The following is a 63630-nucleotide window of genomic DNA, read 5'->3' on the forward strand; positions in this document are numbered from 1 at the left end:
AGCCAAAGGGCCTCCCTGGCAGCTTCCAGAAACGCTTTATGTCTCACAGTGAGAGAACAAACACAGCTGTGGAGCAAATCCTGGATTGCCAAACTTCCCAGATGATTGAGTGCTTGTGTAATAGACAACTATGTGAAGACCCATGCTCTGGCTAAAAAGTGCAGGACCCTGAAATGTGAGAAATGGATGAATCCGCAGAGGCTTAGGCTCCCAGAGACAGAGAACAGCTTTGGTCCTCCTACACACACACACACACACACACACACACACACACACATGCCTCCCCCAAATTAACAGCTTGATTTAGCCCTTTGTTTAAGCAGTAAAATGCTATAATGACCACTCGCTTCCTTGCAAGGCAATTAGCTGTCTCTGCTCTCTGAAGCTCCCCCCACTGCCCACCTGCCAAATCAATTACTAGGGTCTAAAGCCCAACCCAACACAACTGTGTGTGCGTGCTGAAAATGACAAGGGAGATTAGATAGGATGTTCTAGCAGAAGGCACAGAAGGTTAGATTTCAAGTATGCTCAATCAAATCCTGTCCAAGCAATGAGCTTACTGATGGAGAAGCACTCTCAGGAGTCAGGATTTAACACCCTGGCAAGGACACAGAGTAAACTCATTGGTAAAGTGCTTTTAAAACCTTAAAGAAAAAAATAATCTTCGCTGGATGAGCTTGAAATGCAAGAGTTATCTTGGGAGGAAGTGAAGAAAATAATTAGAAGAAATGGGGAATGGTGCATTCTGGGACTGATATTTTGCTTAGGACAGATTAATCAGAGGTTTATACTACACAAGTGGCACTCTAGTCATGAAGGGCATCAGCAGAGCATTAAGAAGGGCACCAACATTGTAAGGGGTTGCAGATAAGGCTGGCAGTAGGAGAGGTAATCACCCAGTGACTCATGAAGAGCGACTTTGCTCTGGAGCAGTAGAGCCCAGTTGTAAGAAACAGCTTTCCAGTGCAAGTCTCACAGAGGCTGGAAAAGGCACATCTGGGCTTAAGCTCATGCAGAACCACCCACCACATGTAAGTGGCATGAGGAGGAAGTAAAGACTCCTTTTTAAAGCTTTCCCCTTTAGTTTACCCTTATTGTTTACCTAGAGAACACACATGACCAGCTAAAGCAAGAGAAGAAAACCTGAATGCCATTTACAAATGAATTAGCTCGAGGTGTCAAAGCAAGAAATAAATGGAGAATGAGTCACAGCTCCAATCGGAGGTAACCCTGAGCATTAGAGGCCTCATGAGCTTCCACCAGCCAGCACACTGGGTCATTGGCTTTGCAGGGAAGAGATGGTCAAGGTGACTGTGATGGGTGATCACCTAAGGAACTTGCACTTGGGCACTTGAGTGCAGGCATTTCTAGAGGCTTAACTAAGGAGAGAAGATAGTCAGAGAACATAGGCTGGAGACCTGGGCTAAAAAGAGATTCTTCTTTTGTTTTCACAGAGGATGAGACTCTGTTGTGGATTGCTTCTATCCCAATATGGTATGATAGACCACGCCCTCCTGAAAGGTTGCTGTGAACACCATCAAAAAATTACTTTGCTCAACTGCCGACTGAGAGGAACCTAGCACACAGGTTACACCATAAAAGATCTGATTAACAGTGCCCCCATTCAGCAGGAAGCAGTTTGGAGAGAAATAACTGTGCCCATATTCCCAAATATTGTTTATAAATGTTCTTTTACATTTAAAGGAGGTATGATATAGATATGATATAGATATGAATAATTTGCATTGATATGGATTTTGCTTTAGTGGTTTAAATTTAAGGTCAATTATGTTCTATGTATATGTATTTCTGATCTTGATGAAGGTATTGTGATTGTGTAGTTCATTAAAAATGTAATGATTAATTAGGAAATATAGGTTGTTAATGGATAATCATTGATAATAGTCAAGCTTATAGTCATGTTCGTTAGATTTTCTAGATATATAGAGATATATTTCAGTTAAATAGACATTCTTCATATCTTTCAAAGACTATAGAACATGGCATTTTAAATGTTTTAATAACTTAGGGCTTTTCATAACAATAAGACACATCTGCTCCTGGCAGCACCAGCTACTTCAAAAGGAAGACGGGCATTGAAGAGGCTCCTTAAAGAGTTTGATAGCAATTTGGGCAAGAAACTGCTCTTCCCTGAACTGTTGCATAAACTGGACACAGAGAACCCACAGAGAGAGGACTGCTGAACTTGCCTAAAGGTGAGATGATCTTTCGGGGTTCCTGATTCATGAAAAAGTCTGCGAGACATTCTGCAGGACACAGCAGATAGTGACTGAACTGTCTTTGAAATTTCCTGCTTCATGGAAATGTCTCTGGATACTATGGGCCTGTAGGCCAATGATGGATGCCCCAACGGTACAGAGGAACTTTGGGTGACTGTCCAGGCAGCAAGATGTCTCTGTGATTTCTAGAGTTTTGTAAGTTGCTTACTTCTCATTTACTTAGGTAATATTATATCCCTCTGGAGTCTTTGATGGAGTTGAAGAATAGATAGATAGTTATAGTTGTTTTCCTTTATTATGATAAAAGATAAAGTAGATATAAATATTGTAACTGTAATTCTTACTTGATAACTGTTTTGTTATATGTAGTTTTGCTATATTAAAGTTAAAGTCTTCTTTATTTGTTTAAACAGAAAAAGGGGAAATGATGTGGGAGAGTATTCTGTTTGAGTTGATTTCATTCGTTAGTAAAGAAACTGCCTTGGCCCATTTAATAGGTCAGCCCTTAGGTGGGTGGAGTAGACAGAACAGGAAGAAGGAAGTGAGGTAGATGGCTCAGGCAGATGCCTCAGGCAATCGCCATGCCTCGCCTCTCTGGGACAGATGCCATGCCTCTCCTCTCTGAGACAGATGCGATGAAGCACCGGCCCAAGATGGACATACACTGGAATATTCCCGGTAAGGCACCACTTCGTGGTGCTACACAGATTATTAGATATGGGTTAATCAAGATGTGAGTAAGAGGCTGAAACTAATGGGCCAGGCAGTGTTTAAATAAATACAATTTGTGTGTTGTTATTTTGGGGCATAAGCTAGCCAGGAGGCCGGGAGCCAGGTGGGAATGCAGCCTGCCTGCAGCTCCTCACTATACCACTGTAAAGGTTCCCTGATCAAAAACAATTACATGGGGAAGGTCTCCCAGGTTTAGCTATCAAGGCACCCAAGGGCCACTCCAACTGTGGTAGGAGTCAAGTCTGTATCCTGAACTGACAGTTGAACTTAACCGTGTTGTTCACATGATACTGGGCTTTTAGGCATGAAAAACGCAAGTGATACAGGATCATGGAGGTACCCACCAAAGGTCCAGAAAGTCTCTAAAGCTAGGTGGAAGTATCATGGTTGGGTTCCCTAGCAAAGCATTCTCCAGAGACCAGTATGTAGAGCTGTGGTGGTGAAGCTAAACTGTAATGGAGACCCCAGAATGGTGGCGATGCCAGAACATGGGATATCTGCCAAGAAAGCTTAAGGCAAATGGAGCTGACCCAAGAGAGAGGTCACAGTTGCTACAGGCAACAGAATTGTTGAGTATGATGACTGTCTTAGTTAGGATTTTTATTGCTATGATGAAACACCATGACCAAAAAGAAAGTTGAGGAGCAAAGAGTTTATTTGGCTTACACTTTAGCATTGTTGTTCATCATCAAAGGAAGTCAGGATGCGAACTCAAATCCCAGAGGCAGGAGCTAATGAAGAGGCCATGGAGGGGTGCTGCTTACTGGCTGGCTTCCCATGGCTTGCTTGGTCCACGTTTTTAAATTAATTAATTTATTTATTTTACATACCAATCCCAGTTCCCCCTCCCTCTTCTCCTCCTGCTCCCCCAACCTCCTCACCACTCCACCCCGTATCCACTCCTCAGAGAGGGTAAGGCATCCCATGGGAAGTCAACTAAGTCTGTCCCATCACCCAGTTGAGGCAGGATCAAGCCCCTCCCCCTCATGCCTCCACAAAGGCTCCACAAAGTCAGTTCATGGATTAGGGTTAGAGCCTGGTCCCACTACCAGTGGCCCTGCATACTGTCCACCTTCATTGGCAGGCCAGGCTATTTTGGTCTTATGCAAGTTCCCCAGCTGTCAGTCTGGAGTGAGTGAGGTCCCACTAGCTCGGTTCAGCTGATTCTGTGGGTTTCCCTATCATGGTCTTGAACCTTTTGTTCATATTATCTCTCCTCCCTTATAAAAACCCAGGAGCAGCAGCCCAGAGATGGTCCCACTCACCAGATCAATAATGCCCTCCCCCATTGATCCCTAAATAAGAAAATGCCTTACAGCTGGATCTCATTGAAGCATTTCCTCAACTAAGGCTCCATCCTCTGATGTCTCTAGTTGTTGTCATGTTGACACACAAAACCATTCAGTACAATGACTCAACTCTGTTTGAGCCCAGATGATGGTTTCACAAGCCCCAGATATTGGACATGGACCTACAGGGTTTGGTGCTTTCTTTGCTGGGTTTAGGTCTTACTTTGATCCAGTCGTTCCTTGCTATGTTTCGTTCCTCCATCTTAGAGTGAGGATGTTTTCTGTACCACTATATGGTGCAATTGAAGGGCTCTAGTCGGTCTGAGCATGATGAACATGGCTCTGGCAGCCCTTGCATTTCCTCCATTCCCTTTGCCATTCCTAAAGTCAGACAGCAAGGTCTATTCCCTTATTTGACCACTTCCTCCTCCTGAGGCTGACCACCAAGGTCTAGCTATCAAAGTATTGAAGTCCAGCAATCAAAAGCCCCCTTTTTGATGCCCTGATTAACATACCCAACCAAAACAAACCAACTCATTCTGACACGGGCTTTCCATTTCCCCTTTATAAACCACCATTTGCCCATGGGCCACATGTGTTTCCTCCCGATCCAGAGGCAGTCCTTTGTCCCTCTGGAGCAAACATCCCTTCCCCCTCTTCCTTGTGCCTTTTCTCTTTTTTGTCCTCCATCTCCTGTCTTTGTCTCTTATTCTCTGCTCTTTGTCTCTGTGGGGCAAATAAATCTTTGTGCTGAGAACTTAGCATTAAGATGTATTCTGTCAACACCAGTACTTTCCAGAAGCTTATGACTTTTAAAATAAACTTTACAAGGGGTCCCAGTTAAGAACCCGTCCAGAAGGGTCTAGAGTGGCTCTTCAGTTAAGAACAGTTGCTCTTCCTGCAGAGGACCCGAGTTCAGTTCCCATTAACAAAATGGCAGCAACCATCTGTTAACTCCAGTTTCAGATGGCCCAACTCCCTCTCCCAGCCTCTCTGTGTACCAGGGAAGCACATTGTATACATACGTGCAGGCAAACATTCATATACATTTAATTTTTTAAGCATTGTTTTAAAAAAAATTCTTGAGTCTCAGAAGAGACTTTAGATGTTTTAACAGTATTGGGAATATTAAAGACCTGAGGACTTCTGAAATTGAAAAGAATATACATTATAAGAAACATAAAACTTTGAAGGTCAATGGTAGAAGATTATGACTTAAAAATTCTGTGTTTGGGTGTCAGGTTGATAAGGGGTGAAATGGTGGTGTTGATTATCATTGTCTACTCTCCTGGATTGATAATCATCTAGCAGGCACACACCTGCGTTTCCTTGAATGAGGAAAGATGCACACTGAATGCAAGCATCACTGTCTTAGGACCTAAGGTCCTGGGCTGGGTGAAAGGTAAAAAGCAAGTGGCACATCAGCATTATCTCTGCTGCCTGACTGCATGCACAGTGCAACCAGACACTTCATACTCTTGTTGATCAAGCCTTTCTCACTATGATTGACTGTACCCATTAACTGTACACCAGAATAAACCTTTCCTTCCTTAAGTTGCTTTTATCAGATATTTTGCCTCAGCAAGTAAGTAATAAAGGGAAATATCTATCTTGTAGAATCATGGCTAGCAGTGAATGGCCTGGTAGGCTGATCAAAAGCTTGGAATGAAACCCTGGAAGGCTGGTGTGGTAGTTTGAATAAAAATGCCCCCATCAGCTCACAGGGAGTGGCCCTAGTAGGAGCTATGGCTTTATTGAAGTAGGTGTGACCCTGTTGACGGAAATGGATCACTGGGAGTCAGCTTTGAGGTTTCAGAAGCTCCATCTAGCTCCAGTGGCTCATGCTGCCTTCCTGCTGCCTGCTGATCCAGATGTAGTTAGAACTCTCAGCCCCTCTCCAGCACCATATCTCCCTGCCTGCCACCATACTTCCCGCCATGACAATAATGGACTAACCTCTGAACTGTAAACCAGCCCCAATTAAATGTTTTGGGTTTTTTTTTTTTTTGTAAAATTTGTCATGGTCATAATGTCTCTTTCCAGCAATAGAAACCTTAACTAACACAGCTACCTTAAGAAATTCTAGAGTAGAGGCAAATGGATGAACAAAGGGAACGAGAATGAAGTATACGTTTTTGTATCACACATTAAAGTCCACCAGAAAGCAACTACCACAGAAGAGGAAATAAACAATTAAGCAAACGAGAAGGCTCAGTCAGTAAATGCCAGTAATCCTTCATTTGAAGACCAGAGAAACTGACGCGCTAATGGAATACTCTCTGTGGCAGACATGGAGGCAGCACATGGGTCTAACAACATGGGATCCTACTCAAGCCTGCCAACACTAGAGAACACAGCTAGTCACTTAGTAGCAAGTTGACGACCACGGACACTGTGTGTCATGGAGTGGCCGATGGTGCGTTCTTTCAGGCGCAGACAGCTATGTACAGTTTGGCTATCTTTCCGTCTTCCATCTTTCTTGTCATCACCATGGTTTTAGATCTTATAGTGGTCATTCTGCAGGCATAAAACACAAGAGTTGAGTGTGCTAATTCACACCTTTAATTCTAGCACTCGGGAGGCAGATGAAGATGGATCTCTGAGTTTGAGGTCAGCCTGATCTACAGTTAGTTCTAGAATAGCCACAGCTACACAGAGAAACCCTGTCTCAAAAAAATAAAAGAAAAAAAGAAAGAAGAGAAACAAACAAACAAACAAAAACCCACACAGAAATACCACCTGAAAAGCAACCAGCCTGCTCTGTCTGACTGGGGAAAGAGCCTTCTATTGCCTTGGATCTCCATGGCACTCAGAGAACACGACTGTAACCTTGGGTTGAGTCCTGTGCTTCTGCTTTCATGAACAGCCAGCTGACAATCTCCAGCTCTAGCAAATCAGGAGCCACTACACATTTAGGCTGAGCCCGTGATCTTCTCAGCTGTGTCATCTACTAAACCATCACTGAGAACTTGGAACTCATTCTTGGACAGTTATTACACCGGAACTCCTGTGGGGGAGGCTAGCTGAGGTTTTCTCCGACTGGCACCAACAGTCTGTGACTTTCTCTTTACCCTCTCCTTTCACAGGTGACAATCTATACTGATCTGAAGGCGTTCTCTGTCATTGGAATGAAAATGGTCCCCACAGGCTTATATATTTAAATATATTTGTTTCCCAGTTGGTGGAACTGTTTGGGAAAGATTAGGAAGTCTGGCCTTGTCAGAGAAAGTGTGTGACTCGGGGCAGGCTTTGAGATTTCAAAGGCAGTTCCTGGCCCAGTCTCACTCCTACCAGCAGATCAGGATTCAAAGCTACTGCTGCAGGATCATGTCTGCCTGCCTGCTACCATGGTCCCCACCATAAAGGTCATGGACTAGTTCCCTGAAATTCAGTGGAAAAAAAAAAAGAAAATACCTCTTATGCATTGTAGTTGGAATTTTTCTTTGGGCTACCATCCAGCTTCCAAACAAAGACATGGAGACTTATTATTAAATATGAAAGCTCAGCCTTATCTTAGTCCCACCAGCTCTTACAACTTAATTTAGCCTCTTTTTCTTTTTCTATGCTTTGCCTAGGGACTTTCTACCTCTCCTTCATTCTGTATGTCCTACTTTCCTGCTTCCTCCATGTCTGCCTGGCTGGCCCCTGGCAGCTCTTTTTCTTTCTTCCCCCAGCCTAAATTCCTCCTCCTACATATTCTCACTGCCCAAAAGTCCCACCTATACCTTCTCCCTGCTAGTAGCCATTCAGCCAATTAGACCAGTCTGGTGCCTTAAGCAGGCAAAACAGCAACACAACAGCAACATAGTTAAACAAATGCAGCACATTTTACATAGTTCAACAGATATTCTGCAACAATGCATAGTAAGAAGCCAAAAACCTATGTGGGGATTTACAAGACATTAGCTTTTCCAAAATCCCAGTGTATAATGTTTGAATTTTAGCATATACAAATTGAATGTAGAATTCTATATAAGTTGCTTTCCAAGGGAATCATAGAGGAAGAAGAAATAAGATCTGGACTTCAGAGAGGTGGTGGTGACACACACCTTTAATCCCAGCACTTGAGAGACAGAGTCAGGTGGATCTCTGTGAGTTTGAGGTCAGCCTGGTCTACAAGAGCTAGTTCTAGGACAGGCTCCAAAGCTACAGAGAAACCTTGTCTTGAAAAAACAAAAAACAAAAAGCAAAACAAACAAACAAAAAAAGATTTGGACTTCAAGCTCTATGGGCTTTAAGGGAGTCACAACCAAATGTAAAAGAGTGAGTCATCCAGACAGTCTGAATTGACAAGACTCCCATCCTGGTATCAGAATTGTGTACAATACACAGTAGCAAACGAGGACTGACTAAGGCCCTTTTGACAGGTTTGGTCAGGAGAAACACATAGGTCTATTGAGATGTAAACATTTTATTACTTACATAGATGATGGGTCACCCTAAACTCCAGCTGCATAGACTCACTTTCCCATACAACAAAGAGGACTACTCAAAACGAAAAGTGTCACCTGGGCCGGGCGGTGGTGGCGCACGCCTTTAATCCCAGCACTCGGGAGGCAGAGGCAGGCGGATCTCTGTGAGTTCGAGACCAGCCTGGTCTACAAGAGCTAGTTCCAGGACAGGCTCCAAAGCTACAGAGAAACACTGTATCGAAAAACCAAAAAAAAAAAAAAAAAAGAAAAGAAAAAAAAGAAAAGTGTCACCTGATTATATGAGCCCTGGGACATCTCATTCTGGGGAATCTGATTCTATACTGCCACAGGGTGCTTTTAGAGTCTTTATATTACAAATACATGAGATGGGAATGTTCATATCTCACCAGTATCTAGGGGACAACAAAAAACTTGTGGATTGCTAGGGCAGGCTCCATCCTCAGTAGTTGACGAGCACAAATTAGACTCTACCAAGGGACAATGGCCTTGTACCCTGTCACTTATATTGTATTGTTTTAATAAAATGCTGATTGGCCAGTAGCCAGGCAGGAAGTATAAGAGGGGTTGTAATGGATTATTAAAAATTGCTGCAAAATCCCCGAGTAGCTTGCTGCAGGATCCCGAAAGCAGCCAGTCCCAGGCAGGGACAGAGCACAAGACCATGTGGCAGGTCTCTGAAGGTGGTTCCCCCGCCCCCCCAGCAGTGAGCCATGTGACAGCTGGCTGGGGAGAGACAGACGGATAGGCACACCATGCAGAGTGAGGTTAGATATTTATTTAGTGGCTATGGAAGGGAAGGGAGAAGGGGAGAAAAACAGAGAGGCACAGAGAGAGGGGGGAGATGAAAACTGCCTCTCAGAGAGAAAGTAGAAAAGAGGGAGAGCTCAGGCTGGAAGCTGAAGATCAGCTTGCCTCAGCAGATGGGGGAGGGAGTGGGCATGGCTTGTCTCTTAAAGAGACAGATCATTACATTCCCATCTCTTTTTTTATAATAAAAAGGCTGGAGGTTAAGCACCACAGGTTAAAGGAATTGGGGTGGCGGATTCTTAAGACTGCTTCCTGCTTATTCGTGGGCATTGTCTTTGGGCGTAACCTGAGAAGGCTGGGTGCTGGTCACATCCTGGCATAGTTGGTCTCTTTGCTCCTGTCTGGTGTTTGTGGTATGGAAATGTCTGGTGTCTCTTACACCTGTTTAAGCTATTGGCAGAACAGAGGACAAAGTTAAGTTTAAGAAAAAAAATTTTTTAGAACCAGGGAATTGAGGGAGGTGTATCTGACCTGTTTAAGGTGGATCCTTCAATTTGGCTCCCTGGAACTCACAGGAATTCTTTGGGTTTGTGTTTTAGACATATACATTGTATAAACAATAGCATATTTATGTCAGAATGACTGGGAAAGATATTTTTGTACAATGAAAAGTATTTTTAAGACTATGGAAGGCAGAATGAGGAGAAAAATTTAATCTGAAATTTGTTTGGTGAGGTTGTCCTTTTAAACTGACAAAAACCTCTCAGCTGTCAAACTGCATCAGAGATCTTTGAGAAGGATAAAATTTTACTTGAGTTACTGATATAAAAATGACAGAGAACTTACTTGGTTGGCACCCAGAGCTACTCCTCGGGGTCCTTTATGGTTGCTGAAAGTCGCATTTGACTTTTGCTGTTTAGCGCAGGGCCTACCAGGCTCCAGAAGATCCTGTGGGCTAAGAAATCTGTAGGAAGAAAAGCCTACCTTTACCTGAGCAGCTAGGCTGTCAATTCCAGCGATTCTGTCCACATCTGGAGATCTTCAGTTTGGATGAAAGGCAGTTTTGCTCAGTGGTCAGTGCTTGGCAGTTGAAGCAAATTGCGGATGGACGTTGTGTGCCCATTTGTCTTCTGTCTTCTTTGGAGGAAATAGAGCACTGCTGCTAGGAGCCAGCCTCTCTTTTTGTTATGAAAAGTTTTTTAATAATTAATATTTAAATGCCATATGCATGGTGTGCCTATCCGTCTGACTCTTGCCCACCAGCCGCCACATGGCTCACTGCCTCAGAGGACCAGCCACCTTTGAAGAGCTGCCACGTGGTCTGGTGTACCGTCCCTGTCTGCGACTGGCTGCTTTCAGGATCCCACAGCAAGCTGCCAAGGACTCGCAGCATTTTAAATAATCCATTACAGGGGTGACCAGGCAGAAGTATAGGCAAGGCAACCAGAACACGAGAACTCTGGGAAGAGGAAAGGCTGAGTCTTCAGCCATAACCCAGATGCAGAGGAAGCAAGATGAGAATGCCTCACTGATAAAAGATACCAAGCCATGTGGCTAACACTAACACAGACAAGAATTACGGGCTAATTTAAGATGTAAGAGTTAATAAAAAATCCTGGGTTAATAGGCTAATCAGTTTATAATTAATGTAGGCCTCCGTGTGTGTGTGTGTGTGTGTGTGTGTGTGTGTGTTTTTTTGAGACTGGCTGTGGGACAGGGCAGGACAGAAACCTCTGTCAACAGGACTCCATGTTTTTGTTTATGCTTTAAAAAAATATGAAGTCAGAAATGTAGAAGGTGAGGGGGGCTCTGGAGTCGGGGGGAAGAATATGACCAACATTTATTGCATGAAATTCTCAAAGAATAAATAGAAACCCCTTATTATTTAAAGAAGAAAAGAGAAACTGAGGGGTGGTCGCCAGAAGAACTGCCATCATTTTCTTATATTCTAATAGATTAAAAAAAAAAACTCTGCTAAGGCTGTGATTCCCTTTGATTCATGCCTTTGTATGTATGGCCAAAGTGGTTGTGTGAAAGCGACCAGTGTGTTATAGTGGAACTGCTCCCCTACAGGCCCCACGTGGGTCCTGGTCTTGTGAGCCTGATATAAAGATATTAAGGCCTTTTCTCTCTTTCAACTTGAGGCACCCCAGGCTTGTCCTTGCCTTTGTCGGTCACACCGGCCTTGGCTTGAGTTAGCTCATTTTCGCTGTAGCAGATGACATGTCTTCTAGTTCTGCCTTTTAATAAGAATTTTGAACTTCATGGTGGTTATAAAAGGAAACTTTTGTATGTGCAAAACCTAAATAAGACAATGGGAATAAAACTAAAAAAAAATAGACCCAAAGTTTAAGATTATTGTGTGCTCCAATGGAAACAAAAAGCATCTTCAACAAATGGTGCTGGTCTAACTAGATGTCAGCATATAGAAGAATGCAAATTGATCCATATCTATCACCCTGCACAAAACCAAGCTCAAGCGGATCAAAAACCAGATACACAGTTTGAGGTCAACCTGTTCTACACAGTGAGTTCCAGGGCAGGCAGTGCTACACAATGAAACACTGTCTCAAAAACACAAAAAAGAAAAAAACAGATACACTAAATCTAATAGAAGAGAAAGTGGAGAGTAACCTTGAATGCATTGTCACAGGAGACTTCCTGAACTTCCTGAACAGAACACCAACAGCACCATAGACACTAAAGAAAACAACCAATAAATGGGACCTCATGAAACTGAACAGCTTCTGTAAGGCCAAGGACAACAGGACAAAATGGCAGCCTGCAGAATAAAAAAAAAAGATCTTCATGAACTCCACACTCAACAGAGGGCTAATATCCAAAATATGTAAAGAAACTAGACATAAAACAAATAACCTAATTTGAAAATGAGCACAGATCTAAACAGAGACATCTCCGCAGAGGAATCTCAAATGGTCAAGAAACACTTAAAGAGATGGCCAATGTCCTTAGCCATCAGGGAAATACAAATCAAAACTAATTTGAGATTCTATCTTACAACTGTGAGAACGGTTAATAACAGAAACACAGGTGACAGCTCATGCTGGCGAGGATGTAGTAAGGGGAACATGCCTTCATTGCAGGCAGGAATATATACTTGTACAGCTACTATAGAAATCAATGTGGTGGCTCCTCAGAAAATTGGAAATTGATCTACCAAAAGACCCAGCTATCTTAACTAAGCTTTTATTGTTGTGAAGAGACACCATGACTACAGCAACTCTTATAAAGGAAGACATTGAATTGAGGGGGCTCACTTATAGTTTTAGAGGCCAAGTCTACCATCATCATGGCAGGGAGCACAGTAGCATGCAGGCAGACATGGTGCTGGAGTTGAGAGTTCTACGTCTTGACTCAGAGGCAATAGGAAGTTGACTGACACACTGGGCAGTATTCTGAGCATAGGAAACCTCAAAGTCCACCCCCACAGCCACACACTTCCTCCAACAAGACCATACCCACTCCAACAAAGCTACTCCTCCTAATAGTACCACTCTTTATGAGAGTATACAAGACAATTACATTCAAACTACCACACCAGCTATAGCATTGTTGGTCATATACCTAAAGGACACCCTATCCTGCCACAAGGACACTTGATCAACCATGTTCATTGCAACTTTACTCATAATAGTCAGAAACTGGAAACAATCTAGATGTCCCTCAACCAAAGAATGGATAAAGCAAATGGAGTATTACTCAGTTATCAAGAACAATAACATCATAAAATTTGAAGGCAAATGGGCAGAACTAGAAAAACATCCTGAGTGAAATAGCCCAGACCCAGAAAGACAAACAAGGTATATAGTCACTTATGAGTGGGTATTAGCTGTGAAGTAAAGAATAACCATGCTATAATCCAGACCCAGAGAGGCTAAATAACAAGGATCTCTCTGGAAAAGGGAAATAGAATAGATGTCAAGAGTGGACTAGGGGCTGCTGGGGATGGGAATAGGAGGGATCTGGCAAGGGGTGGGAGGGATGGAGGGAGAGTACTGGAAGGGACTACTGGAATCAGGATGATGTTGAAACCTAGTGCTGTGGAAACTTCCTGTAATCTATGAGTGACCCTAGTGATGTCTCCTAGTAACAGGGATATGGAGCCCAAACTGGTCATCCTTTGTAACCAGGCAAGGCTCCTAGCAGTGGGACTGGGACATCAACCCAGACACAAAACCTTTGATCGATAATCTGACCTGCCTACAAGATGTGCTGGTGTTGTGTAGGCTTGTGAACTATAGGCTCAATGTCCTTTGTTTATGGCTAGAGTGTACTAATGAGTGAGTACATATCATATTCATCTTTTGGAGTCTGGGTTACCTCACTCAGAATAGTGTTTTCTATTTCCATCCATTTGCATGCAAAATTCAAGATGTCATTGTTTTTTACCACCAAGTAGTACTCTAATGTGTATATATTTCATAATTTCTTTATCCATTCTTCCATTGAGGGGCATCTAGGTTGTTTCCAGGTTCTGGCTATTACAAATAATGCTGCTATGAACATAGTTGAACAAATACTTTTGTAGTATGATTGGGCATCTCTTGGGTATAATCCTAAGAGTGGTATTGCTGGGTCCTGGGGTAGGTTGATTCCCAATTTCCTGGGAAACTGCCACACTGATTTCCAAAGTGGTTGCACAAGTTTGCATTCCCACCAGCAATGGATGAGTGTACCCCTTATTCCATATCCTCTCCAGCAAAGGCTATCATTGGTGTTTTTGATTTTAGCCATTCTAACAGGTGTAAGATGGTATCTCAAAGTTGTTTGATTTGCATTTTCCTGATCGCTAAGGAAGTTGAACATGACCTTAAGTATCTTTTGGCCATTTGAACTACTTCTGTTGAGAATTCTCTGTTCAGTTCAGTACCCCATTTTTAAATTGGATTATTAAGAATTCTAGTTTCTTGAGTTCTTTATATATTTTGAAAATCAGACCTTTGTCTGATGTGGGGTTGGTGAATGTTTTCTCCCATTCATTAGGCTGCCTTTTTGTCTTAATGACAGTGTCCTTTGCTTTACAGAAGCTTCTCAGTTTCAGGAGGTCCCATAACAAGGTGAACCCAAAGAAAAACATATATAGATCCTCCTGGAAACTGGAAGCAAACAAGAACACTAGGCAAAAGTTGGGAGCATGGGGATGGGGGTAGGGGTGAGGGTGGGGTTGAGGGAAGGGGAAAGGGAGAGAGAGAAGGGAGAATGGAAGGATTAGGGAGAGCTTGGGAGAGTGGGAGGGGAATGGGAGGAGAGGAGGAAGTGGAAATTTTTGAATGGAAAAAAAAAGATGTGCTGGGGTAATGGTAATGTAGAACTTGTGGGAGTGGCCAACCAACGACTGGTTCAACTTGAGGACCATACTATGAGAGGAAGCCCATGTCTGACAGTGCCTGGGGACAAGCCAGAGTCCAAGAATAGAATCAAACACAATTGGCAAAAAAAAGTCAATGAAATGACTCCTAATGGTCATTTAATAATAATTATTATTATTATTAAATAATATATTATATTAAATAATAATATAATTATTATTATAATAATTATTAATAATAATGCTATATTCATAGATCAGTGCCTCACCCAAGTGTCATCAGAGGGGCATCATCCAGAAACTGATAAGAGCAGATGCAGAGACCCACAGTTAAACACTAGGGAGGTTGAGGACACTTGACAATACGTGAGAACACAACCCACAGAATCAACTAATCAGGGCTCTTAGGAGCTCACGGACACTGTGTGGGTCTGAGCTAGGTCCTCTGCATATACCTTATGGTTATGTAGCTTGAGGTTCCTGTCGGACTCCCAGTAATAATAGCGCAGGGTGTGTTTCTGACTCTTTGGCCTGCTCTTGGTACCCTTTTCTTCCTACTCGGTCACTTCATTCAGCCTTGATATGAATGAGGGTTTGTGCCCAGTCTTGTCGTAACTTGTTAGGCCATGTTTGGTGGATATCTCTGGGAGGACTGCTCTTTTTTTTGTGGGGGGGGGGAGGAGAAGTGGACCTGGAGGAGAGGGAAAGTAGAAGGGGGGGGAACTGTCACTGGGGTGTAATGCAGGAGAGAAAAATAAAAGCCTAAAGTAAAAAAATGGGTTAACCTACTGGGGAAAATAACGATTTCTGTGTGCTCACTGCAGATGATTTGAGCAGGGGTAAGTAGACAGGCCAGGAATTCCAGACCTGCATAGAGGGCACCCCTGCCTAGCTGGTATCTTGGCCAAGTCAAAACAACTAGTGACTTTTCCAACCTCCAAAATAAGGATATTAATGTGTGGAACACTGATATCTAGTAATACTATCTAAGGGTGGCTGTGAGGTGCTATTTCCTTTCATTCATTAATTCAGTCATAATTTATTTATTCAACACAGTTTTTGCAAACCTATTGCCAGGACGATATTGTTGGAGGCTGGACAAATATTGGAGAATAAAGTAGAGAGAACCAATTTTGATGAAGTCTATGTGCCGCTGAGGAAAACGGGCACAAACTACACCAAGTGTTAAGAAGGAAAAGCATTTGGCGTGAAGCTGAACACAGCATACTTGCATAATTATTGCACCTTTACAGAGCCATGTAACCAGCAAGAAAAACAAAACATACAGATTTTTTAATTTGTCTTATGTGTATTGGTATTTTATCCAAATGTTTGTCTGTGTGACGCATCAGATCCCTGGAACCAGAGTTACAGTTGAGAGCTGCCAAGTGGGTGCTGGGAACCGAACCCAGGGCTTCTGGAAGAGCAGCCAGTGCTCTTCACCACTGAGCTATCTCTCTCTCCTGAACATGCACACTTTTATAGAAAAATGTACTCAATGGCTTTTTATTTCAATTTCTTGTTTTTTTTTTTCTAATTTCTCTTTATTGGTATCCTTTGAGAACATATTTTCATACTTTCTGTGATGGTTATTCTTGGTAGTCAGCTTGGCTATATTTGGAATTAACTAAAGGTGATCCACTTCCAATCCAGACCTTTGAGGTGGGAAGACACACACCTTTAATGTGCTCTTTGCCTGATGGCCCTCACCTTGCTAGCAAATCCATTCCTTTCCTAGCATTAGAGCCTACTTCTTTGGGATTCCAGTATCTACTGAAGATCAGCTGAGACATCCGGCCTTGTGGACGGAACAGCCACTGGACTCCTGATCTTTCTGTTCACAGCCATTCATTGTTGGATTAGCTGGACCACAGCCTGTAAGTCGTTCTATTCTAATAAACTCCCTTTCTTTATGATACTCTAGAGAACCCTGACTAATAAAATTCCTCACACATAATTTCTTTTGGTTTTGCTTTTAAATTGGTATTTATAAATCATATACATTATATATTCATAGTATCTGGCTTATTGTCTTCATTGCAAGTCCACCCTTCAGGGACGTTTTCTATTTAACTGTATCTGGTTCTTCCGTGTATGGTCAGTTTTCTGTTTAAGTACTTCCATTTTTTAATAAAAAAAAAATAGGTATTTTAGGATTGGGGAGATGAATCTGTAGGTAAAGTGCTTATTGCACAAGAATTAGGACCTGAGTTCGAATCCCTAGCACCACAGTTTAAAAAAAACTGGGTATGATGACACTAGAAGTGGAATCAGGAGGATCCTGGGGGCTTTCTGGACAGATGGTGTAGCTTCTTGCTTCCACACATGTACACATGAGAACATGTACACCCCTCACTGCACCCCCACTCTCCCACACACATAGGCAGCATCGACCCTCTGGAAATTATTGACCTACTGGTGTGAACTCTGTACTCCCTCCCTACACTGTGAATCCATTGGCTGCTCTGTTCATTGAGCTTAGTGGTCAGCTAACAAAGGGTCAGAGCTAGTACCCCATGAGAATGCTCTCTGTGTGTGGTCAGCATTTGCCCTCAGCTCTCTGGCAGTTCACAGCTCTGCCTTAGCCCTAACTTCCCGCTTAAATAGAGTCTCTAGTCAGCCAGACATGGATGAGGTCTTCTCTAGATTTTCTGGGGGCATGAATCCAGCCTTTGTGTAACCTTATAGATCACCGGGAATTATCAGAGCTCTCTCCGCGTTGACACCTTGCATCCCAACCTGTCCAGATTTGACCGGTTCTTGCTTGCTTCATCTGGTAACACTGTCCTAGGTAGTTAAGATGTTAGACAACTTCAGGAGTGTTCAACAGAAATGTCCTGAGGGTAGTGCTCCCTAGAATTCACTCCACGTCAGGACAAACTCACACAACTCCCTTCAAGTAGGGCTTTCCCAGGGAACTGCGTGTCAAAATGTCAGTTCTAGGGATAGGATTTTGGAGGGGCCCCACAGTATTACCCCCTCTGGAGCCACAAGGCTACTGGTTTTCATAGCCAACTAAATGCAAGATTTGGTGGTCCAAAGCTCCAGTGGAGCTGGATTTGTAGTGTGAGCAGTTCAAAAACACTGTCGGTCACACAGCCCTGAGGCTTGGAAGATTTTCCTTAACATTCATTATAGTATTGCAGGTCTCCAGTTTCTAGAGACCGAAAGGCTGGCCGGACCTTTCGGTTTACTCACTGTTCCTGAGGGTGGAGGCCGACTTAGAGAGGTCTCCATTCCAACATTCCAGAAGCTCCAGATTCTTTGCAGTGAATATTTCTGAGATGATGTTCTAAACTAAATTTGTGGCCACAGGCGTGGAGACAAGCATTATGGGAGAATTATTTGTAGACCTCATTGAGGTGTAGTTTATATTCAAATTTTAATCACTTTATGTATAGATTGGTTTGTGTTTTTGTTTTAACTAACAATTTTTGATGTAAAAAAATGATAGTTTTTTTTTATCTCTGTAGTAGAAAAATCAGAGCAACAATACCCATGACCTCAAATATCCTTTGTAATGAGAGCATTTAAACAAATCATTCAGCTTTGAAATATATATTAATCATGACCTTGTATTTCTCCTGATTGTACCCTTATACCTGTAGAACAGTGTTGGAGTCCTGTGAGAATTCTGAGTGCTTGTGAGGAAACCCCAAGAGTCTTGTGACCTCAGTTTTTTCAGAACATGGAATTGTTCTTGAAGTGTGTTTTCGTGCGTGCCCCCAACTCCCCGTCCGCCTTACCCCCCCCCCCCCGCCCCTGCCCCCCGGTGTAGCTGCTAGGAGGAGTGAGTTTCCTGGGGAGCAGCCATGACCACCGGCTATCACAGGAGACTTTAGTCTGCCCTGTTCACCAGCTCCATTCTCCCAGGTCCCACGGCCTATAGAGGTGACAGACCAGGCATTTCTCCTTTCCCTGTCCCTCTCAACCAGGCTCTCCCCTCCACTTCTGAGTTTCCCATTTGATTCCACACAAAAGTGAGATTATTGGTTTATATGCATTATCTTACTTCATTTAGAATAATGTTCCCCAAGTTGACCCAAATTGTCATAAGTGAATTATTTTTTTTTGGGGGGGGGGGGTGGTTGGACAGTATTTTATTGTGAATTTAACACTGATTCTAAATCCATTCATGTATTGATCGGCTGTGGGAAAACTTGTAGGCAAGTGAAACAGTGGAAATTGTGTGTTTACGTTTGTAGTGTTTTCTTCTAATCACACGTGTTCGAGTCTGAGGCAATTCACTAGCAGAATTGGCCCAGCTGAAGGGCTGGAATCTTGAATGCTTCCAAAAACCATGACCACTGTGCACTGGTATCTCCAATAAGTATTTCATTCCCATATATCGGTTGTTTCTCAGAAGAAAATTCCTCAAGCCTGGAATGCTAAGCTCTAAGACATATATAATACAAATCCACAGACAGCTTACATGTCGAATGCTCAGCGTAAATACTGGACAGGGGTTAGGAAAAAAAATGGATCTCATTGTTATTCCATAGAGTATTTCAAACTCATGGGATTTGTACTACAGAGGGCTTATACTCTTCTATAAAATGTGTTTCTCTAATCTGAGTAATGGGAAGGAACTTCCTTCACACATGATTCCACCTGTGCTGGGTGAAGTTTGTGGCTGATGAACTGCAGGGAAAGACGACCCCTGTCTCCGCAGAGAAGCACAGCTGAGCAGACTGCTTGCCGCTTACATTGGGATTCTTGGGACCCACAGTTGGGCCAGGCAGGTAGGGATGTCGGGGGAGTGTGAGAGGATATTTACTAAATGCATAAGCTTGCCCTCTGTCTTACATGATTATGGACTTTTGTTAAGTTTTGTGTTTTGAAACAGGGTCTTGTGATATCTCGTACTCTCAACGATCCTGGTTTGGCCTGCTGAATGTCCCCATCCTCACACTTTGCCCCAGTTTGCAGGATGTCTCACTAGACAGTCATGCTTACCCTTGAACTTGAACCCTCCTGTCTCAGCCTCCCCCAAATGGCTAGGACTACAGGCATGTAGTACCAAATTTTCAGTCCTGATGACCACAAAAGTTATCTGTATGAAAGTGTGTGAGATGGGTGTCCAAACACAGAGAACTTCTGCCAAGTCTGATGATGATGATTTGATCACTGAAACCCACAGGGTAGGAGGAAAGTTGATTCGTGCAAATTGTCCCCTGACCTCCACACAAGAGCATGTGAACACACACACACACAGAGAGAGAGAGAGAGAGAGAGAGAGAGAGAGATCAGAACACACACACACAGAGAGAGAGATAGATCAGAACACACACACACAGAGAGAGAGAGAGAGAGAGAGATAAGAAAATTTTAAGTGTAAATTTTTGAAAAACCTCTATGAGATGCAAAACCCCATTTCTGTGTTTTTCAAAAGGCTTTTCCCATAAAATAAAGACAAATGCAAGATATATATATATATGCTATCACCACATTTATTCAAACGTACATCACATGGCTTCAGTTAATATACACTGAGAAGAACACAGAATTCCAAAAATGTGTAGGGTACAAAAGAAAACATCAGAGAAGCTCAAACTCAAGGATATTCCACAAATAAACCAGTACCTTCAGAATGCCATGCTACCAAGTACAGACAGGCGAGAAACTGCCCCACACCGAGGAGACCAACAAAGTACCCATAAAGTTCATAACTGTGGGTCAAATCCAGGACCTACAAAGGGCATTTTGAGATAATTGACAAAATTTTAATAAGGTCTGCGGAGATGATAAATGAGATCAATGTTGACTTTCTGGTTTTGCCGGCATCTAAATAGGCAGAGCAACTTAACCGAGGAGCTGCCACCAACACAGTTCCTGGCTCTGTGGCACATCTGGATTAAAACCAGCAATTTGGTTGTTCCCATTCTCAGATTTCAGCTACCTGTAAGCAATCCTTCATGAAAGGACCGAGAGCATGAGGAGGATGTGGATGCTCAAGTTGAAAACTGAGCACAGGGAGAAGAATGTCAGTTAAAGTAGAGATCAAGGGGGCATTCAGCACTCAAGGGAGCCACACAAACACCCCAAACGGCAACTGTTCTGTCCAGTCTTGAATTTGAGGAGTAATAAGAAAATAAATTAGAGCCATGAAGGGAACAAAGCTAGCCTCACCTGCTGGCTTTCTCATTTGCTGTCGGAGACAAAGATTCTGGCAGTGCTATCATTACAAACTATCTGAGAGCCGGGAGGTAAGAAAGGGCAGAGTGATTGATTCACACGCACAAGGCCCTGGGTTCAAACTCTCAGAGGCATAAAAAAATAAAAATTTAAGTAAATTTAAAACTAGCTGCTAAAAATTAATTTTAAAAACCCAAAATATTCAGCATGCTATAACATAGGAGACTCTCAAAACCAAACACACACAAAAAAAACCTAATCGTGATAAACAAAACAAGGCAGAAAACAAAACAAAAAAAAAAAGAACAAAACAGAAACCAACATAAAGACTAACATAAAGGTACCATTTCCATGAACTATGCAGAGGGAAAAAAAAAAAAACAAAGGAGAAACTAGACAAGAGATGGCCTATGAGTGGGGTTAACTACTCTATGCCTCAATTTTCTCACTTCATAGTAATCGCTACAGACTCCAGCAAGGCTCCCAAATATAGTTAAAGCTTAGGAAAATGTGCTGGACTCAACAAGGGCTCAATATGTACATACACTAAGTTTGGGAGTAACGAATCTGGTAAATAAATCGCTTTCCGGGTTTAAAGGTTATTAAAATGAACAAACAAACCTAGAAATAATGTAAAGACCCAGAAACCGAAACTACTTCGTCCTGAACCTGATCCTTATTCAAAACAAATAATTTTTTTTAAAACTAAGCTTCATGGCTTAAAATACTTAGAACTCTACACATATAAAGTATAAGGACCAAGGGAAATGTTTTAAACTATCCTTCCCCTGCTTAATATCTAAATTCATTCGAATAAGAGATGAGGAAGCGTTAAATCTCCTTGCCTTCCGTTTCCTCGAGTTGGCATTTTGGTGTATACTTCTGTAATTCCATGATTCTAAACATAAAGGTCCTTTACTAAAAAGTGATTTCTCATTAAGTAAGATAACTCTCATTCTAACACCTAATTCTGTAAGTCAATAATCCTAGGGTCAAACCCAGCTATCTCCGTGGTCTCACATGTCACCCACGACACCCACCACCGCGGTCCTGTGCCATGGAGCTACAAGACAGGGAGGCAGATGGAAGGTGTGGGGTCCTCCTTTCCTTTCAGCACAGGGGCGCAAGCGAAACTCAGCTGCCCCGTCACTTCACCAGGCGAATTAATGCTGTTTAACCTTCTGAAATAACTACTGACTTGAGCGCAGCCTGCGCCTCTTTGGTTAGACGGTTTTCTCGCCAGCATCAACATCTGCACTCTCCTGTTTATCATCTCTCAGGCCTTTTACAGAGTTATCTCAGACTTGGTTATTCTGTGATTCTTTTTAAATATTTCCAGGAAAGGATTCTAACATGGGGAGAGAGTACACACAAATTTCAATATTTAATAGATTTATCTTGATAACATTAAAAGAAGCTTACACTTTAAACTGCATTATAAAAAATACATCAGTCTTCACGTTAGCTTTACATCGAAATATATAATTATTTGAATATTTAAATATAGCCTTTCTTTAAGCAAAAAAAAGGGGGGTTACGCAAAGTCCTAATTACATAAATAATTTCAATGCACAAATGCAAAGCCACTCTTTACACAACACTGTCCACACACTGCACACACCACGACAACTACAGTACAAAGCTACTCACAATACGGAAAAGAACACGATCAACAAAATATTCATTTATGGTTGTAATTTTGATGTACCACTATTAAGAGAATATAATGCACTCTTGACTACACAAAATAACCAATTGCTTCAACCTAACCTGAAAATTATTAACATTTATGGAGATAAAGGGGCACATCTTGCATCCTATCAAACTCTGAAAAATTCACTTCCAATTTAACAAGGTTTATAATTTCAAGTTTCCAAGCTGGCCTAAAACAACATTCCTTATAAGAATTTAGTAAACACCATCTTTTCTGTGGCAAACGTTTTATGTTTGGGTGATGGGAATTCTACATGGTACTTAAAAGAGTTTCCAGTTTGACGAACTTTGAGTTTTAGGGATGCTCCTCACTGCAGAGCATCATCACAGTGGGCATGATCTGACAGAATCACGTGGTGGGCTATCGCTACAAACTCACTTTCACACTGCCAGAGTGTTTAGTAATGGGTGTCTGGAAACTACAAAAGACAAAGTGCTTTTCTGTGAGTACTTCATAATCAGTCAAACAGAGTTTTCTTCCTTGATTCAAATTTGATGATTGGTTTTTTTAAAAAAACAAAACAAACAAACAAAAAACTAGTGGCTCATTGAGATTTTTTTAAAGAAAGGGAATTAAAATGTTTATATTTAAGGAGGCAAGGTTGAAGAAACTAAACATGTTACTTGCCAACTAAAAAAACACATTTGTCCACTCTGCAATATAATTACCATTTATATTTAGAAGTAAAGATATGACAATAGTTATCACCATTAACAACTCACAGGCTAAATAATGGCCCCTGAAACAAAATCACATTGATATTTCACTAATTCTAAGGTAACACAGTTCTATCTCTGAAATCAAGATACAGTTTAACACTGACTCTAGTTTCAATTAAGTATAGTAACACAATAAAGGGAAACTTTGTGTTTCCTTGTAACATCAATGACAGAGAAAGATCAAGGTCTTGACTGAACAAGACAATAGGGTGCATCTGCACCAGCTCAGCCAATGTCCCTTAAAGGAATATTCTTGAGTTGCGCGGTGTCAAAGCATCTTTTATCTGAACTGTTTAAGAAAAAACGTCAAATTAGTTTAACCTTGAGCTATCTAGTTTAAGATAACTAGACAGTTTAAGATAAATTGATTGATGAATAAATCGTTTTTCACTTGTAAAATGGGTCTCCAGTTAAGTTACTAGTTTAAGTTTTCTGAAATGTTAAGTTTTTCACTAATGACAATTAATGGCCAGCCCACACACTATTATCAAATCAGTAACTTCAGTTCAATATGTTTAAAATGTCTGAAATATCAATAAATAAGATGACAAATTTGATTACCAGTAAAGAGGAAAAGGTAGTTTAAAAGTCTAATCACATCGGTAAAATCTTTTTCCGTATCAGGTAGTACTGAGTAGATGTGTGTGTGTGTGTGTGTGTGTGTGTGTATGTGTGTTTGTGTGTCTAAGTGAGGAAGGCTACAGACTTGCAGGTCCAATGTAAATGAAGGAGAAAGTATTCCTGTTGTCTATAAAAATCACCAGGCACTTAAAAAACTGGATGAAATAGTTATTTCGTGGAATGCCTTTAAAAGAAAAAATATATTTTTGTGATCATTCAAAGTCAATCACATTCAAAAATTGGGAAAGCACAATGTCACTTGTTTTATTTATCCAGTCCGAATACTTGTGATGATTCAACTTGGAAGCATGGTGGCTAAGTAGGTATCCGTCCATTTGTTTAAAGGTGGCGTTGATAAGTTTGCTGTGTTCATTCTTGCAGTGTTTACAACTTTTTGGCACGGAAGGTTTTCAGAGGAAATGAATATGGACATGAGTTCGATGCTAAATTATAAGACAAATTAAGGTGAAGTTCTTCTACAGAAACGTGACCCAAAAAAAAGACCCTAAACATTAATTTTAAATGAATATAAAAATCTCTGAAAAATAATATCTGTAGTAAAATAGTGTAAGGTCAGGAGTCCAGATGTGTTCTGTCCGGTGAAGGGCTCATCTCGCCTCGGCCACACTGTCACTTGGCGTCGCTGCTTCGCGACTTGCTGGCAAGCCGGGTCACCATCCTGTCGGAGCTGGAGGCGGAACTGGAGCTTCTCAGGTCGTACTCACGCACGGGCAGAAGCTTCTTCTTCTTGCGGTAGTACTTCTTCCGGTAGCGCCTTCTTCCCGCAGCCTCGGGGGCGGCGGCCGGCAGCTGGGAGGGCCCCGCAGCCGTGCTCGGCTGGGGCTCCTCGGCCACCACGGCCGGGCTGACGGCGACGCTGGGGTGGGAGCGCGCCTCGGCGGCGGCTTTCCGCGCCTCCTTTATCTTCCTGGCCACCAGCTTCTTCTTCCGCAGCTGCTGGCGAATGAGAACCGTCTTGGACAGGCGCTTCCGGCGCACGCCGGCGCCGCGGGAGCCGTACTTCCGGCGGATGTCGGTGGCCTTCAGCTGAACCCACATGGCCAGCTTTTCCGAAGCGAGCCGCGACTTCCTCTGCAGGACCAGGGTTTTGTAGGCGCTTTTGAGGAGGCACATCTTGAGATGCGTAGCGGCCATCTTCTTCTTCCAGAACTTCTTCTGGTTTTTACTCTCCAGGATCTCCTTCTTGATTGACTTGAGGAACATCTTGGCGCTGTCGCGGTTCATGCGGGCCTGCTGGGCACTGGGCTGCGCACTCGCCGGGGGCGCGGCGGCGGCGGGGGCCGGGGCTGGAGCCGGGGCCGGAGCCGGGGCCGCGGGCGTCTCCGCAGCCGCGGCCTGGGTCTCCAGGAACCGCAGGATCCTCCGCTTCTTGGGCGCGGCCAGGAAGGCCGCGGAGGGCGCGCTCGGCCCGGCGCCGCTCGTGCTGGGGGCCCCGTCCGGCCCCGCCGGGTTCTGCGGAGCAGGCGTGTGGGGTCCGGGCGCGGCCTGGGCCCCGGCCATGGTCAGAGAGCAGAAGATGGAGGCCAGGGAGTCGCGCGGCGCGGGCGCAGCGGCCTCCCCGCCGCTCCCGCTGGGCGCCGCCGCCTCCGGGCCGTCGTGCGGGGAGTGCTTCTTGGCCGGCAGCTCGCCCTCGTGTCCCGCCATCTTCCTTTTCTTCCCAGGAGTTGCGTGGGTTCCAGGCCGCAGTCCTTCCTCCTGGGCCTGAGCAGCCGCAGGGCGCGCCTCGGCGGGGGAGCACGACGGTTGGTCCGCGGCGGCCGGCTCGGCCCTCTGGGTCTCGGGGCGACCGTGGAGGCCTTGGTAGTAACGGTAGTGACGGTAGTAACGGTAGTAACGGTAGCGATGACAGTCAGAGTCCTGCGTGTGTGCCGCCGCCTCGTCTTCACCCAGTGGCCGAGGGACTTGAGGTGAGGCCTCACGAACCAGTTCATTAGGGCCCCCTTCTGCATGCTCTTCTGCATGCTCTTCTGCATGCTCTTGTGCACACCCTTCTGCACACTCTTGTGCATACTCTTGTGCATACACTTGTGCATTCTCCTCTGCATTCTCCTCTGCATTCTCCTCTGCATGCTCTTGTGCATGCTCTTCTGCATGCTCTTCTGCATTCTCTTGTGCATACGCTTGTGCGTACTCTTGTGCATTCCCTTCCGCATACGCTGGTGCATTCCCTTCTGCATTCTCTTGTGCATACCCCTGTGCATTCTCTTGTGCATTCCCTTCTGCATTCTCTTGTGCATTCCCTTCTGCATTCTCTTGTGCATTCCCTTCTGCATTCTCTTGTGCATTCCCTTGTGCGTTCCCTTGTGCAAACTCCTGTGCAAACGCTTGTGCATACGCTAGTGCATACGCTTGTGCATACCTTTGTGCATACTCTTGTGCATACCTTTGTGCATATGCTTGTGCAAACCTTTGTGCATACTCTAGTGCATACCCCTGTGCATACTCTTGTGCATACCCTTGTGCATACCCCTGTGCATACCCTTGTGCATACACTTGTGCATACTCTCGTGCATACCCTTCTGCATACACTTGTGCATACTCTCGTGCATACCCTTCTGCATACACTTGTGCATACTCTTGCGCATATTCTTCCGGGTACCAAGGGAATGGTAGATATTCGTACTTGGTTACTCTCCTGTCAAAAGTTACCTTCTTAAGGTCGCGGCTTTTCTTAGCAGGCTGAGGGTGGTCAGGGTCCGGATCAGGTCCACCAGCCCGACGACGACGGCGCTCGGGTTCAGGATCTGCATCTGGTATCTTCAAAGGGATGTGCTTCACAGAGGTCGGGCGGATCACCGACACAGCACAGGCAGCAGGCCCAGCTGCGGAACCACTTGATGCCCGGCTCCTGTCTCGAAAGGGAACATTTCTTGGACCTTCCCACGAACTGCTGCCTTGGGCAGTGTTCTGTGGCTGGCCAGTCACCGGCCCAGGAGTATCTTCCAGACTGAAGCTTCTAGAGCAGTGAGGCTCAGGGCTCGGGTCCTCTGCGGCCACACTGTCACGGTCGGGCACTTGTGACTGGCTGGTAGAGGGCTGATCAGAGGAATTGGCAGCGAAACTGAGTTCATGACCACAAGACGGACAAGTGGGGTCTCCCAGAATAATATAGTCGTTCTTCCGATTTATTATTCTGAAACTTTCGTTGGATTGATTTGTCGCTGACTGAGAGGCTTCATTATCACAAGGACAGAATCTACAGTAGGACATTCCCATTGTTGCAGGTCCAGCAGAATCTGTATTTGTATCGTTGGTTTCTAGCTGAAGAGAAATATTTGAATCAGAAATGACTTCCTGGTCACAGTCACTGCCACTGGGCACGACATTCAACAGCACCACCTGTGGGGATTCTGGTTCTCCGTCGGACGTGTGAGGCTGGTTAAGTACTATCTGAAAAGCCACGTCAGAGTCGTACAGCACTTCAGGCCCGCAAGGCTCGCTGGGCCCCTCTGTGCCAAGCTCTTCCTCCTCGGGGTCTGCTCCTCTGCAGAACACTGGAGGTGGGTCAGCGATTGACTGCAGATAAGAACCAGAACTGCACGCTACTTCAGAGCAGCATGGCTGAAAGGTCTCGTTTTCTACGTCAGTCTGACTCTCGCTTTGCACACTTACTTCAGATGGAGCTGGCGCAGACTGAGCAGGATCGTCAGGATAGTAAGCTGGTTCAAAATCAACGAGCTTGTAGCTCTTATCTTCCAGGTAAATACGGTCTTCCTTCAGATTCATTTCCTTGACAGGTGTTTGAAGTTGGCCTGCTACTGACTGACAAGGCTCACTGGAGTCAGCACCCATTTCAGGGCCATCACAGGGATCAACACTCGTTCCAGGCAAGTGGCGTGGCTTCTGAATTACTGAGCAGAAAATGACATTTGAAATAGGCACTATGGCAGAGACGCAGGGCTCACAGTCACTATCATGCGGACTAACATGTCCCCTCAGAAAACTGATTTCGTGAGCAGACTCTTGAACTGCACTGCGCACAGACTGAAGCGGCTCATCAGAATGCAGGTGTATTTCTGAGTCACTAGGTTCAACAGTGTTATCTTCCAAATCACCGCAATCTTCCCAGCGGCTGATCTCCTGAACTACTTCAACTTCAGTTTGGCCAGCCAATGGCTGCGGGACATTGGAAACGCTTGTGACTCCAAAACCCTGCGCTTCATCCTCCTCACCTTCCAGGTCATCTCTCTCCATCTGATCTCTGTAGCCATCGCTGTTGCTATGCTGATCAGCCTCTGGCTGGACAGAGTCATTAGGATCGCAGCTTACTTCAGAATCACAAGGCCCGTGATTCCTACCTTCAAGTTCAGCGTGTTCAGGCTCCAAAACAGTTGTTTCAGGTAGTTCAGCTACTGACTGAACAGAGAAATCAGAATCCAGGTTTGTTGCAGAACTGGCATCCTGGCTGTTGTTTTCCAAGGACATTTGATCATTACTATCAAGATTTATTTGTTGAAGAGCTAGTTCGAGTTGATCCATTGCAGAAGGAAAAGAGGCAGTGGAGTCATGTATTAGTTTTGAATAAAGTTCACTGATCATCTTTTCGAGAACCTTTGCCTCTTCTTTCCACTCGCTCATCTTTGTGAACATGTCATCTTCTTTAGGCGGTGAGTGAAAGTGGCCAGCAGAATCAACATCTGCTTCAGAATCACTGGGTTTGCTGTGCGTGTCTTCCAGTTCAACGTGGTTTTCGTTCACAGCCAGCTGAGGTTGGCTAGTGACTGAATCAAGATAACCAGTGGCATTCAGGTTTAATCCAGCCTGTCTAGGCTCAGTGCTTTCATCTTGTGGGTCAACACGGCTCCCTTTCGAGGCAGCTGGCTGGGAGTACTCATCGTCACTCCTGACTTCCTCCAGATGCTTCGTCTTTCTCTTTGCTTTCTTCCCCACATAAGCTTCTGTCGCTGGACGGGAAGCAGAGGAAGCTGAATTAATTTCAGAATGAGATTCTGCACTTTGACTTGGCAGTTGAGCATGCGTCTCTTGTTGAGGGCATACGTTTCTGACAGTTACTTCACCTTCGCGAATAACTGACTGAAAGGGGGTACGAGAATCAAGTCCTGTTTCAGAAGCACGAAGTATAATGGGATCTTCAGAACGTCCAGGCTCTGAGTTAAGAGTATCGCAATTCAAACTTAGTTCAGAATCAGTAGGTTCATTTTCCTTTTGTTCTGTGTGTACCTGCTCTTCTTTAGGGGAATTTATCTTTTTAACAGCTACTTGAGAATTAGTATTAGAATCCAAACATATTCCAGAACCACTGGGGTTGTCATCCTTCCCTTCTAAGTGAGCGCTTTCTTCTTTCTGAATGATTACTTCTTTAACAGCTACTTCAGGGTGATCATTTCCTGAATGAAGAGGAATATCAGAATCATATGTTATTTCAGAAACACAAGATTCATTACTCTTATTTTCCAGATCAACAGGTTCCTCCTCATAAAGAGCTACTCGAAGTTGGTCAGCTACTGAGTCATCGGGAATGTCGGAATCAAAAGTTATGTCAGAACTACCTGACACAGAGCTTTCTTCGTCCAGGTCAAAGTCATCTTCGTTTAGTCCTTCAACATCCAGCAGAGACTGCTCAGTAACCGACAGAAGAGGGGAATCGGAATCAAATGTCAGCTCAGAGCTGGAGTAGGCATAGCTGTTAGCGTCCATGTCAGCATTGAACTCATCAAGATTTACTTCATCCCAAGCCCCTTGAGGTTCATCATTAGCTGACTGATAAGAAGCATGGGAATCAAAACTTAGATTAGAAATGCCAGAGTGAACACTCTGATCCTCTAGGTCAAGATCTATTTCCTCAGGGTTTACTGGAGATTGATCAGCCTCTAATTGAGCGTCAGCATGAAAACCCATTTCAGGACCATGAGACTCACAGTTCATATCCCCATGGCTGGTACTCTGGTTGGGAACACTGAGTTCTTCTGCTTCTCTCTGGGGTTCACCACGCTCAGGACGTGCGTCAGCGCTGCTGGGTTGGCCTCCATTTTCCTGTTGGACATCTCTGTCTCCCGGGCTTCTTCCTTGAGCAGGCACTTGGGGGACCACGTCACTATCAGAACTGAAGCTGCTTGACCCGTAGTTCTCATCGACCAGGTGTGCAGGGGTGGCCACCAGAGGTTGTTGCTGTCCCGCTGCTGCTGGAATCTCATCAGCTGAGGACACAGAATCCTCCCATGGTTCAGAGCTGCCGCTTCCATAGCTGTCAACCAAGCGGACAGCCATCTGTGTAGGAAGGTTTGCTGCCGCCAGCGGTGGGGGACCATGACTGGTGGATGGAAGTGATTCCTCGCCATCGAAATTCACTTCAGAGCCACTAGACTCATAGCTTTCATCGACCAAACGAACGAGCTGTGTGTTCTGTGTAATCACTTGAGAACGGTTGGTATGCCCCTGAAGGGAAGTTGCTGCAGAAACAGTAGGTGCTTCATTGCTAGGCTGGACATCAGCCTGTGCGTCTTCTGATTCATTTATTTCTATAGAGCTCAGTTCAGATACTGGACTGGGTGACTGGCAAGAGGACGCGCAATCAAAACTCATGTCAGAACCTCCAGACTCATAGCTCTCATACTCTAGGTCAATAATCTCCTCCTCCTCCTCTTCCTCCTCCTCATCTTCCTCCTCTTCCTCTTCCTCCTCCTCCAAATGACTTAAGTCATTTACGGCACCTCGGGAATGACCAGGTACTGGCTGAAGAGAGCCACGATGGAACTGCACTTCAGAACTCACTGAGCGCATTTGTGTCAGAAGTGCTGGCCTGTTAGGAACCAAACTTGTTTCTTCTTGTGGATGAACTACATTTGAACGAGATGCCTCACGACGCTTTGGAATGGCACCTTCACGGGCTGCATCTGAGGGTGTGTCAGCCTCACTGAGGTTTCCTGCTGTGCCTGCCCCTGACTCAGAAGACGACTCAACTCTTAGAGAACAAAGCTCGGCCCCTGTTAGCTCACGCACTCGTACAACAGGGTAAAAAGACGCACCCTTAGCTCTGAGATCTCTCTGTGCAAGCAATTTGTCTAAATTAATACTTAAAGGCTTCTTTTTTGGATCTTTTGCTTTGGGTTGAGACTGTGAATTGCTAGAGCCCTGATCTGGAGGGTCAAAGTATGTGTCAAGGTTCTCTGTGTCACAAGCTGGAACGGAATCTGAAGCCACTGCCAGTGCTAACCGAGGAACACTGCTAGCCGCAACGGGTATCTCGGGTATCTCAACATAGCCTCTAGGCACAGAGCTGGCAGGAGCATTACAGATCACTGGGGGACGCACTAACTCTTCCCCACTAGCTGCAGCCTCAACAACACCAACTTTATGAGCCAACTCCAAGGACTGCTGCTGTCCCCGCTCCAGCCTTTGAATAACCGATGGTCGAACTGCAACCTCTGCACATTCCTGAGAAGTGCCAGGTCTACAGTCTATCTCTTCAACAGATTCTGAATCCTCGGAGAGCATCTCTCCGCTGCTGTCTGCACTGTCGTCCTCCTCTTCATCCGAATCATCCAAAACAATCACTTCCGGTGACTCAGCTGCTGCTGCTGCTGCTGGTGGTGGTGGTGCTGCTGGTGGTGGTGCTGCTGCTGCTGCCTCATTTGGTGCAGAGCTAAAATGAACGAGGAAAAAGAACATTAAAATACCTTAGTTTTAGTTCGAGGCCAGCCTGGTCTACAAGAGCTAGCTCCAGGACAGGCTCTAGAAACTACAGGGAAACCCTGTCTCGAAAAACAAAAACAAAAACAAAATACCTTAGTTTTTTGCTTAGAATTCATGGTATTATATTCCAATATGGATCATTGTTAGTGAAAAAAGAACATAAATAACCACTCCAGATTGTACACTCCATGTACTTTAGGATGTTAGCTGGTACAGAAGACATAGTAAGTCCACAATTGCTATTTCATAAGCAAATGGCTGTGAACACACAAAACGTAAATGAGCCCTGTGTCCATTTTTCAGTTATCACAATACACATCGCAAAGTCTGACCAGAGGCTTAGGGTGTCACTCGGTTGGTAAAGCACTTGCCAAGTACATGCAAGACCCTGGGTAAGAGTAATGCTGAACAAGACAAATTATACAGTTAACTCTATCTATAGACACACACGTAAGAAGCTAGCCCCAGGGCTGGCAAAATAACTCAGAGGTTAAGAGCGCTGGCTGTTCTTCCAGAGGTCCTGAGTTCAATTCCCAGCAACCATATGGTGCCTCTCAACCATCTCAAGTGAGATCTGGTGCCCTCCTCTGGCCTGCAGGCACCAGAATGCTGTATACGTAATAAATAAATAAATCTTAAAAAAAAAAAAGTAGTCTGGGGCCTCAACAGGAATATAGGAAATATGTATTGGTCTCCTTTTTTTTAAAGGTATTAATATGGCTCTGCTGCCTGGTTGATCTTTCTCTAGAAGGAGCAATGCTACCACCTCAGTTTCCCAAGAGCTAGAATTAAAGGTAGAATACCACCGCACCTGGCCTATGACTCCGTTGCTGTTTATGCTCATTCTGAATTATGCCTACGTATACCATAGTTTCCATTCAAAACTTTAAGTTACTTTTTTTATGTTTTGGTTTTTAAAACAGGGTTTCTCTGTATAACAGCTCTGGCGATCCTGGAACTCACTTTGTAACCCCAGGCTGACCTCAAATGCACAGAGATCCACCTGCCTCTGACTCCTGAGTGCTGGGATTAAAGGCGTTCACCACCATGGCTGGCCAATTAAGCTAATTTTTAAAGATCTTAAATTTCATATCTAAAAATCTGTCAGTCATCTCTTCTACTACATCAGCATAACATGCTTGATCCAAAACATTTTAAGATCCTTCCTTCACATAAATATAAACAGATGTCCTAATTCAGTTATAGCAGTCACCTACTAAAGGTTCTCTGTTCAGTGGTGCTCATTGGTAGACACTGAGCAAATTCAAAGAAAGATAATCTGGCCTTCAATAAGCATTCAGTTAGCAACACCCAATGTAAAATATCAATATCGTCTTACTTAGACCCACAAAAAAGGGATCACAACCAAAAGAAGCCTAAGGTATCATAAGCTAATTTAAGATGGATATCCTAAAACAGAAGTCAAACTTGGAAATCTTAGTTTGAAAACTGAATTTAAAAATAACTAAAGAAGCTAGGTGGTGGTGTCACGCACCTTTAATCCCAGAAATCAGAAGCAGAGGTAGGTGGATCTCTGAGTTCGAGGCCAGCCTCGTCTACAGAATGAGTTCTAGGAGACAGTCAAGGCTACACAGAGAAACGCTGTCTTAGGAAAAAATTACTCAAGAAATTTGAACAAGTTATAGACAAGTTATGAACAAGTATTACCAGTTCACTGATTACAACAAATGTACCAGACTAATGTTGAGGCAGTTAATATTAGATAAATTCAGTTAAGTCATACCATAAAGACCCTCTTTTTGGGGGGAACTGGGTCCTGCTGTGTAGCCCTGCTGTGGTGGAACTCACTCTGTAGCCTAGGCTGGCCTCAAACAGGGTCCACCTGACTCTCCCTCCGAGTGCTGGATGCCTGACTTTATAAAAACCCTCTTCATTAGCACTTTTAATTTTTCTGCTACAATTTTCTTTAGAAGACTCCAGCCTAAAGCTGGAGGTGACGGCTGCATTGGTAGAGGCCTTCTGCTTGAGGACCAGCAGCGCACATCTACCGCCCCAGCGTAGGATCCCAGGGGGTTCCAGGTTGAGGGAGACTGTCCCAAAAAATAAGGGGGTGAGACAAAGACACTCAGCACCAAGCTGTAGCCTCTTGCACACACATATAATTCTAAAGTTTAGCAACAGCAAGGTGGCAAACCTCTGTAATCTCAGAACTCCAGAGACTTGGAGCTTATCAAAGCTCTGCTGGGACGTATTCAGACGCCTGTCTGAATACACACAACAGGTGCCCACTCTGGCAGCACACACACTAAAACTGGAATGACACAGAGATTAGCATGGTCCCTGCAGGGTGATGTGCAAATCTGTGAAGGGTTTCCTATTTTTGTGGTTTCGCTATTGATATTTTTTACATTAAATATTTTTAAAATATGTAATGAAATAATGTGTTACCATAAAAAGTAATAAACAAATCCCTAGCACGTTAGTAACCAAATGAATGTCTATAATAATTAAAAACTACAGCTGGGTGTGATAGGGCATTCTTTCAATACCAACACATGGGAGGCCATGGCAGGTGGAGTTATGTGAATTTGAGGCCAACCTGGTCTACATACTAAGTTCTTGGTCAGCCAGGTCTCCAAAGAAAAGAGGTAAAAGTGAAAAACTAAGCATTTTTAGACTTGAGAAATGCCACATTTGTCTAAAAGCATGTGTGCATGGATCAGCAACTGCTTTTATTTTTTTCTAAAGACTTGCTGCTCTTTTATTAACCTATCAGAAGTAATACTGTTTTCATTCAATAAGTCACTGAGGTGGTTTTGAATAGATATGGTTCCCAAACACTCAAGTGTTAAATGCTTGGCCAACAGGAAGTGACACTATTAGGAGGTGTGGCCTTGTGGAGGAGGTGTGTCACCATAGGGGCGGGCTTTGTGGTATCAGATGCTCAAGTTACACCCAGTGGGACACACTCCTTCTGCTGCCTATGGATCAAGATGTAGAACTTTCAGCTCTTTCTCCAGCACCATGTCTGCCTGCATGCCATGATGATAATGGACTAAACCTCTGAAACCATAAGCCACCCCAATTAAATGTTTTCCTTTATAAGAGGTGCCATAGTCATGGTCTCTCTTCACAGCAATAGAAACCCAAACTAAAACAGTCATCTTTTAAAAAGTGTTTTAGATTTATTTTATGTGTATGAGTGTTTTGTCTGCACGTATCTAAGAGCACCATGTGTGTGCCTTGTGACTGCTGAGGTCAGAAGAGGGTATTGATTTCATGGAACTGGAGTGAAAGTTGGCTGTAAGCCATCAGGGATGCTGGGAACTGACTTGGGGTCCTCTGCAGGAGCAGTTAATTTCTCTTCATTGCTGAGCCCTCACTCAAGCCCCTTGATAATTTATTTTATTTGGATTGTGGGTAATAAACATAATTTTTATGACACAAATTCTGATTGGTCTTAATAAATAACTTAATTAGAAGAGACGATAGTTCATCAAGCAGCATGGCCATTTCATTTAAACTAACCTATAAAATTAACAAATGCTTTTCACTTGACCAGATATAACTTGCCAAAAGAGAACCTCCCCAAAATTAGAGTTGGGGAAGGGTTTTGTTTCTGTCTTTTCAGGAGAATAAAGGTATCCAACTAAGGAATCCAAAGACCACTGGACAAATGAGACATCTGAAGAAAAATGACAAATCATTCAGAAAAAGAATGTCCTAAGAAAAAGAGTAAACTGGCATATATATATCACATTTCCACCAGGATAAAATTTCATAAATCTTCCCAAATGTTTGTTTCTGCTGTTCTCTACAGACATGTAATGCAAGTGGTCTTTTTGTAGTCCCAGTCCAATTAAAGATTAAAGCTGGCTTTGGTGTTTGAATGCCACTCTCTCCTTCTCTAAACCCAAGGATGCTTGTTAAGATAAAATCCTTAGTACCCAAGGCCACCCCCAGCCTGGCCCAGCGTCTCCAAGGCCATTGGCTGAAGGAGATTCCCCAGCAGGACAACACTTTGGACTCACCAAGAAAGGATAGATAATGGAGTATTTTCTCTGAATTTGTCAAATGCAAATGGACTAGACACTGTTGGTGTACTTAATGCCTGTATATATTGTATAGTTATTGTACTTACTGCATGTAGTTTTTCTTATATTAGTTATAACCTTCTTTTTTCATTTTAGACAAAAAGAGGAAAATGTAGTGATATTTTGTTTGTGTTTTAACAAATAAAACTTGCCTGAAGATCAGAGTGCAGAGCTAGACCACTAGAGGCCAGGCGGTGGTGGCTCACACCTTTAGTCCCAGGATTTGGGAGTCCCCAGCCTTTAATCCCAGCACTAGGGAAGTGGAGACAGGAAGGGATATAGCTGGCAGGAGAGAGGAATATAAGGAGGGAGGAGACAAGAGCTCACTGCAGTCTGAGGTTTGGTGGAGACAGACAGCAGTCTGGAGATGCAATCTGAGAACAGGATCACCCCTGCAGTTTGAGCATTGGTAGAGGTAAAAGAACTCTCTAGTAGTTGGCTTCTTTGTTTCCTCTGATCTTCAGCAATAACCCCTATATCTGACTCTGGGTTTTATTATTAAGACCAATTAGAATTCGTGCTACAAACTGACATTTTGACATCTAATCAATGAAATGATAATGCAGGAATCACTTTCACCTCTTTTTCAAAACTCTACATTACCTTCATTTGCTTTGTTTTTGGTTTTTCAAGACAGGGTTTCTCTTTGTAGCCCGGGCTGTCCTGGAACTCACTCTGTAGACCAGGCTGGCCTCAAATGCAGAGATCTGCCTACCTCTGCCTCCTGAGTTTGAAGGATTCAGTCCTTCTAGGGTTGAAGGAGTGCACCAACACCACCTGGCTACCTTATTTGTTTTAAAGTCTATCACAACATACTTGTAAGTAAATCTTTAACAAGATGAATCTCTGAGTTTGAGGCCAGCCTGTTCCAGACAGGCTCCAAAGCTACACCGAGAAACCCTATCTCAGAAAAAGGAGGGAGGGAGGGAGGGAGGGAGGGAGGGAGGGAGGGATGGAGGGAGGGAGGGAGGGAGGAAGGGAGGGAAGAAAAGGCGGGAAAGACAATACAGAAAATGGAAGGAACCAAAAATAAAAGGTGAAAAGAGAGAACAATATGGCAACAGCCACGTAGATGCTTCTGTATGCATCTGTATTTTTATCTGTATTTAATAGCAACAAACTATAATTCAATTTCGAGTCATTTGTCACTTTACCACACCAAAAAAAAAGAAAACGACAAATACACAACTATTAAAAGTTTGTTTGTTTTGCACATAACTCTCGAGCTAACGGGAAACTTTAGGACCAGTGAGATGGCTCAGCGGGTAAACTGGTACTGCTTTAATCAAACAAGTCAATCAAGTTACCATCATCCATGTTTGAAGAATGAACTAACAGGAGTGGGGACACAAAGGGCAGTAGGGGGTGAATGCAAGCAAAATACAATGACACACATAAGAAAATGTCATAATGAAAGCCAGTATTTTCTGTATCCTAAATGAGTTTAGTAATGTAGAAAACATCACCACCAATTAAATATGTCAATATCTTGTGCTCCAAAGGATACAAGCTCAGCTTTGAGGAATACTGCCCACATGTATCCTCTTAGTTTAGTCATGGGGAAACACCAGACAAGTCCAAACCGGGCTGCTGGTCATAAAATAAATATAGTGCTCTTGAGGTCTCATAGTCTTAGTGAGACGTGACAAAGCTGCGGGGACGCTCCGTGCAGTGTGTGGGCACTGCTGGTCCCAGCAGGGGACGCTCCGTGCAGTGTGTGGGCACTGCTGGTCCCAGCAGGGGGCGCTCCGTGCAGTGTGTGAGCACTGCTGGTCCCAGCACAGGGCAGGGGCATGACGAGCACAACCACAGACAAGCCAGCGGCATCCACAAGAGCGGTTCAGAGTTTAACTGCACCTTCAGGGCTCAAGTTTTTCTATCAGTTTTACAATGTATATGGTAAGTCTGATATATTATCCCAAAATGAAAAGTTAAAAAATAAAGGCTTTATAGCAGTGGTTCTCAACCTTCCTACTGCTGTGACCCTTTGATGCAGTTCCTCATGTTGTGGTGACCCCCAGCCATTAAATTATTTTTATTGCTACTTCATAACTGTTAATATTTCTGTTATGAATCCTTGTTTTACCTTGTTTTCATTAATTTATTTTTTATGAGTACTCTGCATGTGTACCTGCAGGCCAGAAAAGAGCAGCAGATTCCATTATAGACGCTGTGAGCCACCATGTAGGAAATTTAACTCAGGACCTCTGCATGAGCAGCCAGTGCATCTTAGCTACCTCTCCTGTCCTACTGCTATGAATCTGTATTTTCCATTTGTCTTAGGTGACCCTGGTGAAAGGGCCCTTTGACCCCCAAAGAGGTCATGACCTATATTTTGAGACCTGCTGATTTATAATGATCTATATACTCTCGCCTAGAAGCTCAAGTCCTATGAAATTAAACTACAGAAATAGTTGCTGTGATGGTTTGAATGATCATGGTCTCCATAGGCTCATGTGTCTGAATACTTGGTCCCCAGTTGGTGGAACTGTTTGGGAAGAGTTACAAAGTGTGGCTTTGCTGGAGGAGGTGTGTCGCTGGGGCATGTGAAGCTTCAAAAGCCCACACCATTCCCAGTTAGCACTCTCTTCTCTCTCTCCCCTCTCTCCGCTCTCTCCCCTCCCTCCCCTCCCCCTCCCCCTCTCCTTCTCCCTCTCTCTCTGCCTCTTCCTTGTGGATTGGATGTGAGCTCTCAGCTACTGCTCCAGCACCAGGCCTGCCTGTTGCCATGTTCCCTACAATGATGCTATGGACTCTAACCCTCAGAAACTGAGAGTCCCAAGTTAAATGCTTTCTTTTATAAGTGGCCGTGACTAAGGTGTCTTACCACGGAAGATAAAGTAACTAAGACAGTTGTACAGATGTTTGTTGAAGAAATGCTTATGAGGTTTATAAGTCTGAAAGTCTCATGTATGATCCATGGTTAGTCTAATCTTATCTTTCTACCAGTTCCTATTGAGAAACAACAATGAAAAAACATTTCCCCATTACAACATCTTCATCATTTCTAAATTCTAGATTAGTGTTTTGCAAAGCACACTATTGGTGTGCACCTCGGGTAGTTCTGTGTAGATATGTCCCATTTTGCTTTGCTTACCTGTATACTTGTAATAGTCTGATTTCTAGGGTTCTTTTAGCCCAGAAAATTAACCATTAACTTTTAAATGTTACAATTTTTTTGTATTAAAACAACCAAAACAAGCTGATTGGTGGGGGTAGCTATCGAAAGCCAGAAAAATGGCTTAAAGGGTAAATATTTTGTCACCAAGCCTATATATGATTCCCAAAACATACATGGTACTTAAAAGAGAAAATTAACTTCTGCAAGTTGTCCTCTAACTTCCACATATACACAAATGAAAAAAATAAATAAATATAATAAAAATTTAACTGAAAATCTTTTGAAAAGACATCAAGATCCTGGCAGAGTGTGTAAAAAAGACCATTCAATCTGATACGTCCCCTACTCAGTCAGCACACAATTCCACTAATATAAAATTGACTTATATTTTTACTTTGGCTATATTGTCCTATTATGACCAACTTTTCTGTTACTAATCTTTCAAAACATTTTTCTCCACCTCTACCCAACATTTAATCCTATGACACACCTAAAAAGCACCTTAACAACACATAATTACTTCTCGGCCTAAGACATTTATTTAGGAAAAAGCATTGCTTTGTGCATATTTTCTGTAATGAACTGTTTCTTTATTGGCATGGCTGAGGACTGAAGCCAGGGACTCTCACTAATACTGCAGCACTCTACAGTTCAGCTAGCATCCCAGGCACACAGTAAAATCACACAAACAACGGAGATGGCGAAATGGCTCGGCAGTTAAGAGTACTTGCTGCATAGTCATGAGGACCAAAGTTTGGATTCCAACAGCCATATAACAAACTAGGAACTCTGTACATGCCTGTAAAAGTAGCTCAGAGGTGGGCAGAAACAGGAGGATTGCTGAGACTTGGTGGCTTCCAGCCTAGCCCAGAAAACACTAAAGCTCCTCATGCAGGTGCACGCACACACATATGTGCATGTATCCACATGCTCGCAAGAGCAAACATATACACAAATCTATCTTTAAAATAAAAAAGAAATTTAAAACTACGTGTTCTTATAATAGGCATCTGAGTTTTTGTCTGCATGTATGCGCACCACATAGATGCCTACAGAGGCCCAAAAGGGGTGCCAGATCCCCTGGAACTCTACAGACTTACAGGTGGTTGTCAATCAACATGTGGGCCTCTGTAAGAGACATCACTCCAGAGCCCCCTACAGATAAATCTTTGAAGACATAAGTAAAATAAACAATTAGAAATGGAAGTTACTAGATAAAATTTCACTTTAGGGCTAGGTAAGTGCTCTCTCCTCCTAGCCCTATATCAAGACTGTAGCCAATAGCTTTCATTTGCAGTTGTTTGCTTTCATTGGTTAAATAAGACAGTTCACTTCAAAGCTGGGAAGGCATACAGAGTAGAGTGTTTGCCTGACTTGTTTGAGCACTTAGGTCTAGTCCCTAGTTCCATAAAAACAAAACAATTTTGTACTTTTTTATTTTTCAAGACAGGGTTTCTCTGTGTAGCCCTGGCTGTTCTGGAGCTCACTCTGTAGACCAAGCTGTCCTCGAACTCACAGGGATCTCCTGCCTCTGCTTCCCAAGTGCTGGTAATAAAGGTGTGTGCCACCACCGCCCGGCTGCACTTCTTATTTTTTTAATTCAATCACAGACTTTTAAAGCCAGGTATGGTGGGACATTCATATATAATCTCATCACTTGAGAAACAGTTTGAAGCCAGTCTGGGCTACAGTATTTCCAAACAAAACGAGTCCTGGGCTACAGAGCAGGATGGTGGGGTGGGTGGGATAGGGTAAAGCTCCGCTGGGCTTCCCTACCTGTTGTCCGGGTGGTTGTCTGGGTGGTGGTGCACAACGTCCTGCAGAAAGCGCTCCATCAGCCTGTTGTCGGCGGCCGTCCGATGCCGGCTCTGTCTGGTCAGGTCTCTGTGCTGGGCACTAAACAAGTGCTGCAAGAGAAACAGCGGGTCTCCTGAGTGAGTGGCCGCCATTCACGCCAACACAACCGGCTCGGGTATGTATTGCAGAAATGTAAGTTGATATTCTTTCCATGTAGCACTTCTAACATATGTATCTAAAACCATAATAATGTGACTCCCTAAATATAGTTACATTCCTCTAAATACATCCTAAGAACGACATCAAAAAGAATACTTAATACACCATATATAGTATTTAACTGGAAACTGCATAATATTCTTAAATTATAATGTAGACTACAATGTAATACCATGCAGCTACCTAAAATAATAAAGAAACCATAATAAAAATAAATACTATGTATTAAAAGAAAAATTGTATGCATGGCTCTGTCTGAAACTACAGTTTAAAAATATAGACAAGCAAATGGAAGAAAATGTATTAAAATCTTAAAAAGTATGCTTTTAAGTGATATAGTTATGGAGAATTTTTAATTTTTTCTTAAAATTTTTATATTTTCCAGTGAGTATTTTTACAATAAAAAAAAAAACTGTGAAAAGACAGAACAGGGTTGGATTATGGTATTAAAAAAGAACAAAGATTAACTCCAAAAACGCTTCATTTCTTTTTCTTGAGTGACTAAGAAGAATCCTGCCTTGGCAGAATATTAGTGTAAGCACATTAAAGCCTTCAGCTTTACACAGACACCAGTATTAGTGGATTAGCAACATGATAAGAAGGAACCTAACAGGCTAAAACAGACCATATGCCACACACAGGGCTATTCAATCCAGCTCAAAAGCTTACTGCGTTTGCACTCTGCGAGAACAGCGCCCTCTTTTGACACAGAGAGAGTGGGGCACAAAAATAAAATAAAAGCAAACAGCAAAGCCAGGATTTGAATGTGATCCAAACTGCAGGTTATATGCTTTCCATTGTCACGTAGCTAGTATAAATGGCATATTAATTGCATTATGTTCCTTATAATACAATAACATGCTTTTTTGATTTTTTTTAAATCATGTTTTAATATAGTTAAGGACTATTTAAAAAAAATAAGTTGCTAATTCCTGACCACAGTTACAACTCTTGGAATTATTTCCTGTCATGCTGACATGAGACTTTTTCTTAAATGTTACCTTATCCCCAGGAACAATCAAGTATGACAGTCTCAAAATCCTCTTGCTACAAACTTGCCCACTGCCCAGTGTCCTTTACCAGAGCCAGACTGTCCAGTGTCCATCACCAGAGCCAGACTGTCCGGTGTCCATCACCAGAGCCAGACTGCCCGGTGTCCATCACCAGAGCCAGACTGCCCGGTGTCCATCACCAGAGCCAGACTGCCCGGTGTCCATCACCAGAGCCAGACTGCCCGGTGTCCATCACCAGAGCCAGACTGCCCGGTGTCCATCACCAGAGCCAGACTGCCCGGTGTCCATCACCAGAGCCAGACTGCTGGTGATAAAGGACAAGTGTACAAGGGTGTACAAGGGAACAAACAAAGTCTCAACTGAAACCCAACCTTGTCCTCTGCTAAGGCAAAAGAGAGAACAATGTGCACAGAGCAGCATATCTGTGTAAGCTGCAGATGCCACCACAACAGACAAGCTCACACGGCTTTACATACATATCACATAGAACACAAAATACTCATATGTGGCACACTAAACCATCACAGAATAAACACATCCATAACCATCTATCCCCAAATATAAGCACCTAGAAATCCCTCTTCTGCCTCACACCAATCTAACATCTCTTCTCTCTTCCCCAAGTAATTATAACCCTGATTTCTAATACTATGGTTTCAAAAGGTTCTAAAATTGATACAAATCACACGATACAACATGTATTCATGTGCACTGAGTTCCTCTCAGTCGACAATGCATTTATAATACTATTCAACATTAGCTCTATTTTGCTCATCTTCAGGTACACATCTGTATTCTCTTGTATGAATGTATCGCAGATTGGGCATTCTGCTCTTGATGGCTTTTGGACCTCATTATTTGTCTTGTGTGACAAGGCATGCATACTAATAGATTACTAGTGGTACGTGTATGCTCAGCTTCAGTACCTACTCTTCCAATGTGACTGAAACAATGTATGCCTCACCCAGCAGTATGTCTTTATCTTTGCGTTGCTCTGCTTCACCGACTCTTGGTATTCTGGTTTTCGCATTTTAGCATTTGTGGAAGGTGCTCAATGCCATATATTGTGGCCTTAATCCACAATCTGATGATAGCTTTTAATTTTTCCTGGTAATCCAGATTATCTCCAATTATGTGTCCATTCAAATTTCCTCCTGATGTTCGTTTTTGGTTTTGTTTTTGTTTTGTTGTTGTTGTTTGTTTTTTGTTTTAAGACAGGCTCCTCATTATGAAGTCCAGGCTAGCCTTGAATTCAGTATCAGCTCCAGAATATTGGGTTACAAGCAAATGCCACCATTCTAGCTCTTTTTCCTGTTTTTCAAATATATGTCTTCTTCTTTATTAACTTGTAGAATTTACTTGTTCTGGGTACAATCTCTTCATTCAAGTATCATCTTCCTTTCTGTGGCTGGTTTTCTCACTTCCTCTCTGTGGCTGGTCTTCTCACTTCCTCTCTGTGGCTGGTCTTGTCTCTTCTCACTTCCTCTCTGTGGCTGGTCTTGTCTCTTCTCACTTCCTCTCTGTGGCTGGTCTTCTCACTTCCTCTCTGTGGCTGGTCTTCTCACTTCCTCTCTGTGGCTGGTCTTGTCTCTTCTCACTTCCTCTCTGTGGCTGGTCTTGTCTCTTCTCACTTCCTCTCTGTGGCTGGTCTTCTCACTTCCTCTCTGTAGCTGGTCTTCTCACTTCCTCTCTGTGGCTGGTCTTGTCTCTTCTCACTTCCTCTCTGTGGCTGGTCTTCTCACTTCCTCTCTGTGGCTGGTTTTCTTACTTCCTCTCTATAGCTGGTCTTCTCACTTCCCTCTTTGTAGCTGGTCTTGTCTTCTTACTTCCTCTCTGTAGCTGGTCTTCTCATTTCCTCTCTGTGGATGGTCTTCTCACTTCCTCTCTGTGGCTGGTCTTCTCACTTCCTCTCTGTGGCTGGTCTTGTATCTTCTCACTTCCTCTCTGTAGATGGTCTTGTCTTCTCATTTCCTTAATCATCTACCACCTTCTTAATTTTATTGCAGCCAACTTTCCTAATTTTTTTCAAGCTCTTTTTTGTCCTTGTTAACAGAAAGCTCTTCCTTACAAATCATGAAGCGTTTCTCTTGTCTATTACTAGTTCCTTTATTATGTTACCTACAACATTCACATCTGTAATTCATTTGGAATGATTTTTACACACAGAATGATCTGACAACTAGCTACTCAATTGGAACACCAGCAACCGCTAGCAGCAAGTCTTTTTCCTGGCGGCTCTGCAATGTCACCTTTGCCACAGACCCAATACAGTCATCTATCTCTGGAGTGTGCTTCTGCGCTTCTCCTAACTCTACACCAACACCACCTTGTCTAAAGAGTGAAGGTAAGTAAGAATGGCTGTCTGGTGAAATACACCCTCCCACTTAGATCTTCTTCAATATTATCTGGTTCTCAGCTTTTTCATTTCCATATTTATATTGGCTTAATTTTCATTAGAATTTATGTGATTTTCACTGTAATTTCATTGGGTAAGTACAAATATTTAGGGAAATTGGACATTTTTAATAATAACTCTTTCAATCCATGAAAATATTAGGTCCCTCTCCCATCTAGTGCTGGGGATTAAACCTAGGGCCTAAAGAATGCTAAAGCAAGAATGCTATCACTGAGCTAAATCCTCAACCTTCAGTGTTTACAGGTTGTATGTAAAGATTTTATATATGTTTTATTATAATTAGTCCTCAGCATTTTATATTCATTGATGTTATTGTAAATGATATCTTTGGGTCTCATTTTCTGCAGAGTACCTGCATATATGAATATGATTTTTCTGTTGCTCCAACCACCATGGGTTTTTTGCTTTTTAGCCAAAGGCTCCCCAATGGCATCCAGGCTAATCCCAAATGCATAGAAAGAATCAAATGATCCTCCTACTGCAGCCTCTTCAGAAGCTAGAACCGCAGACACTCGCTACCACGCCAGGCTCCAGCAGGCTTTAACCGCACTCGTCCACTCTAAGAGTCCATCTCTTTGGTTTCTAGTCTGTCGCCATGTTTCGACAAATAACTGTTTTTGATCTTCTTACCCAATTATCTTCATCATCTTAGTCATTTTTATCTTTATCTTTCTTATTTCTATGGCTAAGACCTCCCATAAAGCATTAAATATAGTTTTGTTTTTTCCTTTTTGAGTTGCTGTCATACACAGCAGGCAAGTGCTCTACCATGAAAGTAAACACGCACACACATGGTCACTAAACACAGTTTTAATTCAAGCAGTAAGTCTATGCTCACTTGGGTATGCTCAGAAGTCTGTTATTTCTTATTCTTTTGTTTTTATTTATTTATTATGTATACAATATTCTGTCTGTGTGTATGCCTGCAGGCCAGAAGAGGGCACCAGGCCTCATTACAGATGGTTGTGAGCCACCATGTGGTTGCCGGGAATTGAACTTAGGGTCCTTTGGAAGAGCAGGCAATGCTCTTAACCACTGAGCCATCTCTCCAGCCCATTATTTCTTATTCTTATGAGTAGTTTCTCTTCTTCCTTCCTCTTTATTTTTCTAATTTCCCCATTTTGTTAGCTCAGTAGTTACAGACCCTCTTCCTAGTCTACTAGTAGGAACAAATGACAAGTCTGAACTATCAAAGTCTAAAATTATTCTCTATTTTATTCTCTTCCTCAACAACTGAAGATCCTTAGAAATTAACTGCACTTACTACCCTCCTAAGCTACATCACTGTTAATCCCACAAACATGATTTATTGATCGCCTACATATTTACCTGTCCATTGTTCTTCACTGCTTCCTGATAGCTCTGAGCTTCCATCTGGAATCATTTTCCTTCTGCCTGAAGAACTCCTTTTAGTTTTTCCTTTAGTGGGGGTCTGCTGGTGACAAATTCCCTTAAATTTTGTTTTCTGAAAATATTTTTATTTTACCTTATGTTTAAAAGTTATACTTATTGAGTAGAGAACTCTGGGTTGGCAGTTGTTTCCTTTCTTTTGGCTCCCATTGTTTTCTATCAAATTCTCCACTTGGTCTAGGCCCATTTCTTAATATATATATATATACATATATATGTATATATATATATATATATATATATATATATATTATGCCAAAGGTTCAACAAGTCCAGTCACATAATGAAATATCAATCATAAGAGAAAGAAAGAGACTTTATTTACTTTCTGCTTCATGTTTGTGACCAGCATTAAAAAAAAATTTTTTTTTGAAAAAGGATAGAGGGTTTAAAAAAAAACAAAAAAACTTTTTACAATAAAATTGATTGATTCCTATTAGATAAACAAGACAAATGCTACCACATAGAATTTATACATATTGTACAATTATCTTAGATATCATCTAAGATAAAAAAAAAACAGAATATCATTATAAATTGCTTCACCTATGACACAATTATAGCTTAGACCCAGAAGCAAACCTTGAGACACTGGTCAGAAAACAGTAGCTATTGCTATAATGAATACTTATATCAAAATATATACAATGGTTCATAAAAGTCTTCCAATAAAAATAGAAGGGAACACTACTCAATTCAGTCTATGAAACTGTTATTACTCTAATACCAAAATGACACAGAGACACCACAAGAAAGTCACAGATCAACACCCCTTGCAAATATATATGTAAACATCCTCAAAAACTTAACAAATAAAATCCAGCAATATCAAAAGAGAACTGACTGTATACCATAGCCAAGTAAGATCTATCTCAGGAATGTAAGATGATCAGGAGGGACTGCACACTGACCCTGACCAAAACCAGCCCAAACTCCTAGGCTTTACTTCTAACCCTTAATATGACTAAATTTAGACACAATTTAAGGAAGTTCTGGCATGACGTGACACCAAAAGGCTGAAGTTCTAATAGAGCAATGACTGCTGACCTTTTGAGAGGAAGACTATCCTCACACCACAAGAAGACACACTGAAAGGCAGTCAAGTACAAGTTAGGAAGGTGGAGAAATAAACAAATAAATAAGTTAGTATCTTTCACTTGGACTTCCTAGCCGTCAAAGCAATAAGAAAACAATTCAAGTTGCTTAAGCCATCTAGGAGTGCTATGTTTTATTATGGCAGCCTGAGCTAATACACTTAAATAACAAACACAGAAAAGCATGTGACAAGTCCTGCACCCTTTCCTAACGAAACACTCGATAACGAGGAAATAACTAGGAACAGAAGCTCATCTCCTAAACCTAACAAGGTCTTTTATATAAAACCACACTGTGTATCATATTTAATATTGACATAATCAAAGTTTTCTCCCTAAGATCAAGAGAGACAAGGATATCTATTCACCACTTCTACTGGATACCTACTAAATTGGAGAGAGGTTCAAGGAAAGAAAAGGGGTAGATGGAGCTGCAGGCAGGCCTGCATACTGGAAAACCAGTGTGATGACTTCATACATGGAAAATCAGGACTCACAAAAAAATTAGAGCTAATAAGTTCTACAAAGTTGAGTGAGGTAAGATAAATATTTTAAAAAGCTATTACAGTTCTATATACTAGAGATAAGCAAACGTGAATTTAACAAAACAATAGCATCAAAAAAATTAATGAATAAATTTAACATAATAGTATAAAACTTGTACATTGCAAAGTCCAAGACTACACAGAAAAGTTTTTAAGAAGCTTTATATAATGGAAATACATACTTCCTCCTCACAGATTGGAAGACTCAAGGCTAACATGGATGCTGTTGACTTCGTGTCTGTTTTCTAAAGGCCCATGTATTGAAAGGTCAGTCTTTAGTTTGGTACTAGTAGAACCCTTCAAATGGTTTAGGTCGCTGAGAGTATGCCTCCAGTGACTATTATGGGAGTCCTGTTGTTTTGTCTTTTTTTTTTTTTCATATTCCAGACATGAAGTCAACAGCTTGTGTCACTACACTCCATGCCAAGCTGTGCTGTGTCACCACACACCCACAGTAACAGAACCTATCAATTACAAACTCAAGTGTCTCCAAACTCCAAGCTGAGAGCCAAAACAAACTTCTGTATATCAGTTGATCATCTTAGTATTTTGTGATGGTACAGCAAGATAACAAATATCTCTCAGTCATCACTGTCAAGTCGCTAAAAATAAGAGAATTCTGAAGACAGCAACAGAAAAGCATCAAATCATATAAATGATAATTCCCACGAGACTAATAGAAAACTTGTTAGCCAAGATGAAAAATATTCAAAGTCCTGAAAAAAAAGAAAAACAAAACAAAACAAACAGTTCTATACCCAGCAAAGCTATCCTTCAGAAATGGAGAAATATAGTCTTTCCAAACTACAGTAAATTCCCACCACCAGTCTATCCACACCTAAAAGGTGTCTGTTAGAGTTCTATATTGAAAGCAAAGACAACTACCACCATAAAATATGCAAATATAAGACTCAACAGTTGTTCAGATACACAAGGGAAGAATCATATATAGAAAATCATCAAAGCACAAAGATGAGTAAGGAATAATATATATATACCAAAAAAATAGAAAAAAATTAAAAATATAACAAGAGTGTATCATTACTCATCAATAATAAGCTTGAATATAAACATTAAATTCTCAAAGTATGTAGACTGGTTGAATAGCGATTATTTTTCAGGAAAAGACTCAATGATATGCTGCTTTAAAAAACTTATTTCATCAAAAAAGTAACAACACTTCCTAGAGGCTAGGAACAGAAAAAAAGCACATACCATGTAAATAAAACCAAGTAGGCATAGCCACATTTGTATCAGTATAAATAGACTTGTAGTCAAAAACTAGGGAAACAAGACATAATGACAAAAGGATCAGCTCAATAAAAGGAAATAATATATATAGTATCAAATTATTCATCTGTAGATGGCAGCCTCTAAAAAAAGATTTACAGGTGTATGGGTGTTTTGCCTGCACGTATGTATGTGCACCACATGCGTGCCTGGTGCACATGGAGACCAGTAAAGTGTGCCAGACCCCCTGACCCAGGTCTTCTACAAGAGCAGTAATCACTCAACTGCTGAGCCATCTCTCCAGCCCCAGATGACATAATTTTACTGACTAAGAAAGGGGAAAAAGAAAACTAGACTCCGTTAAAATATTTTTAAAACTAAAAAACAAATTCAATAAATGTGTAGGATATAAAAACATACAAAAAACAGCTGTTCTACATATTGCTATGTTTACCAAGAAAGATACCAATAATAATAATAGTAACAACAATACCATCTAAAGATGAATGTAAACCGACACAGTGACCTCTACACCGGAAGTTACGAAGCATGAAGACTGAACTGAGGAGTTTGCATGACAAACAAACCAAGCACGTGGATTAGAATATAAGGTCTCCATAATAATCTACAGGTTCAATTATAATTCATATCAGAATACCAATGACCTTTACAGAAGAAAAAAAAATTCCACATAAATTTAAATTCTAACTTCATGTAGAACCTAAAATATTCTTAACAGCCATAAAAATCTTGAGCAAAATGAATAAAGGTGAGCCATTATAATAGCAACTTCAAAACATATGACAAAACTATAAAAACTAACATAGTATGATCCTAGGAAATGGGGCACCAAAGAAACTTAATAAAACAAAGGAATAATTCATCCATCTAAAGCTAACTGTAAGGGCAGTTGACAGGGCATAGAAGGCACCAGTGAAAGTTAAGCAAATGGCGCTGGAAAACTTCAACATCTATATATGAGGTGGCTCAAACCTTTAACCCCAGCACTCTGGAGGCAGGGGACCTCTCTGAGTGAAGGTCAGCCTGGTCATCACAGTGAGTTCCAAGACAGCTAGACCTACATAGTATGGCCCTGTCTCAATAAAGATAATGATGATGGTGGTAAATCAAATATTAGGAAATAAAACTAGACTTCAATATCTTACTATATACAAAAATCAGTGCAAATATATCATACTATCATCTGGTGGTTTGGATGAGAACAGCCACCATACAGTACTATAGATGCTTGGTCCCCACTAACTATTTGGGAAGGACTAGAAGGATTGGCCACCCCCCTCAAAAAAAGAGAAAAAAAAAAGAAAAGAAAAAAGAAAAAAAGAAGAAACCAGGCAGTGGTTGTGCATGTGTTTAAATCTTAATACTTGGAGGCAGAGGCAGGTAAATCTCTGTGAGTTTGAAGCCAGCCTGGTCTACAAAGCAGGTCAGCCAGGACTACACAGAGAGACTCTGCCTCAAAAAAACAAAACACAACAAACAAACAAAAAGGATTAGGAAGGGTGGCCTCGTTGAAGGAGGGCTGTCCTTGTTGGAAGAGGTCTGTCACTGGGGGTGGGCACTGAGGTTTCAGAAGCCCATGCCAGACATAGTCTCTCTGCCTGCTGCCTGTGGAGCAGGAGGCGAAAGCTCTCAGCTACTTCTCCAGCACTATGGCTAGTGGCTACCAGACTTCCTACCATGATGATGGTGGACTAACTCTCTAAAACTGTAAAACAAGCCCCCAACTAAATACTTTCTTTTATGAGTTGCCTTGGTTATGGTGTGTCTTCCCAGCAACGGAACAGGAACCAAGACATTCCTAAGTGTAAGACCCAAAACTATGAAACTACAGTGCTTTGACAAATGTTTACCCTGTAAAGATTTGTTTCTTGTACTTGTTTAATAAAATGCTGATTGGCCAGTAGCCAGGCAGGAAGTAGAGGCGGGGTGACCAAACAGGAAGCAGAGGCGGGACAAGGAGAACAGTAGAATCCTGGGGAGGGGAAAGCTCAGTCTGCAGTCGTGACCCAGCTGTAGAGGAAGCAATCTGAGAATGCTTCACAGATAAAGGTACCAAGCCACATGGCTAATATAGACAAGAATAATGGGCTAGCTTAAGATGTAAGAGTTAATTAATAAGAAGCCTGAGCTACTAGGCCAACCAGTTTATAATTAATTAAGTTTCAGTGTCTTTCTTTGGGGCTGAATGGCTGCAGAACCAGAGGTACAGAAACCTCTGTCAACAACTACTAGAAGAAAACCTGAGAGCCATGAACGTACCGTGATGTATATATAGAATTCGGAGGACAACCTCGAGTGCTAGTTCTTGCCTTTTACCTTGTTTGAAAACAGGGTCTCAGGGACTGGAGAGATGGCTCAGTGGTTAAGAGCACTAGTTTTTCTTCCAGAGGATCTGGGTACAATTCCCAGCACCCACATGGTAGCTCACAACTGTCTTTAATTCCAGTTCCATGGGACCTAACACCCATGGCAAAACACCAATGTGCATAAAATATAAGTAGACAGACATACAGACAACAGAATCTCTGTCTATCAGCTGTTCTCTGCCACACATCACTCTCTGCCCCAGTCCTTACGTTTGTGTGGCATGTCTTTTCCCCGTAAAGCTACTTCACCAGCAAAGTCGGTGGTAGTTTTTAGAGACATGATTTCAGGTATCTCTGCCTGGCCTCAGATCATTACGTGGCTAACGTCAGCCTTCAGTTCCTGAGACTCTTACTTCCACACTTCCTGACTAAGAAGTCACAAGCTGCCATAGTCAGCCACTCAAAGGATTCGTTCCAGAAAATGTAAGTGATTCAAACACTCAATATCAAAATACAACTTGTTTTTTAAATGGGTAAATAACCTGTGTATAGACATATTTAAGAGACAATATAGAAACAGCAATCCAATATATGAAAAAGCTTGATATCACTAATCATCAAAGGCAAGACAATTTTCTCGACCCTCTAAGGGTTGCTAACAAAAAGGTTTCAAAATGGCAAGTTCTAATGAGATGTGACAAAGTGGGGGTAATACTGCAAGACTAATAATAAACATAGAACCAGTACAGAAAACAGGACCAAGGTTCCTTGGAAAACTAAAATCAAAACCTCTTATGATGGAAAAATCCCATGACTGCTGCATATCTAAAGGAAATAAAGTCCATATGCCAAGGCAACAGCTGCACTCTTCTGTTTACTACAGAATATTCATGACAGCCAAAAAGGGAGTCACCCCAGGTATCCACCGACAAGGACAGGGCTGTTAAGGGATGGGAGGTGTAGGAGAATGGGCGGGATAACTTCTAATGCCTGCAGAACAGAAATAGTAACCACAATCTACAATTAACTGTGTATTTCCCAGTGCAAGGAAATATAAATGTCTGAGATGATAGGCCGATTATCCTGATCTGATCATTATACATTGTCTGCATGTGCTGAACTTGACAGCTGTCTGACAAATACATACTGTATGCCAGTTTAAAATGTGTGTTTTAGAAAGACTCTGGTACTAGCATTACAATGCATATACAGACCAATAGAATAGAACTGAGAACAAGGAAATAAACTCTTACGATGATTTTAAGTAGCTGATTTTTCAACAGATGTGACAACTGAACAGGAAACACTAGTCTTTTCAACAAAAAGAGTAGTGGTTACTGGGTATCACAAGCAAAAGAATGAAACTGGAGTCCACTTCTCATCTATACAAAAATTAATTCAAACTGAACAGAAGACCTAATTATAAGAGCAACTATGAAACTCTTAGAGAAAAATACAGACATATGTCTTCATGATGTTGGGTTGGGCAATCCTTCAGCAAAGACAACCCACAGAAAGGTGCAGTGGTGTGTACCTGCAATCTCGGCACTTGGGCAGTGGAAGAGGAAGACCCACAAGCCTGAGGCCAGCTTGGACTGCATAGTAAGAACTGTCTTTAATTTAAAAAAACAAATAAATTGGGGGCTGGAGAGATGGCTCAGCGGTTAAGAGCATTGCCTGCTCTTCCAAAGGTCCTGAGTTCAATTCCCAGCAACCACATGGTGGCTCACAACCATCTGTAATGGGGTCTGGTGCCCTCTTCTGGCCTGCAGGCACCCATGTAGACAGAATATTGTATACATAATAAATAAATAAATAAATAAATAAATATTTAAAAAAAACAAAAAGTAAAACAAATAAATTTAAAACTTTTTTGAGATAGGTCCAAGCTGGCCTGGAACTTGCGACGTTCCTGCTTTCACCTCCTAAATTGTGGGATTACCACACCTAGCAAAATCTAAAACGTTTACACATCAAGTATTACAATCATATTACTTCATAAAGGTCTGCTAGCCAGAAGGAAGACTTAAAATCCATCAGTAAAAAAGACAAACCAACTCAAACATAGACACAGACTCTGAATAGGCATTTGCCTGAAGAATGCATACAAACAGCCAACAGGCACATGAAAACATGGTCAACAACACTGGTAAATGCAAATCAAAGTCACATCCACTCCCGCACATCCACAAAATGGCTGTAATTATAAAAAAAAAAGGATAGGTGCTGGCAAGGATGAGGAGGGTCTGGAACCCTCAAGTGTTGCTGGAGGGAACACAAAATAGTAGAGCCACTTTGGAAAACAGTGAGGCAGTTCCTCAAAAAAAAAGTTATCACATGATCCAACAATTCCGCTCCTACATATATACCCGAGAGAACTGTTCACACAAAAAGTTATATACAAATATCCATAGCAGCAATAGTCATGGTAGCCAAAAAAGAAAAAAAAGTAAAAACAACCTAAGCATCCATGGACTGTTGAATGAATAAATAAAATGTGGTATTACTTATGTAATGGAATATTACTCAGCCATAATGAGGTGTTAATACATGCTATGATATGAATGAACCTTGAATATCTCATGCTAATTGAAAAGTCAGACATAAAGGGCACACAGCACAGGCATCCATGTTGGGGAAATATCCAGGGTAGTCAAATCTTTTGAATCAGCAAGTAGATTAGTGGTTGCCAGAGGTTAGAGATCCAAGAGATACAGAATGAGTGTTCAGAGGGATGTGGTTTCCTCTTAAAGATGAAAATCAGACATATCACTTTATGCATGCACTGAAGATCTCTGAATTTCACCTTAAAGAGGGGGAAGTTTATGCTGAAAGAATTGCACCGCAACAAAATAATATGAAAAAAAATCCCCATACCAACTGTCCTCTTCATCAGCATCCAGAATACGAGTTCAATAATACAGCCACCCTTTTCTTAGCACTTATGGTGGCCACCCACCTCACCAGCAGAAAAGTCAATGTTCTCACCTTAACCTGAGACAGGGCTTCACTGCACGACTCGGGCTGACCTAGACCTCTGTAGAGCAGACTAGTTTTGAACTCATGGAGAACAGTTGGCCTCTACCCGTCTGTGTTGGGGTTAAAGGTGGGTGTCCCCCACACCCAGCTAACCTACTAGGCTACAAAGTCTATTACCCTTCCTCTTCCACCTAAGACTTTGCACCTATCGCCCAACTCCCACTGGCGTCGGACTGGCCTCTTGACTTCTGGCTGCCATAGTCTTTTTCCCTTCTGGGATTTTTCCTGCCTAGAACACGTCTTCCATCTGTGTGCAGTGGTACTGAACGTCTTTCAAATGCCAATTGAAATGTCACTTTCTTTTAAACTCTCACCTGGCCATTCTGCTTAAATAGCACTCTCTCATTTATTTTGCTTTCCTCATAAAACTAACCAATAATTTGACACATTATGTATTAAAATTATATGATTACTTATTTTCTATCTTACTAAACTATCCTGTAAACTCCATGAAAAAAAAAACTGGTTTTGTTTGGGATCATATTCTCATATTCTTAAGCAATATCTGCAAACCAGCAGATTCTCAATGAAATACATTCAGTGAGTGAATAAGCCAATCTATTAGAATGTACAGGAGAAACTCATAACTAAGGTGCTACGTGTTCTTATGTCAGTGGGAACCTCTCACCTGTTCCAGGTTAGGGTACTGCACACGGCAGTAGCTGCAATACCCTTGTGTTTTCTGCATCTTAACTAGTCAGTCAGGGGGCTACTGGCCTCGAATGGTCAAACTACAAAGGAAGAAAAAAAAGCATTCAAAATAATAATAACAATAATAAACAGTAATTCCTTATTAGTCTTAGGAAAATAGTTCAAAATCATTCCTGTTTGTTTTTCGAGGCAGGATTTCACTATATACCTTAAACTGACCTAGAATTCCCTATGTAATCCAGAAACTAGCCTGGAAATCACAATCCTTCTGCCTCAACTTCCTGAGTAGGGGAATGATAAGATGTCCCATCACGTCTAACTTCCGTCAGTCCCGTGTCTATCTGTGAGGAAGACATCACAAAGCAGGCGCCGGCTACTGCGTCCCTGTCCGCAGCACCGCAGAGCAGCTTGCCGCAGCTATCTCAAGACCAGGAAGGTTCATACGGATTTCTATAGCTCCGAGTTGCTAGAGAATGATTCCAGATGAAATAATACAGCACTAGATTTCTAAAGAGATCATACTACTATAATAAATATACTTACTCAGCCCTTCTTAAACAACTACTATTCTCCTGAGTTCTTATGACAAAAACTCGAGGTTATCTGAATTTACGGCACCCTAGAGACATCGAATTCTCTATCATACAAGTGGAGACGCCGGGTGGCAGTTTACGGTCGGCTCACAAGCGTCCTCATCAGAGGGGCCTCTGAATCACAAACCTTTCTAACTGTATAAACCACATACAATGGAGAAGTTTTATTACTAGTACTTTTGAGATTTCTTGATCAATAAGTGGTTTACTAGCTTTTTTTTAACCCATCTAAAACTATAAGCCTTCCATAATACATCCAAGCTCAAAATCAAGCTGTATGTTAAAATCATTCCCCAAATTCTGAATCAGCAGAATTAAGAGTCTGGGATTCATAATTTTTAGATATTCTCCACAGTATTTAAAATGGGGGCTTGTGAGTCTTACACTGCTCCCTAGCGGTGTACGGGGTGTGCTCTCCTGTACGCGCACGCTTTGCGCGTGCTTCGCGTCTCAAGGACACCCCCTGCTGCTCTGCAAAAGTAAAATAAAATCGTATTCCTCTCTCAGGAGCTCTCTCCTACTTTTCTAAATAAATCTACGTTTACTCTGCTAAAGAGAGACTGATTCCCTAAAGAATCTCGATACATAGACGATTAATCTGTTGCTAATACACACACACACACACACACACACACACACACAGACAGTTGCAACTATATATACACAGTTGCAGCTATTTTAATAAATTCAATTCCCTGTACTTGCTGGTTTGTTACAACTGAAAACAGAATTGCAAATAAGTTTTTCACGTTAATTCTAATTATTTAAATATTCTAGTCTATTGAAAAATATACAACAGAACCATTTAGTGTGCTGAATCTAGAGGGAGAAGTTGGAAACCGTCCCGATGCAGTGCCCAGGCTACCTTTCAACTCCCAACCCTTAGCCTCTCGAGCACGGAGATTAGAGGTTTGTGCCACCAAGCCTGGCTCTGGGACGTTAGTACTTCTGAGTAAAATTATTCCACGATGTAAAAGGCTTACCTATTAAAACAAATGGTTGAAAAATGAAATTACAGCCTCAAAACTAATAAAATGAGAGTGAGTGCAAAAGCCCTTTCAAGTTAACATTCCGCTGTAATATTCACTTGCCTGTTACTCTGTACTGAAAACCCACACTTTTTTTTTTCTGATTTCCCACACGTATAGGGAAAATAAATCAATTAAACCAGCATCTGAAATAATATATGTGAAATTTTAAAACTGGATTTTCCTATCGATTTACCTCATTTATTAACTGAAAATCAAAGGAGAAGACAAAGCTCATAGATATATTTGTAGATATGACAATTTTTAGGCTAAGCGAATCCCAGAACATAAAACTAAACTTTGAAAATTATAAAATAAGAAATGTTTTAACCACTCTTTAAATATCTAATTAATACATTCACTAAACAAGAGGAAAATGAGTGCACCATCGCGTACACGAGTAGTAAACCTTGAGCCTTTGCTCCTAAGGCTCGGTCACCTGTCTTTCCTACTGCCTTTCACACCACAGTGAGTTACAACAAAACAGAACCCTGTGCGGACATTCCTTAAATTTAACATTCCAGGACCTAAAACTTACCAAATCCAATCCTTCTGGAATAGGAAGACAACACTCTCATATTACACAATTAAAATATTCAAGCTGATTCTAAGTTGACCCAAGAACATCAGCTCATTTTTATGAGCTAATAAAATTTTAATTATCAAAAGAATCATTTATCCAGGGTCTAGAATTATATTGCTTTGCATGCGTCAATAGGTCTTTTCATATAGATTTTGGATTCTACTAGAACCTGGTTGAATGTTTGTGTTTTAAAGTAACGAGGGATTACCTTGAGAAGAGAAGGGCAAGTTATGTCTTCAGCTGGATCGATCTGGATGAGCGTCTGTAAATGCAAATAAAACCACTCTTTAGATAGGAAGTCTTACATCTATAGTTGAACGATATTTAAAAATGATGCAATTATTTCCAGTAACAGAAGAAAGCATTAAATTCTGAACACAAAGCACGTTACATACTATTATATACACTTCTCCAAACGGTGGAACAGCGACTGTGAGCCCACCAAACACCCCCTCCCCCGTGCACTCTCAGCTCTCTGGGCTTCAGGAACCAGCGCTGTAAAAGGGGGTTCGAGGTGCGGCGTGGGGCGTGGCGTGCATATGTGTGCCTTCAGCAAGTTAAGGGAAGCAAAAACTGCCCGAAACCAAAATAAGTTTCTGGTAAATTTTTGAAAGGAAAACACACATGTAAAAGTTTGGGTCCAGAACCCAATTCTCGGCTACCATACTAGTTTTAAATTATAGTCACTTCTTGTCCTCCGTCTGTGCCAGTCAACAATTAAGCAGAATGATCGGGGTTTTTTTTTTATTCATTTTAATTAGGGGTCAGGTGTTAACTGTACCCAGTACCACTTGTAAAGAAGAAATTCCAACGCAAGTTTCAAAAGCACCAATAAGACCATTTCTTACTCGATGTATATGTTGCCAGATGCCTGCCCGAAGCAGAACTCTGTCTTAGAAGTTCGAGGGGATAAACACAAGCCCTCCTGCAACAGAGGAGTGTAAAACGGAACTGGAAAAATGAGTGTAAAAGTTTGAAGTGGTGTCTGAGAACCACCAAAGTAAAAAATACCAAGTGTGGGGCAGAGCAAAACTGGCGCTAGAGCACCTGACCAGCACACACGTGCAGGGCTTGGCCTGGCTCCACTGCCGCCAACAATAAAAATGTGATAATGGCCTCAATTACAGGATCAAGTGAGAGATCTGGTGCCTGAGGATATAAAGGTAGATACTGGTTTTTAACCAAAATTTGGGAATCAGTAGAATTTACTTACAATAAAGTTAGGGAAAAACTGTCCAAGAAGCAAACAAACACAGGTATAAAAACAAAAAGGTGTCAAGTACATTTGAAAATAGTAAATTACTAAATTCTGCTGAATCAAAGGTTTGATTTGAGAATTTAAAAAGCTGGGTGCATTTTGACAAGGCAATATTCAAAAGCCAACCAAAAAAGAGCAGGAATTTTTTTAAAAGAGGTTTATTAATGGTTTGAAGAAATTTTATAAAAGGAAAACGCGTTATTTTTCACTCAGGACCTCTCTGCTGCACAAAGGCAAAAAAAAGTAAATAAAGAAGATAAATCGCTGGTCACGTTTTACAGAAAGGCACTGATATCGGAGATTCCATTCTATCACCTCTGCTTTCGTTCAAAAACATACAATAAACACCTTTCCACACCAGTATACATAATTCCAAAACGGAATGTTTAACGGCTGTTTAGCCCTTCGTTTTATTTGTGCAAGACAAAAATCCCTCTTATCAACAAGATAAGAACCAGTAGTTGATGAGCCAATAATTTTTAAAACACATATATACATAATCTTAGTATTTTAACTTAAAATGTATAATATGTGTGTGTGTGTGTGTGTGTGTTGTGTGCGTTTAAAATTGGTTTAGGGTTTTTTGCTTCACTGTTTAGAGAGTTTTTGTCCTTTTTTCTGCATGAGGGCAAATTAACCTGTATTTCAAGCCGTGTTTCCTTCAGAGACTCAGGGTTCGGTCCCATGGAATTCCCTTTCACCCGCTGTGAAGCAGAACAAGATCCTAAACACATCTTCAGACCCAGGAGCAAAATTATGATTGTTTTCCATTCCCCAACCTCTTCCAGATGCCACACCCAGTTACAGCTTTTCAAAGAAACGCCTTTTTTTAGTCCAAAGCAGTCTATTTATTTTTCATAAAAATTCTAATGCCATTTTTAATGACAGCGTTCACGCTCTTCATTCATTGGCTTTTGTAACAGATAAACTGTATAAACCAGACTAGGGCAATGAACAGAGATGTCTGAATTGCCTGGGATGCTACTGCTGCTGCTTCTTTCTTTCTTTTTTTCTTTCTTTTTTTGTAAAAAAAAAAATCTCTTGCATATCTGAGAAGTGTACTGAGCAAAGAGATAAACCAATAATATTGTTGACTTGGTTTGAAACTATACTGCTTTTCAACTGACTGTCACTGTAATAAGAACTAGTGAAATTCAGAATCCTCTTAGGAAATACTTCTCAGCTGCCTGACAAAAGACATCAACTTAAAAATAAATAAATAAATAAACAATAGGAAGCTATCTTTTAGAATACAACAATCTGAGCTGGGTTATGGTGGTACACACCTATAACCCCTGCTTTTGGGAGACTGACACGGAAGGATCGTGAATTCAAGGGCCACCTGGGCTACATATGGAGACCCCTGTATCAAAAATAAGAAATAAATTAAAAAATTAAACTCCAAACAAACCCCATAATCTAAGTTAGCTGTCTGGCAGTAGGAAATATGAGAAGCAATCATAACCATGGTCAAGCCATGTATAAAAAGACCGCACTTTAACTCAGTGCCACTTCCTGCATAATTACACTATCAGCTCATTTTCACCTTTGCTTTTTTTTCCTTTTGGATTATCCATGCTATGCTGGCTTCCCGATGACGACAAACATCCTGGACACTTCCACTGGGTCCTGATAAAATAATAATAGCTAACCGTGAGCACTTAATCTATATGCATTTTCTTATCAAAAGATAGGAGGCAAACTGACGTTTAGAAAGCGGAGGAATATTGTCCCGTCCCAGGTCTCACACCAAAAGCCAGGGTGACTGGTGAATCTGAACAAATGGGGCTTTAGCTCCTTAATAGCTATAAAACTTTTTTTTGATTTTCTGAAACAATTTAGAATAACTTAGAAGTAATTGTTTTAATATTAGATAAAAACAAATAATAAACAATTAAATGTAGTATACAATGTCACTACTCCAAAAATGAAAAGGATAAAATTAACATTTAGTTTAATTCAATCGTTTGTCCCATTCTGAACGTATAAAGTACTTTAGTGACTTTAAGTTTATTTAGCATGAGACCATAGGAAGCAATACAATTTTTATATTACAATCCAGTGCTGAGAGCGCGTGCGCGCGCGCGCGCGCACACACACACACACACACACACACACACACACACACGCAGGTTTTTTTTAAAGGTTTCACAAAACAATACCCTAGTACAGTACATTCTGGAATTTTCTATGTTACCTTAATTCATTTTCTTAAAAGGTGTTGGTCAACCCGTAGAAAACTGCAGTATGAAAAAACAGTGCCCCAAATTATTAGGCAGAGTAAACAATATTTTATGGAAACTGGTTGCTACCCTGATTTCAGCTTTCTTCCAGCCAATAGGCTGGCTACTGCAGTAATACGTAATCAAATTTTCAACGAGTTTTTGCTATCCTTTTACGCTTTGGTTTTAGAACATAAGGGAAAAGTCCTCCATGTATTAAGAGAAAACAGAAAATGAACATCCTGCTTCTGTAAAACTCGCATATAAATAGAGTACATAAACTTATACATCCTCAAAAAGGGACCGATAATCTGACATTGTTAATGGACTCTCTCCAGTGGATGCAATTTGCCACGGGCTTTCCTCATGCCCCTCGCAGCCCCTCGGAGCATTACAACTGCAGTAAAAACAAACACACATAAAAAATACTATTATTTGGGGACGGAAACCGTTTTAGTGCCTTGCGACCCTGCATCTTTTGCTTTCCTTTCAGGAGCTAGCCAGAACTGTCGTCAGAAAACCTGAGGACCTTGGGAGCAAGTAAGGGCGATGGCGTCTTTGATTAGCTCTACACAACTGTTGCACGAAGGCAGCAAAGCGATCATTACCGCGCGCACACACTCACACGCCCCAGCATCGACGTTCTCCTGCAAAACTCCGCGGCCGGGAAGGCCCGGGGAGCGGGGAGCGGGGACCGGGGACCGAACGCGCGGGCACCGCGGAAAAGGGGGTGTGTGGACAGGTGGCGCCGCGGTTTCCCCTCCGGCCTGGCCCGCCCGCCGCCCACGCCCCCCCGCCCGCCCGCCGTTAGCCCCCCGCCCGCCCGCCACCGGCCCCCGGCCTCACCCGCGCCCCTGCAGCCCCGGGACCCACCGCCTCCCTCCGCCGCGCCGCGCGGCCGCCCCGAAGCCGCGCGCCCAAGGGCGGCAGCGTCCGTCGCGCCTAGCGCGGGAGCCCGGGAGCCCGGGAGCCCCGGAGCCCGGCCGAGCCGTCCACGCCGCTCCCGGGCGAGAAGCGGCGTTTCGGGGCCACTCACCTCCGTGGAGGCCGCCCGCACTCCTTCCGGGCCGCAGCGGCTCGCCGCCGGCCTGGACGCGCCGCCCGCGGCTCGGGTCTCGCCGCCGGTCCCCGGCCACACCCGCTGGAAGCCGAGCCGCGGAGCTCAGCGGAGCGCGTGTCGCTCGACGCGAGCTCCGAGCGCGACTGGGACGAGGCTGCGAGGACTGCCCAAGTCTCCGCAGCTCGCTGCAGCTCTGACGTCAATCAAGGTGCGAAGCCTGGGCCCCTTCTGACGCACGGCCACGGCGCCACCCCCGGCCCCCGCCAGCCCCCGCCGCTGCCGCCGCCGCCGCCGCCGCCGCGAGCCCCTTCCCCCGCTCTTAAAGCGCACACTTCCTGTGGGCTCCGCCCCACGCGGCCCCCACCGCAATCGGGACTTGAGGCAGGGACCCAGAGCTAAGCTTCAGCTTTCAGTGAAATGAGATCCAAATGACCAGTTGAAAAATGTCTCGCAAAGCAACATGTGAATGCAGGCGAGGAGAACAGCGTTCAAAGGGTTAATCGAGCGAGAGAGCAAGAGCGCTTGGTTGCCCAGACTCTGCAGCGAGCGAGGTGTCTCAACCAAAAGCTGCTTTTTCAAAGACCCGTTTGCTTAGGGCTAGACTCTGTTTTAAGGTTGCTGCTATCTCGTCCTGCATTTCGCTGCTGAAGAGTAACCATAAAATGAATCCTATGAGCCCCCTTTAACAAAGGCAAGGACCTAAGCTCCTTTAAAGGGGCAAGCTATTCAAAGCCTTATATCGAGCGAGAAAGGATCACAGATATTAACAAATACTTATTTATCCTCATTGCCCTGTCTCCTACAAATGCTGTGGTGTCATGAGGGACACAAAACTAAATCACACACGCTACTGAATATATGTGAAGAATCTGTGATAAAGAAAATAATCCTTACCTATTTTTTTCTTTGCTTTTGCAGACAGGGTGTCTGTTCACTAAGTGGCTCAGGCTGGCCTCAAACTTTCAATTCTCTTGAAACGCCTCCTGCGCGTTGGGAGTAAAAGCAGGGCTCACGGCTAAGGAGCCACGCTTCGTGTAAAAATATTCGTGATGGCTTTAGAAGGAGCTGTTGGTTTTGCCTTTCTGGGGACTCATCTCAGCCACTCAGCACGCAACAAACGCCAGGCAAAACCCTCCCAGTCCCTAGACCGTTTGTTTGTAAAACACCAAACATACAAATTTCTTTAAGAGAAACTGTTTTACAGAAATCAGCCTTGGAATTATTGAAGAAACCAGATCACACATCAACCCAGCCCTCCAGTCACAACTGTATTTCAGCTAAGGCACGCTTTTTAAAAAATCTTCCCACTTCAACATCTCTGAAATCAGAATGCATCTTGAAACCCGGGGCCTCTTGATTTTGTTGGCCAGGTGGCAGTATTGCTTCCGCATACAAAAGATGTATGCAGCTGTTCAAATTGTCCTCATTTTAAATAAGTAAAATGCATTGTTTAAGGAAACCCACAAGGAAGGGAATTATCAGACATCAGGCATCCTTTTGACTTGAAAACAGCGTGCAAGCTTGTGAGAGCTCACACGGCGGCGGCGCATCCGTATGTACACACCACACACACACACACACACACACACACAAATAATAAACTTGAAGACATTTTTCTAAGGAAAGGGATGATTTTTTTTCTTGAGAAGAGGATTTTTCTAAAAGCAAAAAGTTTTCCCCAGTCCTTTGAAATGAAGGTGATGAGATGGGCTAACCCTATTTCCTTGACGGCAGTCCACAGTCACTCACGGGGAATATTAGTTCTCAGTGCTTCTGTGGGACCTGTAGCAGAGACAACAAGCGTAGCTGGCAGTGTGTCACTCACAGCCTGGGAGACACAGCTAGACCACGATTGAAAACACACGGGTATACAGCCTGTACCAAAGACGGGCAAAACTTTATCACCGACAGCCAGGCTGATCACTTAGAATCCCTTTTAAACTTGACTAGAAAACAGAGATAGCTGGCTTGGATGTCACCTGAAATCGTTGCCATCGGCTCAGCCCGACAAAGTGCTGGCATCAAAAGTAGAGGGGGGGATAGGGTCAGCTGCTTGAATGACTAAGAGCTTGTGCATTACCAGAAGTTTAAAACTTTTAGAATCTATTGTTACTATTTTATATGGAGTGTCAGGGCACATGTGTAGGTGTGCGAGACGGAGCTCCTGCATCAAGGCGCCCGAGGAGAGGTCAGAGAACTGAAAGAATCACATCTCTTCCTCCACCGCAGGTTCCAGGGCTTGAACTCATTTTGTCAGGTTTGTGCGGCTGGCGAGCTGAGTCATCTCGCCCAATCATCAGCACCTTTGTGTCACAGAAGACTGTGCCGGACGGAAA

The 63630-nt window shown here is 42.5% G+C and overlaps 1 protein-coding gene and 1 pseudogene across 1 annotated transcript; one reads left to right on the forward strand and one right to left on the reverse strand.

Annotated features, from left to right (window-relative positions):
* Positions 1-24589: 24589 nt before the first annotated feature.
* Positions 24590-45638, reverse strand: Zdbf2 (zinc finger DBF-type containing 2). Its single transcript, XM_038341065.1, is given in 4 exon segments — positions 24590-31583; positions 40586-40716; positions 45584-45610; positions 45612-45638. Coding segments are annotated over 4 exon segments (7179 nt in total).
* LOC119822049 lies at positions 33876-33976 on the forward strand (annotated as a pseudogene).
* Positions 45639-63630: the final 17992 nt, after the last annotated feature.

The sequence above is a fragment of the Arvicola amphibius genome, chromosome 8, assembly GCF_903992535.2.
Source record: "Arvicola amphibius chromosome 8, mArvAmp1.2, whole genome shotgun sequence".
In the NCBI taxonomy this organism is placed as follows: Eukaryota; Metazoa; Chordata; class Mammalia; order Rodentia; family Cricetidae; genus Arvicola; species Arvicola amphibius.